The sequence below is a fragment of the Rhipicephalus microplus genome, chromosome X, assembly GCF_043290135.1.
Source record: "Rhipicephalus microplus isolate Deutch F79 chromosome X, USDA_Rmic, whole genome shotgun sequence".
Taxonomy (NCBI): Eukaryota; Metazoa; Arthropoda; class Arachnida; order Ixodida; family Ixodidae; genus Rhipicephalus; species Rhipicephalus microplus.
The window spans coordinates 203,158,999-203,231,087 of record NC_134710.1 but is presented as its reverse complement, the minus strand read 5'-3'; the positions used below and the strand labels follow the sequence as shown (position 1 = coordinate 203,231,087).

Genomic DNA, 72,089 nt, shown 5'->3' with positions numbered 1-72,089 from the left:
ACTGCGGTCAACAAAGCAACGCCACTCGCTTCCTCGGGGGTCGGGCTTCTTCGGCGACGTCATGCGTACGGGACCGTTTACTGAGATGCCGGTGAGCATAAGAAAGTGTTTTGACTTGCGAAGGCTACGCGGGGCGAGCACGGCCAGAGTTTTGAGCTCACCTCCTCTTATCATTATTTCGCGCCGCTTCAATGTACTAGCCCTGTTAGCTCTTAATGAACCATGTGAAAAGTTCCGGTGGCATAACACTCATAATGAGCACACAACTGCCAGCGTCTAACTAGGATTTGTTATGGGGCATGGTGAGTGGCCTATTAAGAATTACATCTCGCCGCCACTATCTGTGAAGAAAGAGATTCAGTTGCTTGATAAGGGTTCTGGCAACAGTGATAAGATGCCATTCAACACTATTGCTATGAATACTGCGCAGGCTCATATTGGTGTGTTCTTCGCATTTTTTTAAATAAAGACAGTCAATAGCCTACATCTTTCTGTTTGCAGTCTTTTTTTTTTTGGTCTGTGGCTAATTTTTCTGTTATGATGTGGTACAGTTTTCATTCTATTTACCTGGAACTACGTACCAACTTGCCCAACAAGCCACCGTTATAAATTCTTGATTGTATGGTATTTATTTCTTTTGCGCTCTAAAAGAAACCATGAAATACAAAAAGGGGCAACTATCCGGCCTTTTCGCGCACGCAGCAACGCAGCGGTAAAGTGTACGAACACCTGAAGAAAACAATTCCTATATGCTGTTGAAGTCGGGGTTTTTTATCAGGGATCGCACCCGCTGCTATCCGTTGCAGAGGTGTTGGAACTTCGCCGTTACCAGCACCGAGGGACTCGGGAGGAAGACGCCGAGCTTGAAGAACTGATGAGGAAACTGCACAGAGGTTTATTCTACATATTTACAAGCGAGCATTTCTCGCCACAAGGCGAACATCTCGACAAGGATGTCATCCTACCTTGTGACGATCTCGTCGAAGGTGCTCTCTCAGAAGCACACTGCCGCTTTTTGTCCCTTCGCACTCCCTAGACGCCAGGCCTAGGAAAACGGAGAAATACGTTTTCACCCAATCAGGTCACCACTGTTTAGGGTCATTTTGCCAGCACCGCCTCCAAGACACACACACACACACACACACAACCAAAAACAGGTAGTGTTCCGGCCACGCTGTCGCATCCGGGGAATCATGCAGCCAGCAAACGGGATGTAAAGAGTCCGTCGTGTCACTGCTCGGGCCGACCACCCACACTGTCGAACGGTGGTCGCAGGGGCCAGGCAACTTCACTGACACGTGCTGGGTCATCTGGCGTTGATTTGAGTATCGGTGACCTCTCAGCCAGAGAAGCACAACATGGTGGTCCGAGGTCCATATTCGGCGGAAACTAGGCGTCGGGACCTCGGTGGTCGAAGGCGCCACGTGTCGCATCTGCGTGCCGGCACAAGTGACAGCGATGCTGCATGCAGTAATTACAACCACGCACTTCGCAAATCATGAAAAGCAGCTTAGAGTCTTCGCGTTCCTCCTTATCGGTGGCTGCTTTTCTTCTGTTTAGGCGCCCGCGGCAAAGGCAGGCTCGCCCATCGCAACAGCTCTTCTGGGGCCAGGAAATTCTCGAATGGCCAGAAACCCAATTGCTGGCCATGAAGAGAGGGTCTCGGAGTCGCTGATGATTGCAGGCATGTATCTCGAAGAACCTCAGACAAACACAGGCAAACAGTGAAAAGAGCGATCTAGGTGCCATAACACCGCACCGCGCATAGGCGCCTGGAATTTGCCTTCAACTCGCCAGGCCTGTCAAAAACAGGATGTTCATAACCCAACTGAAAATTTAGAACCCCATTGAATTATGACACCTCAGAGTAACTCGAAACAAAACAAGTGACCATCCTCCCTCAAATGTTTTACGCAAGACAGAAACCAGAATTACAGCTGGTAGTGAACTGCACTTAGGAATCCTTCAGTCCGGAAATAAAGGAAAGGCTAAGAAGGAAAGGCTCCATTCTTACAAATAAAACTAAACTACAGCGTTCTTCGGCAGTTTCATTACTTTTTTCCTCTCTCGTGCCGGACGCAAGTGTTGTACCTTTGGAGGACAAGACTCCATCGGAGCAAGCGTTCCTTCTCGGAAAGCCATTACACTCAGTCTATCTTGGAATATGCTGACAATTACCGACCCATAAAGTAGCTGTTACCATATCCCAGTACCATAATTTTTACCTTTCTGAACAGACATGTTGCCTTTCCCTGCTTATGTGATCTCATGATCATCAAAAATGAATACAAAAACAGAAATATCTATTCAGTCTGCGTACATGGAAGTCTCGTTGGTCTTATAACCTACCACTTCTAATTAGAAACACCCCAAGACTCTTCTGAGCTGTTCAACTCTTTCCCTACTCAATTCCACTCAGGACACATGCCAATAAAACCATAAACGAACTCACTATAAACCTTTCGCATGAACCCTTTAAAAAAACTCGCAGGTAATATTCCTGCTTGTTTACGATCGCTCAGCAAAATCAACTTCAAACGTCACCCTTGTTGAAACTACGCTCACGCACGCTTCGGTGCGTGACGTTATGCGGCGGCACAATGCTTATATTTAAAAGAACAACCTCTACCGCATAAAAATAGTTTCAACCTTAAACTGGTCGCCTAAACACTAAGTCGTAGCCGAAATACCACAAAACCTATTTCAAAACCGACTATACAGTCAAACAAAAGTATAAAAAGAATAATAAGAAACAAATCAGGTTGCAAACATCTCTCAAAAACTTACGGCTGTTAACTCATTTTGCAGCTGTACGCGCGGTGATCGCGCTCTGTGGGCTTCTCTTATGGAACGGAGAGTACAACACTTGCGAAAGCAATTTGCTTCGCCTCCTAACCCCACTAAGCCCATCTCTGGCGAACAGAGTTCTTCCCCTCATTCGGCCACTTCCTGAGGACCACTGCCTTTGTACTCTAGCGTGACATTAAACCTGTCGTGGATACGACGACGAGAAAAGTTTCCCCTTTCAACTGACTGCATTTTTGTGCAACCTGCTTTTCTTTTTATTTTCGCGTGGCGGCTCGAGGACATGCAAAACGCTTTCGAGGCTGATGACCAACGCCTCGATTTTCTCACCTTTGAATGTTCTGAGCCTTTCTTTAGACAGTTTGTGCTTTTTGCAGCACTCGAGGCTCTGCTATGCCACTTCCGTCTACACGTTTTCTTAGTGCCTATTTTCAGACCCTCCATTTGCACTCCGCCCTCGTCGACTCACTCGCTTCTCTTGTTGCCTGTCTTACCCGCACACTGAGAATTATTTACTGGCAAGGCATTGTCTCCAATGCCTGCGAGACCGGCGGACAACTTAGCGCAACAAGCTAGCTTGCATACCTGGCTGATGTTCACAACTGTGCTGTGCTTTCTACTCTGTTCTTTGTTGTCCTCTCCTAGACTCACTATGATGTTCTTGCTTAGCGGGTCGAAACCTCCTAAGACACCGCAAAGAAGATCAACCATTAAACACGGAGACTTAAACTTAACTCACATATCACGGAGTTGTCTACAATTACTCTACTTTGTACTACTTTGGTACACTCTCCTGACCTCTCACTGAGTTTCTTTTGATACTCAGGGTTTGAGAGGTTTTTGGTACGCTCTTCCGGACTATCATTTACGTGTTTAGGCACGAGGAATGTTTCAAGCTCCACATTTACTTTTCTTGAATTCCTGAAACAAACCTCGGCCCCGCAAGGAACACTCTCTTCAAACACCTCTGGCTCTGGACCAGTGATAGCCTCATCCTGTGCGTGCTCTAAATTGACCCACTTGTAGAGGCGCGCATCCTTTTGTGACAGGTTTTCAATAATCACGACCTGTCTCTCTTTTGTCGAGAATGGAAGCTTTACCTGTCTCGAACTGTCACCTTCCGCCTTCTGAACCGAAACGCCAAGGCGCTTCAAAAACGCTAGCTTAGTGACTTCGTATTTCTCGAACTCATTGTCCGAAAGGCGACCTAACACACAGGCAACATCACTTGGAAGAACGCCTAACAAACCAACAGTCCAAAGTCACGGTGTAGCCCTACCTCTGCGCAAACACACAATAGACGCGAGAAAACTTGGAGTGTTCTCGCCGACTTTGAATGCGCGTAGCTTAGACGGCACTTGCTGGACCCGCATATGTTAGATTTCTTTTTCGTGACCTTCCATTTGAACTTTTTGTTTGTCTTTACTCTCATGCTCACACTTTTTTGTTCTCGCTCGCTTGCTCTTTCAGGAGTGTCACTTACTTGTCCTCTAACAGCTAAACGCTGTTTCTCAACTTCAAGATCCAACCTGCTGATTTCAATTTCATCTCTTTCTTTTTCAGACAGTCTCTTCATTTCCTCCTCCTTCGAAGTTTTCTGAACATGTTCTCAAGCGATTTTTATGCTTTCCGCATTACTAACACTTTTGTCTAATAATTTCAATAGATCAAACTTTTTCATCGCTTCATCAGATTCAAGTTCCAGTTCCTCACACAACAAAAACAGTAATGTTTTCCGCAACTTCCTAAGGTTCATGGTCCCTGCTTTAAAATGATAGCTTTGCCCTCTCATTGATGCTCAAACACCACGATTTGCTTCCCGACAATTAAACTCCCAGGAATTCAAAATATTAACCCAGAAATTGAAAAGCATGGCGAATCTCTATGCGGAAACCAAACGCTCACCCACAATTGAAGGGCCATGTCACCAGGTCTAATCCATCTGCTGACCACCAGTTGTTTGAGTGCCGATGTCAGCAGGATGCCACCACTGCTATCCAGTTAGTGAAGTCGGGGGTTTCGATCAGGGATCCCACCCACTGCTATCCGTTGCGGAGATGTTGGGACTTCGCCGTTACCGGCACCGAGGTACTCAGGAGGAAGACGCTGAGCATGAAGAGACTGATAAGGAAAACTGTACAGAGGTCTATTCTACATATTTACAAGCGAGAATTTCTCGCCCCAAGGCAAACATCTAGACGAATGTGTTGTCCTACATTGTGACGACCTCGTCGAAGGTGCTCTCCCAGGAGCAGACTGCCGCTTTTTGTCCCTTGGCAGTCCCTAGACGCCAGGCCTAGGGAAACGGGGAAATACGCTTTCACCCAATCAGGTCGCCACTGTTGAGGGTCAATTTGCCGCCACCACCCCCAAGATACACTCACAAACCCACACAAACCCACAACCCAAAACAGGTAGTGTTCCGGCCACGCTGTCGCATCCGGGGAATCATGCAGCCAACAAACGGGATGTAACGAGTCCGTCGTGTCACTGTCCGGGCCGACAACCCACACTGTCGAACGGTGGTCGCAGGGGCCAGGTAACTTCACTGACACGTGCTGGGTCATCTGGCGTTGATTTGAGTATCGGTGACCTCTCAGCCAGAGACGCACAACATGGTGGTCCGGTGTCCATATTCGGCGGAAACTAGGCGTCGGAACCTCGGTGGTCGAAGGCGCCACGTGTCGCATCTCTGAGCCGGCACAAGCGACAGCAATGGTGCGTGCAGTAATTACCACCACGCAGCTCCCAAATCATGAAAAACAGCCGTGAGTTTTCACATTCCTCCTTAGGCCCGTTTACATTGACCGGACGAGGGCGCGTTGAGTCGAAATAAACAGGTTTTCTGGACTCGCCCTCACCATGTATAAGCGGACGCGTCAGGGCGGAGAGTCGTCGCGGCAAGTCCCGTCGACCCGGAGACAGGGGGTAGGTTCACCGAACTCGCCGCGCTCAGAAAGGGCATGTATAACCGGTCGCGCTGAGTTGACGGCTCGTGACCTCTCCCGCCCGTCGCCGTCTCCGCTTCCCCTGTTCCCATAACTCCGACGTTGCTCTTTCTCTGTCGGCCGGTACGCGCGGAGGACATCGTTCTCTTATGCGGTAAACGCAGATCACTTTTACGTTTAAATCTTGCTTGGCACGTCCTACGAGAGCTTGTTGGTTATCGTTCTCACGACCGACTATTTTGCTCTGCCCGTAGCAGGAAATCGGCTTGTGCGCCAGAAATCTCAAATACGTGCCCATGAACGCTTTAATAAAGTTTCTGGTCACCTCGCCATCAGAATACATTTGCGTAAATTCACAGAATTGTTTACTAATGCGCAGCATTCCAACTCCGCTTGAATTTATTTTGCGTTCTTCACAGCCAGGTTCCACTATGAAGCGCTGTGCCGCAACAGAACCACTGCTGCCATCGCGTTGTGCATTGTTAGCCAAGACACCAACACAACCATAAAGTACAGCTGGTGCAAACTGAGAAAAATATACCAAGATAGCCATCGCGGTGGCGGAGCGACAACTGCGTAAACAACCGCAGCCCACAGCGGCGAGAGCGCAGGCTTGGAGGAGCGGAAACTGGTACCGGAAGACGGGCTTTCGGCTCGCCTCGACGCAAAGCGTCGCTGCGATCACCGCTCACCTCAACTCGTCCGTGCGAGTTCATATAAACTCGGGCGCGTCGAGGTAAGCTGAACCCGCCACTCAACTCAGCCCGCCCCCGTCGCCTCCATGTACACGGGGCTCTTATCGGCAGCTACCTTTCTTCCGTCTAGGCGCCCGTGGCAAAGGCAGGCTCACCGATCCGAACAATGCCTAAACCAGCACTCACGTGTCCCGTCGCAGTGGTTTAGTGGTTATGGCGCTCGTCTGTCAACCCGAAAGTCGTGGGATTGAACCACGGCTGCAGAGTTTGCGTAATCAATGGAGACGAAATTGTTTAAAGCCCGTGTGCTGAAATTTGGGTGCACGTTAAATAACCCCTGGTGGTCGAAATTTTCGCACTCTGCACTACGGCGTCTCTCATAATCATATGGTGGTCTTGGGACGTTAAGCTTCATTATTATGTCACCCCGCGATCGCGACGTTTTGATGTGGCATGTATATCAATTCTGACCTTTTCGCTTTCGCATGTCATTTTACTAATTCCGATAACTGAGGATTACTTGGGCTATCATAATCAAATATGCATAACTTTAGTTTAGACAATGCTGTTACGGTTAACTAAGTTTAACTATGTTCATTCACAGGTGAGATCAGGTGATGATGGCGTACGTAGGCTGACCCAAGCAACTTCCCTTTCCTCTTCCCCTTCGTCTATACCATGGCCCGGCTCGTACCGTATCATTCCCCGGTTCACATACGATGCCCACTGGGTGAGTCGGATCACTGGCAGCGTTTTAGATGAAACTGTTTGAGACGAGTTACATGCGCCAGCTGTGTTCGGCTTGATCGGCGACCAGCTGACCACCACGTAGGTCAAGTCACTCAAGCAATTTACGATAACATCTTGGCTGACATAGTGCGATAGAAATTTCTAGCATATGCCACGTTTCCGCCGAGAGGCACACAACCACACAAGGTCCCTTTTTTGGAATCGACGTTTTTCATCATTTTTTCAAATTTATTTGTCGAATCAAATTTTAGGAATGACGCGGTGTCATGGCGTTGATAGAACCTCTGCTTGGAGCAATCTTGCGTTCCCAGTGTGCGACTGTGAGAAGTTTTGCGGGTTTTTCAGCTCGGCACAATGTTTGAGCAACTGAGTCGTCCGTATGGAGTGCGAATGGAAGTATTGTATTTAGACAGCTGCACGAATGTCGATCGTACAGTAAGTAGACCGGAGTGAAGTACACGATTTCGTGCTTCGCTGTATTATGAGCATAAATAATGAATGGCAAAATCTCATCTCAGCTCTGGTGATTACAAGATATACACGCATAGCCACTTTATTGATGAGTGTCCAGTGTGACCGTTCCGTAAGGCCATTCATCTAGGGATGATATGGTGTTAAATGGTGAAACTACAAAGTGCAGAGACGAAGCGATTATCCTGCAGTGTCGGCGACGAATCGACGACCACAATCATCGATTATGACACGAGGCGGACCATTGGGAAGAACGATGAATCGTATGAAGAAAAGAAGCGACGGACTCTGCTCTGGCAGATGGTATCGCAGCGGTTTCCGCATATCTGGTGTGGTGATCCACGCAGACTATGATCCAGCGGTTTTTGTAGCAAGACCATGGAATCAGTACAAGCGGGTCAATACCAACTTGTTAGAAATTTTTTCTGGGCGGCGTTATAGGGCGAAGAAGCCCATGCGGGCTGCTTGTAGGTCGCTTGCGGCACTGATATTTGTCGCAACTGGAGACGTATTGCTTCGTACATTGTCGCCATTTAGGCCAGTAGAAGCGCACTTGTGCTCTATGTAAAGTGCGGATGAATCGACGATAGCCTTACACCGGATCATCATGCATGACATGGAGGATGTCGTATCTCAGACTTTGGGGAACCACTAGCAAATACCGTGCACCATTTGATGATATATTTACCTTGAACAACAGTTCATCGTGAAGGCAAAAGCGACGACTGCCCTTGGGGCTTCTGGCAGTGGCGGACAAAGAGTCTAAAGTCAAGTCACTACACGGTTCCCACTGGAACATGGTGACGTCAGGAAATGTTCGCAAAACAGTAGCAAAGCAGAAGCCGAACGTGTCTGTCTTCTCGTCAGTCGTAGACAATAGAAGACGAGAAAGACAATCGGCGTCGAAATGACCCCATACATTTTTGTATGAACATTAAAGACAAATTCCCGGAGGCGTAGAGTCCAGCGAGCAAGGCGGCAAGAAAAGTTTTGGAAAGTAATGAACAAGGATACAGAATGATGGTTTGCAACAATCGTGAACGAACGCCCGTACACGTAACAGCGAAGCTTCTGAACAGCCAATACGGCTGCCAAGCATTCTTGTTCAGTCGCAGTGTATTTTGTTTCAGTCTTGCTGGGGAAAAGAGTTGTATAGGCAATGACATGGTCTCTATCATTATGAAGCCGAACAAGAATACCTCCGATGCCAAAACCGCTTACGTTCCTGTGTACTTCAGCACTTCTGTAAGATCAGATGGATCAAAGTGGTGGTGAAGACGCTCTTATGTCAGCCAAGATTTGAGTATACAGAACCCAGCGTCACATTCAGAGGTCCACTCGAATGCACTGTCTTTTCGCAAGAGGTTGGTCAATGGAATCACGATATCCGCGAATTTTGGCACAAAGCTTCGAAAATGGGAACATAACCAGAGAAAGCTGCGGAGTTCTTTCACAAACGTGGGTGGCTTAAAGGCGCTGACCACTTCAATTTTCTGAAAACCAGGCCTGACCCCATCTTTGTCTACCAAATGACCATGGACCAACGCCTACTGTTCTCCAAACTGACACTTGTAGAAGTTACAGCCCAAACTAGCCTTTTGCACACAGTCCTGAACGAGACTTAAACGAACGTTATGTTCATTGTATGTGTGCCCAAAAATGACAACGTCCTCCAGATGGCACAATCAGATCTCTCATTTCAGCCCGCAAAGAATCGAGTTTATAAATCTTTCAAAATTTGTGGAAGGCTTGCAAGGCCCGTAAGACGTCCCATTGAACTGATAAGTTCATCGGGTGTCACAAATGAGGTCTTTTTTTTGTCTACAGGATGCATGGCGATCTGCCATTATCCTGATCGTAGATCGAGTGGGGAAAAGGAGGAAGCGGAATGCAGACAGTCAATTTTGTCATCGATCAAGGCAGCGGATATACATATTATTTTCAGTAAGGCATTCAATAATTCATAGTAAACAAAAAAACCAAGGAACCGTCTTTCAGGTGAACCAAAAATGAGAAGCGTTGCCTATGGGGTACACAACTCTTGAATAACCCCCTTCTGCAGCATGTCCTGGACTTGTTTAGCTCTAAATTTACGCTCGGATGACGACACCTTGTGAGGTTTTTACCAAACTGGAAGGGCAAAACCTGTGTCAATGGTATGCTGTGTTCAAGTGCATGGTGAAGACAGTCGCTTATCCTTTTCGCCCAGTCAAACACGGACGCATGTTGTAATAGTTGAACCAATTCTTGTTGTCCATGTGACCGTGGAGCCTTGCTAGCCATGTTCGAAATGGGCGATTCATGTAAGGTGCTGCGTTTAGAGGTGCCCACGCATTTCTCACTTTCCTCGTCATTGATGACAACAATAGAATTTTTCATGACACCGTGGAACAGTGCCAGGAAAGATAACCGGCACAGACGAACAGTTAGGCGTGCACAAAAAGGTGCAACTATTACTAATTTAAAAAATTAATGAGGCACTATTACATCTTTCTTTGCACACTGAACTGTGAGAGGAAAACGACGGCAACAAAGGCTGGGATTTAAATCTACGGGAGCTGATAAGGCTACTGAACTTATACACCATGGTGCTAATGTCAGCTCTTTAGAAAGAATCAGCAAGTCTTCCGGAAGAACTGGCTGCTAAACTAGGGTGGGAAGGGTATCACCCCCGCGAACACAAACTTCACCCGTACCACAGTCGATGAAAGCACCACACTCTTGGAGAAAGTCAATGCCGAGAATGGCATCACGTGTACACCGCTTCACAATCAGAAACACAGCTGGGAACGCCTTCCCTGGCAACAACACGTTCACGGCACATACTCCGACAGGTTGAAGTAGGTCCCCGCCCACGCCACGATCTTTATTAGAATTCTGGTATGAAAACATAAATTTCTCGCCTAAGCTATCTTTGAACGAACTAGTAAAAACAAACGCTGCGGCACCAGTGTATCCTAAAGACGTTGCACACAATCCGTCTATTGACGAACTTATCCGGTTTTTTCTATAGTAACTGACGTAGATTTGTGAGGTTAAATCATGTTTGTGACCTCAGCTCCATCGATTGCAGCAGCTAATTTCCCTGTGGTGGTGGTAGCGACCGCCGTCGTAGAGGTTAAGGCAAGCGATACGTTTGGCCAGGCGGATGCGTTGAGCTACGGTCAGAAACAGAAAGGTACCACGCCAGGTCTCCCGTCAATGGGTGCTTTTGGAACACGTGGGCCATCAGGGATCGTCATAACTGTGGCCACCGCGAGGAAGTCTTAACGACGACTCGATCGTATCTCGATGTCATCTCCTCTGCCGACGGCAGAACCAAGCAATGTTTTCTTGGAGCACCACAGCTGTAGCACACAGGAGGTTGGCGATAGGCATTTTGGACAGCATTTAGAGGGCGTGGTGACACAGGTGCGTATTCTTTCGAGTCCTGATCGGCGGCGGCCAGCTATCGAGGTTAACTGAAGCGGCGCTGGTACCAGGAGTCTTGGTAGTGACTGCGCTGTGGTCTCGGTGGTGTGCAAGAAACTTAGTTGTACTCCTCGGTGCCTGCTGCAGCAATTGAGACAGGATGCTGATGCTGCTAGGGAACCACCAAGGGTGTAGCTTCACAAGGCGTCACGCGAGTGTGTCGTCTGAGTTCTTCACGTACGATCTCAGGTACTGTTGATGCAAGATCGGAAGGCGCGTAGGTTTCGACACCCGCTACCCTGGTCGCATTTGGTAGTCGACCAAATTTAGGAGCAATACGCCTCATCTTGAACGTCTTAAAAGCGCGACAGTGTCGTATGACATCAGCTACTGCACCAATGCTGTCTTTGACGTTTAGAGCGTGATAAACGTCCTCTGCGATTTGCTTTAACAGGTGGCCGACCTTATTCTCCACGGACATGGAAGGGTTGGCGGTCTAGCATAGCTTTAAAATTGCCTCGATATACATCGTGCTCGTTTTGCGTGGGACCTAGCCTCTTTGCAGCAGCGTTTGTTTGGCTTGCTTCCTCTTTGCCATGGTGTCCCCGAAACACTTCTTGATTAAAGACACGAAGTCGCGAGGGTGTCCTCGTCGTTCTCAAACAATGTTAGCGCCGTGTCTTTTAAGAAGAACACCAAGTTAATCAACTGAGCTGCAAGGTCTCACGAGTAGCACTTTCTTGTCCGCTTGTAATGTTTGAGCCACTCATCCACGTCTTCGCCAGATCTGCCCTCGAAAGGGCGGGACTCTATCAGATGATGACACTGCCAAGGACCAGCCACGGCTCAGGTCGGTATTAAAGGTTTCGTGGGGACTGAAGATGCAGTGCCGTCAGCTGTGGGGTTCGGGGTTCTGTCTTCACCGTGAAACATATCGACCACCAGCTCAGGTGTTTGCTAAACTTTGTTGCTTGGTTAGGTACCAAGCACCTCCACCACAAAACTCCACCATAATGCGATAATAAGGCTGTTGTCATTCTTGCACCCAAAATCTACTTCACGGCGAAAATACATTTGCGCAGCTGTGCAATACTGTTTCTGCAGCGGGTGCGTTCCTAATGATGTCAGTCGTGTGCGTCATTTCCATAAAACGGAAACAAATCACACGTGAGATTATATAAGCTGACCTAATTGATGAGCTTGGTAACCAGTATGTATGCGCCCTCTCAGTATTTCTTCTTCATAAGAAATGAAAATTTCTGCTTATGATGTATTTCTACGCTATGCGTAATGTTTCAGTGCTATAATTGTATGCACGTTTCCGGAAAAGTAAACCGTCTGTAAATCAGCTGTTGTTTGTCTCTGTGTGTTCATTTTTTTATTCTTGAACCATTTTTGTACGATCATGAAATGAAAACTATCCCAATATAAAGCCCCTTTTTGTGCATAGTGACCAGCCGTCTAACTTGCGCCTTAAGATCACCTTACGTCAGTGTGTGGTGCTAAATGCTAATCTTTTCCTTGCGATCCTTAGGAAAGAAACTGCAACAGAACCTGCTCGTTTTTTGTGAAGCATAAAACTCAGAGGCAGCAGCTTCCACTATAGGTCGTGCACAGAAAGGCATAAGAACTAGTGTGCCGGGCACTACCTGCTAGATCTTCCGCTCATGAGCTCGGAGATCAGCTGCTAACCTGCAATAAGATCACCAAGCATATACCGGGGGCTAGGTCAGTTCGTGTGCCCTCTATGTAAGCGGAAATTGCATCACCAGAATCGATTTGTTCTCTGGGGTTTGATAGCCCATACTTGCATGAAAAAATTCCTACTGCGGTCATGGCAACGCTTTCGTTGCTGCGCGAAAAGGAAACACCCTGCCGTCTGCGGTCTCTTAAACGCTCATCGAGTGTGGGACTGTTTTCTGTGCAGCAAGTTAAAACCAACATTGTGTTGTTGCCGCTCATTTTTTGAGCAGCTTTCGGTAGCTAATTTTTTTTTAAATTCAGTGCGTGCACAAGTCAGTTGGTTGGAATTTTTTTGAGTTGAATACTCTGGAGCTAAGCATGTCTTCACTCATAAAATTTTATTTCGGCTGGAAAAAAGGAATAGCCAGAAAATATGATTGAGTCACTATTTTATTAGCGACTCATCAAAATATTACTTTTATTTGTTGGCATTTAATGTCACCAAACTACCATATGGTTATGAAAGACGCCGCAGTAGAGGGCTCCGGAAATTTCGACACCTGGGGTTTTTCAACGTGCCACCAAATCTGAGCACTAGGACCTCAAGCATTTTTGCCTCCATCATAAATGCGGCCGCCACAGCAGGAATACGATAGCAACGTATCGAAAACAAACACATTCTACATGCCACAGTAGCGTGTAATGGTGTATCTCGTGCAGTAACTACAAATGATCGCATTCTACAGAGGTAAGACGGCGGTCCATGGGAGACCGAGCTGGCTTTGGTGAAGTCGCCTACTGGAAGTAAGAATAAAATGAGCGACATTTCAGCTCACAATCTGGATAATTCCCTAAACATGCCCTAGTACTTTTCCTGTAAAATGACGCATACTACTCAGACTGGATAGCTACGATTTATTCCTTTACTTGACTTCAAAAAAATATTCTTCCGAAAGACTTTAGGCAATGTTAAAAATGTTATTTGGTTTACATCAACGTAAAAGCGTTGCTAGTATATAGTTCTGATTATCCATCTAAGAATGTTGTAGTACTGGAATGCTTTCTTATTGTTGGTTTTACCATTCTACACGTTTACAAGCAGTAATCATATCCCGATAACTGAAAAGCTGCCTGGCGTCGGCATGCGTGCTCTACTTCCAGTAGACTTTCTACTACTCAGTGGTAACCAAACTTATAGAGATCGCCCCAGCGCGTGGGGAGACTACGCTTCGCCTTATTGCATTCGACTGTCCGGTTTTACAAACCGCATTACTTCCACGAGACGCACCATATAGTGATGGGCTGTGGTTTATTTCGGCTGTCAGAGGCCCGCATTGATTTCGCCCTCATCGAAACGTGACTTGATCCGGTCATCTTGTTATTCACAATTCAACACTGCATTCGATACGCCGCGAAGGCTGGTGACATTTGCATCTCATTCTCTCACTCACAAGGGGTATTGTATCTGACGCCAAACTAATCGTTTGCCGTGTTGTGGGGGCGAAGTAGTTAATGCGGAAGACCAACAGAGTGCACTCCACTTAATGATAATTTTTGTTGGTGGCTAGAGTTAACTGTTGCTAAATAGCCAAAAACTAAACAATTCTCTGATGCACGTGGAACAAATTTCGGGGCACAACGTCTAGCGCAGCCATAGCAAACGATACGAAAAAAGAAAAGAATGTGCAACACACTCTTCTATTTTGCCCGTAGCCTGTAGTTCGGTTCTTTAGCGCTTACCCCCGCCTCCCTTGCCTTTAACTTTCTTGTGCCGTACACAAGCCGAAAATGCATGCCCATTTCTGAATGACTTAAACAAGCCACCCTGTGTATACATATGACATTGCGGCAACACAATTTTGAACCAAGTGGGCTTGAGCCAAAGCAGCTGTGACTTCTGCGCTTGAGGGAGTGTGAAAACAGAATAGATATGTCACGGTTAGGTAAACAGGGAAAGAAGGTGGTAGTGCGATATTCTGGGAAGTCCTGCTGAAAATTCTACTCGTGAATTATACATCAGGCTATAAAGAAAATGAACTGAAGGAGCGAATATATAGTGGTGGCCGCTAATAACAATTTTTACCTCTTGTGTTGCAACAATGAGAATAGCCGTCAAAAACAGCTCTGTTCTGACCGCTTCAGCGTAAGCACATTCGCTAAAGGGGTCCTAGCACAGGCAGTAGCCATTCTACAGTCAATCCTAAATGTTTACGGACCATTCGAACGTGTGATCAGGGGCGTCGTCGTGATACTTCCGCCAGATAAGCAATGATAACTGTAGCCCCATGCCTAAGACGCATCTATCCCTTAATAAATGGTCTGAATATTTTCTTACTGGCCCCGAATGTTCGCCAGCTTTCACTGTTTCTCGTGACTCACTATTAGGGAGCCGAGGCACCGTGCTTCGGTCTCGAGAGCAGTCTATCAGAAGAAAATAATGTTTTCGAATATAAGTGTACAGCTCATACCGCAGATTAGCGCTCAGCGTGAAAACAACGAACTAACAGTGTTCTTAACATGGTTATTTTACGCTACAAAACAGCTACAATATGAGAAAGAGTGAGCACACACAGGCGCTACTAACAACTGAAATATTGCCAAGAGTCCAATAAAACATAAGCACAATGGTTCGCAGACGCAGCGATCACATTTCACGGCAACACCACTTTTCAGGATACGAGCATGTGATATTAAAAAACCTAATTTCTTTTTTGTAGAAGCAGATAGACGCGTCACTATTCCAGTTGCTTCCTTTTTTTTCTTTAGCACATCTATCTGTTTGTGCAAAAACGAAAGTATTTTTTATATCACACACCTATAGCCTGACGAGCATTGTCGCCGCGATATGTGCTCGCTAAGTCTGCGCACGTGTGTGCTTTTATATGCCATTGCAACCTTTGCAATAAATTTGTTATTAATAGCTCCTCTCTGTCCTCTATCCCTCTTATTGTGTACGTCTCTTGTAGGGCAAAAAGTCACCTTGTTGGTGTAATCACCAACTCTCTTAACAAAATTTATTACAGTGTTCTGCTGGAACTTGAAAACTGACACACCAGTGAATAACAAGAAGGTCCATTTCCACTTCAGCACTCTGATTGACGATAAATGATGCACCACTACGTGGCGCACAAATACAGTTTGACAGCTGGTCGTGTGTGTCACAAACGTTTGTGGCAGACTGTACATTTGCTTTCGTGCCAGGTTTCTATTCTTGGCTTTATTTCGCCATACCTTGCTACTAAAAATGGAAAGAAATTCTACATGAATCAGAATAAACGACACGTAAAAAAAAAACAAAGTATATATTGTGACTGCGAAAAAGAGTAAAAAAATGTATATCCACGGAGTGAATGACGATGAGTGGGGCAGTGTCCGTCAGCCCTTCCGTGCTTCCATCCGTGCATTTGTTCAAGCTTCTGTCCGTCCGCGCGACTATCCGTGCGTCCATTCATGCGTCCGTCCGTCTATTTATGCGTCCATTCGTAAGTCAGTCAATCCGTTTTTTCGTCCATTCGTGCGTCCACCCGTCCGTACACACGCGCGTCCATTCATTCATCTATCAGTCGTCTAGTCTGCCAGTTCGTCCGTCCGCGCGTCTATCTAGTGAACACTCCAAGTACCGCCGTTTCCTATCCCCTGTGGCACATACCCGCTCTAGAGCGGGTCTGTGGCACTGGTGGCTACGTACATCACGAAGAACAAACCCCAAGGAATGTACGGACCCACGTCCTAAGGAGCTTTGCCCCTAAAAAGTATTTCTCCTATAGCACAGGCTGAAAAGCGGAGAGCAGCTCGGCCTTCGTGCAAGTAACTTGAACTTCTAAAAAGAAACGCAAGTGGTCACTGCTACTTATGAGATTTGGGGTCTCATTACGTGTTAATCGTTATACACGGGTGGTAATGTTGCATAAGAAACTGCTCATCTGAATGTTCTAAGGCTAAACCAGTTAGTCTAAGAAACATTTAAGTACATTCAGCAGATATAATTTGCAAGCTTTCTTCTCGTGCAAAAAAAAATTAAGAGCAGCCACTAACGCAACCAGTACCGAAGCGAAATTTCTGTCTGCGCGTCAGCTGGCATCAATCGGATCACTAGAAAATGTCGAGAAGTAGCTTCAGGCACTTACAGCATTACTTGAAAATTCACTATGCAAAAAAAAGTTAGGTGTGAAGCAACAGCAAAAATTTTATCGGTTCACCGTGCAGTTTCTTTTTTTCATAATAGCGATTGCTTCTTCGATATAACCGAACGGAAATCGTGCTGACTTGTCATCTGCAGGGAAGCGAAAAATTTCCCTGTACTGTAACTTCTCGAGTGGTCCCACCACGCAGAAGGCAGTGCGATGCACTTTGTGTTCTTATCGTAGTTTATCTGGCATTATGAGAGAGTTCGCACACCAAGAAACCGAAATTTTCACCTCCAAGGTATACTTGAAAATTCTACATGTGTGCAGAGTGAAGGTGGCAAGAGCAGACGAAAATAATGGCCGCAGAAAAGATAAGAGCGAAAGCGCCGCCCTTCAGCGCTAAGATGGAAGTGTTTAGAAAAAAATATGTAAAGTGTTAAAAAGGTAAAAAGAAAAGAACATATTTTATTAGATGCGAAGTAGCTTCTCCTCAGGTCAGTGTGCTTCCCTCGGTGACTGTCGGCTCCCTCACTGCGCATGCGCCAACTCTCCCTTTTCTCCTCGCGTTGGCGCGAGATGGTGGAGTGGACACGGTAACACAGCGCTGCCTCCGCTTCGTTTCTCCTCTGCCGTTTGTCTGTCCGACATACCTGTGCGCTTGCATATAATGATGTAGATGCTCGCTGTTTTGCACTCTCCTAGCTGTGCTAATGATGCACTTTGCGCCACACACACGGTTATACACACAAATGGGATTGCGGATAACATAAGTGGCCGACCAAATATACACAACTCCATACACAAATGAAACATACACTAATTCACATTAATGGAAAGACAAGTTAACATCCACGCTACTTCGCATTCTCACATGGCTCACTTTAGCGGGAGTTGGTGTAATCTTTTTTTAGGCATAATTACATAAGGTTTTATAGATGCGTATAGCGTAGAAGGATAAAACCCCATAATCAAAAGTTGCCGAATTTTTCCTTCTACCAAAAACATGGCGATGATTTGTTTCCGATACTGAAACTAGGCGAAGTGTACAAGGCCTAGAATAACTTGAGGCTAAGAAGGCATTCCACCTGTCACACTCTAACGTAAACAGGTCACAGACGGTTGCTTTAAGGGTTCTGCTGAGACAGACGTATACCTTGATCCGGTCATATTGTATAAAGTTGATCCAGTCGGTTGTAGTGAATGGAGGTTTGCTTGATTTAGAGCACATAATTCGGCACTGCTTGGCGTTCGCTCTGGATGTTGTCAAGGTGAGCAGAGGTGGCAGTGACGTGCTGGCAGACAAGCTCACATCTGTCCAGAGGGACCCAGGGCATCAGAGGGGCTCATCCCCTTGTTTTCGACGTGGTAGCAGTGCGCATCACTGCCAGACTAGTTTCTCAGGTCCTTAATAATGTTATTCATACCATACCGTACGACAGCACTTCTTTCGACAGGCGAAATAGTTTTTTCACACTTCTTGAGTTAAGCACACACAAAAACATATTGAACCCATGTCTCACCAAAAGAATGAGAGGTTTACGTGAGTTTTAGAGAATATTTGCTTATTTTTCCTGTCAGATTCTGCTTTAGCGAGACCTTGATTGAATTGAAGTTTCGTCATTTCCTTACCACGTCTAATTTCCTGACATAGAGGCCAATATTTCTAAGCGCCGGGATCCATGGGTTTCAATTTTGCACTTACAGTTAATCAGCCATCAGTGCTTTAATTTCAGTGAAGAGCACGGGCATTTAAACACGTGTAATAAACAATTCCAGCCGTCTTTACGATGATGGTGTCTGTTCGAAAATGAAGGTTGCACGCTACAGCTTATACTAAGACTGTAAAGTAACTTACAGAGATCCTGGACATCTGGGCGTGGTGCGCTCAAAGTATTGGGCACACATGTAATAAATCATTCTTATGAAAAAATTTAGAATGGGCGCATGAGGTTTTACCCCTCTAAAAATCATTTTCCCAACGTCTATGACAAAATAAAGAAGAGAAAGTTTATGCATGCCTAAAGAAAGAACAATGATAAAGTGACAAGTAGATACCTCAGGTTCACTACCACGCATAAAATGACTTAAGGCGCGTAGCACGGGCGACTTCACATTGGGCATTGTACCTAAACAATATCGAAAAAAGTAGAACAATGGAAATACAGGGCACACGACGCTTTATTTGCAATGAAGCTGATCGAAAGAAAACGCTAGGTATGCGTGGAAGGCTCAGCACAGTCACAGCGAAAGCTAGAAGAGCTGGCGAGAGATGGTGCAGCCTTCGGAATGCCGTTGGAATTCTATGCATGGTTTGAGGTAATCATTTCCGCGAAAACCTGATAAGCTCTAGTAATTATTCCGTTCATGATTGTGCAACCATTGCTAAACTTTCAATTGTCCAAGAATCAGCTACAATAAATTTATGTGTGCCCATGTTGTGGTACGGCCACGAAACGTTGAAGAAGTTGAACGAAGCTAACTTGTCCCTTGTGCCACTATGGCCTGTCGAAATTCATTGCTATATAGGCTTGTGCGTTTTCGTAGTAGGGTGTGAGTAAACACGTTGAAGTGTGTGCCACTGCAGTGAATTGTTTATAGTACTATTGTTTATTGAGTTGACTCTATATGTAAGTGTAATATGTGTCCTCAAGTGTGTGTGTAGTTATATTCAATTCATCAGCATATACTAAGCATCCGTTGAATGGACTGACTCGCCAGCTGAACGAATGGACTCCGCATGGAGCTCCGCAAATTGGCTTTTATTTGTGACATCTTAAAGAAGCAATTTCTCTGTGATAAATATGCTATTGAAGATTAAACAGATGACAGTCACACCATGAAGATTCTGGAAGTTCTTTGGGAATGTTCTGGTGACAGCTTCTTTCTCACAACTGAACATGCTGTTATTTTCACATCTGAGAATCCTGTGACCAAACGCGTGGAACTGCGAAAGTGGCCAGAATTTATGACCCCTTTGGATACCTCTTTACCGGTATCTTGGCCTCTTTACCGTAAAGGCCAAGATTGCATTCCAAGATCTTTGGAAGGAGAACCTTGCATGGGACGCCATCATGGCAGCTGAAGAGCAAATCAAGTGGAACAGCTGGTGCTTAGAGCTGAATGGCGCAACGTGTTTCCGCCTCCCACGATACGTGTTCCTGAGGGGCGATGTCAACCCATTCACAGTCGAGCTGCATACTTTCGCTGATAGCACTTTTTTTTTAACAAGTGCGTTCATCTTTTTGTAACTGTAGCAATTCCGAAGTGCCTTATGTTCGTTGTATAGTACTGCTTGTACTCTGATGTTACAAAGATGTTTTATATTGTCAAAAGTGTGATATACCCGAATATACAGTATTCTTTCATGTTTTTTCTTTGTGTTTACGTTGTATCCTACACTCTGGTAATAGCCCTAAACAGGGCTGACAATGTTAATTAATGAATAAATGAATGAAATAAAGAGCATGTGGCACGTGCATATACGCCCGCGTAAGATGTGAATCTGGCACCTGCTTCACACACCTGTTAATCAGCAAGGGCATACTCGCTCCTATCAAGATGGTGTCACTTCTGCGCCTTGAGCTCCTCGCGTGCGTCATCGCAACGCGGCTAAGCTGCTACGTGAAATAAGTGCAGTCTCTTCAACACGCAATAGGTTTCTTCTGAACATATTTGCTAGTGGCACTCCACTGAATAAGGGGTTCATCAACCAAACTAGACCCTTTTGTAGCACACCAGGTCGCTGAAATACAACATTTCACCGATCTATCACAATGGTTTCATTGCAGCAGCAAAGGACCATCCCGCTGACTTTATTATTGGTGGAGCACCACTTACGAGACTTATCGAATCTAATATGTGATGGCACGGCGCAACTTGGCTTTCTGACCAGTGGAAACTATTTGAAGGTGCAAGCAACTCGAATAATTGCTTCACAATGACACATATTTCATTGTAGAAATCGAGTGATATTCAAAGCCCGTCTATGCCAAGTACGTCTGTTTGTCTGTCGGCTGTTTTCGTCCGTCAATGCATCTTGCGCGTAGAAGACTACAGCTCTATTACGAGGCTGCTACGAGTCACCGCATTGGCTCACGCGCTTCGTCCATAATTCTTCGCGACACCACCTATCAGTATCCGGACGTATCACGGCGGAAGAGTTAACACAGGCTGAGCGTTATTGGTTACAGACCATTCAAGAACAACCCTGTCCCAACGAAGTTCTTACACTGTGCGAGGGTCAGCCGTTACCCTCAACCTCTCGCGTTCTTCGCCTTTGTCTGTTTGTGGATAATGACGGCCTTCTTTGCGTCGGTGGACGGCTGGACCAGCTTTGTGCTAATCACGACATCTGCCATCCCATTTTCCTGGCAGATAATAAGTTCCCCAACCTTATCGTATCAGCGGCACACGTGCGCACTATCCACTGAGGTGTTCAAGCAACATTAATTGAGCTTTGAGAGCGCTTTTGGCTGCTCAAGGAACGTCAGACTATAAAGAAGATTGTTTCAAAATGCAGGAATTGTAAACAATGGAAGGCAGCAGCAGTATCTGCACCAATGGTCCCTCTGCCTCACGAGAAAATTAGTTAAGCAAGGCCATTAACCGTTGTCAGGCCTGATTACTGTGGGTTCTTTACGTTAAACTAGCAAGGGGTTTATCAAAATCTTACGTCCTTCTTTTTTCATGTGCAGTCACATGAGCGGTACATCTGGAACTAACCTCAGACATGACTGCAGCAGCAACATTGCTCGCCTTCCGTCGTTTCGTCGCCCGGCGCGGAGTTCCTTCGATGGTATACTCCGACAACGCTCAAACCTTCCGTAGCTGCACTAAAGCAATTGCAGCTACATAACCAGCGCTTCGGGAGTACGCGGCCGTGCTACAGATACAATGGAAGTTCATTGTAGAGAGAGATTCGTGGTGGGGCGGAAGGTGGGAGCGTCTCAAAACTTCTTGAAACGCTCACTGGGACGCAGCAGCCTCGGCGTGGAAGCCTAACGTCCACCTAGAGTCTGCGGACCAGTTATTCGTTACAAAATTGATTTCACAATGCGTGAGATATGCCAGTTTTTTTTTCGTCATTTAATAAGTGCCAATGTTCACTGATTTCTAGGCTACTATTTTTCGACCGACAAGCTACGTAGACAAATTACGTTTACAGAAAAGACTATTTCTGAAAAAAAATTTTCTCGGCCATGTGACTGTTCGTGGTAGTCTCTTTTGTGATTAGCCCTTCTTGTTCCGAAAAACTTTTCAGTGTCCATGCGAAGGGGGTATCAGTGGTGTTTCGTGACACGCCATAAGGCCATAGGGTAACAGCTCAGCTCGAGCAGCTGACACCCGAATGGTCATCAGCAAATGAGAGAGGAGTAAAGAAAAACAGGATTAGACTACGGAGAGGGTTTATTACCATTTGTCCACAGAAGGACAGAATGTATATTTGTTTACTTCTGAAGTGCCTCTTCCACACAGTTTGTCACTTGCCCCCCAAGTGAACGCTGCTGCTTGGTTTCGTATGCACCCAAGCGGCTAAATCACTTATTTGCCGCTGAAAGGACGCATTCAGGCAAGCAAGAAACACACGCGCACTGCAAGCGACCTACGATGTCGCATTTGTGTTTCGTCCCTTCTTTTTTGTGTCATTTCGTTTTCGTGTACATTTGTGGGAATAAATTTCAAACTTCAACTTCAAATTGCATTTCCACAGGCAATTACGTGATCTCGCAAGTGCAAAGTAGGCCATTAAAAAGTCGTACAAAGAGACACAGAAGGAAAGCGCCCACAGATCCACGCGTTGGGTGACTCAATTTCGAACCTGCAACGGGAGATCACATCGCCGAGCAAGGTTTCCGTCAGCTAAAAAGCTGAGCGAAAGCCGCGCATCAAAGTGCGTCAGCGCTGAGTATAGTACAAAGTTACCTGTGTTCAAACAAGGCGGCTAAATCCGGACCAATAAGTGCTTCTTGTAATATAATTGTTTCTAGTGATTCAGCTTCCTGGTCTTTATAACGTACCGTATCTACTTCTTCTGACGGTCGATGCGCCTCGGAAACAGCGCACAGCTCTCGCAAAAAGGAGAAAGAAAAAGCTGTAATAAATTTGGTTTTGTGCTTTCAACACACAAAAGTATACAAATATGATAGTTCATACAGGTTTTCCGGAGTCAGCTCGATGATAATCAAACATTTTGAATTCAAATTACAAAAAAAACTACAAAAAATTGTATTGCACGCATTTTGAAAGCTTTTACATCATATTTCCAACATTTTTTCAAATGAACCCTCCAAAAGATTTTCATTAGAGTTTGCTGCGTTTTATGTGATTTCGCAATTGAACGTTTTGAAACGGAAGGTTTAGGTGATCAGTTACTCCCTCTTCACCAGCGCACTGAACCAGTCTTTGCGAGTATCTTAGCGACAGCCTGGATGACCCCAATAAGTCACCTGGAAGGCTGAGTGCTTTGATAAGATAAAGTAAGAATACAAATGCTTCTGTTACTGTTGTACTGCAGTGCAGTGTCTATAAGAGCTTGTCAGTAGCTTGGATACCCTTCTTCGAACTCCGAAAACTTGCCGACGAGTTCTGGGCCTTTTGTTGGTTGTAAGTACTAAATTTTAGTGGAGTTCGGTTGTTCTCAGTCATTCAGCTATTTACAAAAATCCTTTGTGTAAGGTGGTCTCTACCTTTCAGATGGAGATGCGCAAAAGTGAAAGGGGAATTCCACTGCTTTTCGTTGACGAAGATGTCGAGGATGTCGCGAGTAAAGTAATTGAGCGAAAGGTACGTTTCTTACAGACATATTTTTCTATCTCAATGAATACATGTTCACTTGCGTGTCGCAACATGTCATTTAGGGAGTTGAAAGACGGACCAACTGAAACGTCCAAGCGGGAACAGGCTACTTTAGATGTCAATGCAGCGACTTCTTTTTCCTCTGGAAAGTGACGTTTGAGGAGGATAAACCTCTGCTGCCTCGAAGGGAGGCACTCGTTAAAGTTCTCTTATGGTTTATGGTTGTTATCTTCATTGATTATGCGATGACTTGCTGTGATTATTGCACGTACAGTACACAGAAGTGTCGCTAACACTACTGTTCATTATGTTTCACCCTCCATAAATATTACAAAGTGCGGTCACTGCTTCTGAATCAGATCTAAGCTCATTTTTTCCTTCTAAATATTTGTTGGCGAAGCAATAAAATAGTGTTGTGTAGTGTCGCATAAAGTGCACAGAAGGAAGTAAACACCCCTGAAGAGATAGTGATTTGAGGACTTATTGGGGCGCAGCAGCACAATGAATGACCAAGAAGTACTCAGAGGTCAGTGAAGAACGCGAAAACGAGTCAACGTGTTCGTATAAAAGTTTTAGTGTATTTATGTTGAAGCCACGACTATAAGTCAAGTGAGAGATGACATGAACAGCATCCTGTTAGATACTTTAAGGCATATACAAAGCACTGTCCTATACAGATCTAATGGGTAGGTTGTTCATTGATTAACCATACGTTTTATTCTTCTGATCATATAAAGAAATGATTGCACGCTTAATTTCAACATCAAGAACAAGTTTTTTTTTGTTTGATTGCAGGGCGCTTTGCCCTATGACGCCAAGCGTATCTTGTACATGATTGGTGGTATTTGCCAGAAGACGTCGCATGGGAATAGAAAAAAATAAGTGGACTGAGAGAAGTTATGAAAGACTGACTGTCTTACGTTACCTGAAGATACAAATGTCCTGTCACGTTATCTACCTGCTTGTTTACCCGCAAGCTAATTTCTCGCTAGCGCTACCTGATTATTTTGTTCTGCTGTACATCTCTTCTGAACGCGTATATATACAGACGTACGCGTACAACACACCGAGCACCATCATGACTGAGATCCTTTCCAGATATATGAAGACGAAGCTTTCTTCCTTTGCGACATACGAAATATTAAGCACAGCGTTTCTCTCTGGCAGCAAGAGCTACCGGAAATACAACCATACTACTGTGAGTAAGCCAACTTTTATACTATTTATACATATACCTCTAATTTATTAAAGAAAAATAGTTTCACTCATGCGCACCAAAAATCGACACAGTCGCGTTGTTCTATCTCTCAGAATAACTGTGCGCATTCATTATTTCATTCATTCATTCATTTACCAGTTCCCGCTTTTTTAAGGGGAAGCTGGACAGTTCGAAGATGGTTGCCGCAATATTCTGAATACAGAATACAGGCAAGAATACAGATTTTAAAAAGCAAGCAGATTATTTGAACAAGTTCTACTTACAGATCACATCAACATAAGCACAAAAATGATGTGAATAACCCTGGTATTAGCAAACGCTGTTTGACTTCATCTTGACTTTCCACTTCTTTCAATAAAGCCTAAACCTGTTTCGAATGCTCTGTGTGAAGCTGGTGTCAAGGCAGCACAAACGTGTTTCAAACGCTGCCTTAAGGCGGTGGCAAGTCGCATTCAAGTGAAAGAGTGCTTTTTGATGCGTGGATAAGGGAACCGATTGTATAAAAGTTTGTGGTACCTTCATGCCTTCATGAGCAAATAGTTCCTGTGCGAAGCGACGTGTGCGCCTGCTTTCTTGAAGCGCTAGGAAAGATAATGGCATTATCGCTACGAATTTGTGGTCATGTTAGCCCGTGGCCTAGTTGGGCTGATTGCCATGATAACGCAGTGGGTGACCCTGGTTCAAATTACACCATCGATCTTGTAACAATGGTATTCAGTAATCGCTAGACGATAATAGAATGCAACTTGACCTACTAAGGCTACCTGGTAGGCTGCGACCGATTTAAACAGGGGTTAGGCGGAATCCCTTACAGGGTGAATATTAAGTATTACAATATTTTGTCAAGCATTATACCTAACTAACACATCTGACGCCTACAGTTTTCGTTAATGCGAATGCTGCAGTGGTCTGAAAGGTGATTTCATCAGGCACAGAGGGCATCGCTCACCGCTTTTTGACATTTAGATGATGTGCTGTAAAACTGAGAACAGCATCCGCATTCCTCCGAGTGGTTATCAATTTACTCACCAAGCTTAGCTCAGCGAATCATTTTTTTTTTTGAAAAAATTGGAGACTAAAAAGGTGGGTTATTATTTCGTGAAAGATCATTTTGGCAGTGTTCACCACCATAACGAAACAAAATTGCGCCATTTAGGTGAACTATAATTAGTCAACCTTCGCTCATGTTACCACGTATTCTTAATGGATCAACTCAGTTGGGTGGGTTTTGTAAAAGTTTGTTTGCGCAATGTAGCTGCGCAGAGGACTAGTGGAGTAGGTTGTTCATGCTAGAAGTCTCTCAAGATAAACCACACAAAAGCAGTGACAGGGTGTATGTACACAACCTGTTTCTTTCCCTCATTAATATGCACTATTTCACTATAAACTTGTGTGTGTGCACTGTGTAGTACACATACAGTTGCGTAACTGTTAACAGCAATGTAACTAAAAGATCATTATTTTGTTGATATTGCGTTCACTGTGGGCACATATAACAAAGCAGTCGTCAGCTCAAAAATTAGCAGACAAATTGCGCTTATTTACACGCTTTTTTTATTTCAATGAATCAAGCCTTGAAACTTACGATCCGCATAGCTTCGAGGTTCGTTCAAAGAACACGTTTTTGAGGGCTAATAATTTTATTTTAAAAAACCTGATGCAGTGTTATCCTTAATTACACGCTTAAAACATCGTAATAGTTAGAGAATGCATTTACTAACTGAGAATCACAAGAAAAAGCTTTTTGCTTCAGCAAGAGTGCTCAGCTCTGGTGAATACAGAACAACAGCTAATGTTGTGACAAATCCTGAAACGATTTTAAAGCAAGAAACCTGTCAATTAGCACGTTAAAGCCATCTTTATTTGTAGAATTGATAATTCCTATATTTCAAAGACAACAGTCTTTTGCTACCAGAACACCCACAATCTTTTTTATTACTTTCCAGGCGTCAGATGCTGCTCCAATTCAGTCATTCTGCGCACTCTCAGCTCAAGCGGAGTAAATTTTGCTTGTGGCTCCAAGGTATGAACACTGTATTTTGAACTTTTGCTCCTTAGGCGACTGCGCGCACAAGTCATTCGACTTATTATTACAATGGAATGCAGCAATACGAAGGCTGGAAAGTAAAAACAAAGCGTGTGAATGCCTTTCTATGCTGCTTGAATGAAAGTCTTCCCTTGAGATGTTAGCATTAGAGATACAAAACAAAAACAGGGTGAATAGCCTAAAACTAGTTTTTGTCGAGGAATAAGAGTGATGGTGATGCCTGTGCTATAGTTATGATGGTAATTTTTTGGCATGTGTTTTAAAACAGGAATAACTTTTAACTAATAAATATTTTATCTATCGCGCTGTAACATTCTGGATATATGTTTTTTAGGGGCGAAGCTCCTTAGGGCGTGGGCTGTGCGTCCCCTGTAGCCTGTATGTAGCCACCTCTAGTTTAGTTCTTGCAGTGTTCACTAGATGGCGGTACCGTCCCCTGTATGTAGCCACCTCTAGTTTAGTTCTTGCAGTGTTCACTAGATGGCGGTACCGTCTCCTGTATGTAGCCACCTCTCGTTTAGTTCTTGTAGTGTTTACTAGATGGTGGTACTTGTAGCTGATGATGAAAAGATGCAAGATGTTATAAACTAGAAAGCGGTACTTGTAGTTGATGAAAGACGCGAGATCTTATACAAGAACCGCTCTCCCTTCATTTCACAGACCATAAAGCCGTCATAATGAAGGGACATCGCAAGCCATCCATCGTCTAAGAACAAATAAAAGTTGATTTGTGTATGTACACACACAGCGTTTCTCACGTCTTTACATGATGATCGACTGGGCGAATTACACGGAAGATTCACAGTTTACCGATGAATCCCTCCGGAGCTTCGCCCATTCATCATCATTCACCCCGTGAATATGCCGTAATTTTTTCTCCTCTTTTTCAATCCAACCTCTATTTTTATACATTTCTGTTGCCTATGGTTGTAGCTATTGCACCTTTACCAAAATGATCTTTTTCGCTAGCACTGTAAACAGCTTTTCCGCGGACCAGTTATACTAACATCCAGCTTTATTCACAACATCTGCGAATTTAAGGTCGATTTCTTCTACGGTTATTTCTTGCTAAATACCTCAGCATTCCATATTGATGTGCAGTCTCTTGCGCACTCTTTTTCTCGTAGCAGACGCATGCCTCATTCTGCTTTTTGGTCGGAAGCACCCAACTTTTACACGATACAAAAAAGAAGTGACACAGGCGCTTAACTACAGCTAAGCGTTTATATCAAAACGTCAAAATATAAAGAGTAAAGAAGAAAAGTGAAACGAAGACCAAACAATCAAACGTCCAAGTGTCATGTCATACAATAGTCACCCTTTCTCATTAATCATACGATTCAGCAAACAAAGTTCTTTTCGCGTGAACAAGATTGAGGGTGCGCTTACACACTCAATGTCATCACGTGTCATTTTCGCTGCTTCAACAAGCACACCGGTTAACTCACCCCCAACAAAACATAAAAAGTATGTGTCGTAAAAATACGGCACGCAATTACACTCTTTACAACGTATAGCCAAGTGACCATTTGTAGCTTTTAAAGCGAAGCATTTCTTAACAAACCTCGGCGACTTAGAGCGTATCTATCTATCTATCTATCTATCTATCTATCTATCTATCTATCTATCTATCTATCTATCTATCTATCTATCTATCTATCTATTTATCTATCTATCTATCAAAATTTGCCGCGTAATGATGCTCCCCTTCAGCGACGTAAAACGACACAACCTTAAAAATATTGAAAATAGGGTTGGTGTAAAAGTGATTAATGTGCAAAATTGACCCTTATAAAAGTACCAATGAACTCTTGGTCCTCATTTCCCAACGGCTGTGAAGCAACTGTCCATGCGGTGGTCAAACGCGCAACGCAGTGGAGGGTGCTTAGAATCTCTGGGTTTGAAAAGGTCGCCATTGAAATCTGGACTTGGCTACCTTCAACGCTACGATGCTATCTAGTGAGGCTAGTCTATCTTTGCTATTCGAGTATTTCGAGTGAGTTAAATGGGATGTTATGGGGCTCAGCAAAGTTAGGAGTGGAAGAAACGCTTATACAGTACTGAAACAAGGACATGTTTTATGCTTCTATGAATTAGTTGACAGAAAAGAACACGGGGTGGGGTTTATTATACACATAAATATCGCGGGCAACATGTAGGAGAACTACACTCTAAAAAAATATCGACTAAAAAGGGGGTCTTTTTGTCCCGCAACAATAATCGTCATCAGGCTTGCGTGTGCTTCCTTTCTTGAAAACTTGGCGCTATCGAAAAAGCAATGTAACCCTGATAATGGCCATGTCGATCGTGACCGGAATGTACCGGGCGCGCGGCGATAGCGCAAGGATGGAACACAATATATTGATGATTGATTGATTTGTGGAGTTTAACGTCTCAAAACCAATGTAAGATTATGAGAGACGCCGTAGTGGAGGGCTCCGGAAATTTCGACCACCTGGGGTTCTTTAACGTGCACCCGAATCTGGGTACACGGGCCTACAACATTTCCGCCTCCATCGAAAATGCAGCCGCCGCAGCCCGGATTTGATCCCGCGACCTGCGGGTCAGCAGCTGAGTAACTTAGCCACTAGACCACCGCGGCGGGGCGGAACGCAATATAGATGACGATTGCTGTTGTGGGACAAAAAGACACCCTTTTTACTCGCTCTTTTTTTAGAGTGCATAGCTTCAGTCAAAGGGTGGCAACTGTCATAATTAGATTTAACAACAAGTACATAAAAAAGGTGGTACCGGCCTACGTGCCTATGACAAGACATGATGATCATTCGATTCAACACTAATATGAAGACGTAGAGTCAGCCACTAATAAAGTAAAGACAGAATATGATATGCTAATTGGTGACTTCAATGACTAAGTAGGCAAGAAACATTCCGGAAATTGTGCAATGGAGGAATATGACATTGGTTTTATAAACGCCAGAGGAGAGTTATCAGTAAGTAGAACGTAATAATTTAAGAATCTTTAATACCTTCTTCACAAAACGGGCTAATCGTAGTAGACTTGGCGAAGTCCTAATGACGGGACTGAAAATAGAACTGACTTCATTTTCTGAGCACACCCAGGCATGGTACAGAATGTAGAAATAATTGACAACATCGGATGCATTAACCATAGATTGGTAAGGGCTCGTATTTTCATAGATAAAGAAAGCAAAGGCAAAAACTGATACATAAAAGCCCATTAAATAACTGGCGTTAAGAGGAAGAGTACAAGAATTCAGTGTTTGGCTTCAGAATAGATTCGAAACTTTAAACAAGGTAGCTGACGTTACAGTTGACTCAATTAACGATAATGTTACTAGTATCATCAAAGAGTGTGCATTGAAACCCGGAGGTACAGTCACTAGACAGGACACAGGCAAATTATCTAAGGAGACAAAAAATCTCATTAAGAGACGACAAACCATATTAGCCTCAAATGCAACCGACAATATAAAACTAGGAGAGTTTTCAAAGCTAATCCATCGGAGCAAGGTAGCCGACATCAGAAGATATAAATGGAGAGCAGGCTGTAAAAAGCGGTAGGCTGTAAAACGCTGCAGAAGCCTGAAAGCTGCGAAGTTAAACTTGGGCATAGGCGAAAATCAGATGCATGCATTAAGGAACAAAGAAGGTAATGTCAAAACAAATATAAATAGGATAGGTTTTGCGGCGGAGGAGTTCCACAGAGAGCTGTGCAGAAGCCGAGACAACCAGGATGATATCATAAGAAGCAATAATAGCCCAGAGGATTCTACATCATACCAGTAACGACAGGGGAAGTGAGGAAATCTCTGGTAAAAGTGCAAAAAGGCAAAACTGCTGTGGAGGATAAGGTAACAACGAACCTGCTGAAAGACGGCGGAAAAATTGTGTTACAAAAATGGGTCACCTTATATACGAAGTGTCTCTTGACGGGGAGGGTACCAGAATCTTCTAAGAAAGATAAAATCTATTTAATACACAATAAAGGAAACGTCAAGTAGTTGAAAAGTTACAAGCCGATAACATTTCTGTCCATTCTCTACAAACTATTTAAAAATAATAGTTATTAGAATCAGGGTGACAATAGAGTTTAGTCAACCAAAAAAGCAAGCAAGATTTTGTACAGGCTACTTCACAATATACCATATTCGAACTATCATTGAGGTAATATAGAAATGCTCAGAATGCAGCCAACCCCTATTCATAGCTTATATAGATTACGAGCAGGCATTTTACCCAGTCGAGACATCAGCAGTAATGCAGGCGCAACCGAATCATGGCATCAACGAACCCTACATAAACATACTTGAAGAAATCTAAAGTGTATCCACAGCCACCATATAGTTCCCCATAAAAAAACGACAGAATACCAATACGAAAAGACGTAAGGCAGGGAGACACAACCTCTCCAGTGTTATTAAGCGCGTGTTGACAAGAGCTTTTCAGTGCCCTAGGTTAGGAAGAATTATTAATAAGAGGTAATGGAGAGTACCTCTGTAACTTGCTATTCTCTGATGGCATCGCCTTGGTGAGCAACTCAAGGGACGAATAACAGCTGCTCATGATTACTGAAAAAGACACGTAAAGCAGAAGAGTCGGTCTCAAACTTCATATGCACAAAACTAATGCGCAAAGTCTCGGCAAGCAAAAAAATGGCATTTTGTGATAAGAGAGAGGCATTGGAATTTGTAAAACAATAAAGGACTATGGCAACTTACGACAGCTAGTAAGCGCCAAGCCGAACCTTGCATTAACTAGAAGAATATTGATGGGGTGAATCACATTCAACAAGTATTCCCAAATAATGAATGGTAATCTGCCGCTAACCTTCAACAGCGCGTTATGTAACAGCAGCATCTTGCTGGTACTTACCTACAGAGCAGAGACCTGGAGGCTTACAAAGAGGGCTCAACTTAAGTTGAGGACCACGCAGTGAGCGATAGAACGGAAAACAATAGGTCTATTCTTAAGAGACAAGAAGAGAGCAGAGTGGTTCTGAGAACAAACCTGGGTTAAGGATATCATTGTTGAAATCAAAAAGAAGTGGACATGGGCCAGACACGCTGCACGTAGGTGGGATAGCGACTGGTCATTAAGGGTAACTTACTGGATTCACAGATAAGACACACGAAGAGGAGACCGAAACTTAGGTGTGCTGATGAGATCCAAAAGTTTGCAGGTGTAACGTAGCAGCATAAAGCACAATACCGGGTTGATAGGCGGATCATGGGAGAGTCCTTTGCCCTGCAGTGGGAGTAGTGAGACTGATGATGATCATGAAGCGTGGTCATGTCTGCTCATGAGAAACTGTAGAAAGAAACATGTAACGAAACCTGTCCTGTGCACAATGAAAAGAAGGGTTGGAAGATCAAACACCGGAATGACTATGCTGAGTGGGCACCACCCATTGTTTATAGAGCACCCTTGTCTTGCAGTGGTGCATACATAGGGCACACTCAAAGATGTATTATTGAGACGGCAAAAGAACATCACAACAAAGTGCAAAAAGCTACAGAAAGTTACTTGGCCATCTGTTGTGGTGAGTGTGGTTGCGGGTCGTATTTTGACAGTGCATGCTTTTTTTATCTTAGCAGCAATTAGTTAACCGGTGTGACTGCTGAAGCTGCGAAAACGACACGCGATGATTTTGAGTGTGTAAGCGCACCCTCCATCTTGCTCATGGGGAAAGAACTTTGTTTTCTAGTTGATGTGATGGATAAGAAGGGATGACTGTTGTATGGCACCACACATTGGCTTTTGGCTGATTGGTTTTCGTTTCTTTTATTTTATTTACCTTTACACCAATATATTCTGACGTTTTACAATAAACGCTCTGTTGAAGTTGGGTGCTTGTGTCTATTCTACGTGTTTCGTGTAAATGTTAGGTGCTTCCTACAAAGACAGATCTATACCAGCTGGTCGAGTATAATTGCTCATTCTGCTTGTTCCGAAACATTATTATCCCCAACTACAAGCTCAGAGCATATGGAATCTCTAACAAGTTTCTTCCCTGGCAGGAAACAAATTATTTTAGTAGGCTTTTTTAATGACCACCTCAATCATTCTTTTTTGTGTTGGCAATGGACATGTGCTGTAGGGAGGTATTAGAGTTTTATTGCAAGTAGTGGCTGTACGCATCAAAGTGACGTGCGTGTGGCGTGACCCTCCGTTCGCCAGTATCGCTTCAAGTTTCTGGGGCTTGTCCTTGAGAGCGCCTAATAAAAGAATGGAAGTTTTTCGGGAAGCTCGCCTGTTTGCTTGATAAATGGAAATGAAACCAATGGGTAATTAGGTGAAAAATAACACACGATAATGTTTCTTGCATTCACTTGTAGTGCAATATTTAGTAAATAACATGAAATTATGATTGCAGGCGAAAAAAACCTAGTCCGTCAGCAGGTCCCACTTCTGCAAGCGAATTAAAAAATACACATTGCGTTGTTTTTGAAGAACGATTTTGTCACCGCCCTGTATTAATGCAGTGACTTGCGCGTTGTCGTAGTGTGTTTGTCATTCAGTTAACTCGGCGATTCCGTAGAATGGGAAGAAGATGGCACAAAGCTTTAAATGTAAATTAAAGGCATAAATATTGTACAGGTTGATCTACTTGATATGCGCTGAATTCTTACGTTCAAGCTCGCTTAGGGGTTACACGACAAGCGGTATACACTCCTGCATGACATACCAAAATTGAAAATACAATCGCGTGACAAGCAACCTAGCGACTGTGCTAGTGGTTTATTAAAAGTTTGCAGAACGCTTGTTATTTAGTGAACGTAATTCAAACGTGCCAAAAGAGTTCAAAAGAAGTGCCAAAACAGAGGTTACAAATATTGCAGAAGTATGAGCTCCTTGTTAACCACGATCCTCGTAATTAGTAGCGCAGGGCATGCTGGTTTACGAATAACGTGTTGTTATCGAGTACGTAACTTGTTAATGAATGTTATTCTCGCATTACTCGCATGCAACAGGGGCTTATGCATGTTTGAGGGTAATTGTGTCTTTGGAAGGCACTGTATTGAGTGCCCTCATTGACTGGCGATCGACCGAAATCACAAAATCACAATATTACTAAAGTGCCACCACGCGCATTTTACTGCGTTACGCGGACCGTTGCCTGTAGTACAACGGGTCGAACGGCGACGGCAGGAAGGAATGCAGCTTTCTCTCACGAAAAAAAAAAAAAGACTTAAGATTATGGAATCCTCCGTCTATTCACACATAGTTACTCTTGGCAGTGAAAACAAATTTTACAGTGAAACTGAGTGACGCGGGCCCTTATGCATTAGCTTTAGAGGACTTGACGGTGAAAGCCATCTGGCGTGACTATTTTACCATGCACTTTGTATCTTGCGGGCAGCTTTTTATTTTCTTTTCTTTAGTCATGATAATGTAACGATGAAGAAATGAACGTGAAGCTAACGTGTCTCTATCCACAAGGCATGGTTGGTTATATATGTGACTTTTTCTGCCACACACCAACTTTTCGCCAACGTGCCCGTGTACTGAACAGTTTAAGGCTGTCGCCTTAATAGAAGGCAGAAACACAGTGCGACATTAGCATGATGACTCTTATTTTATGGCTAGATTTTCCTTCCGTGGGAGCACTTCAGATAATTGCTTATGGACGTAGCTGTATTTTCTATTTGCTAATGGCACTGGAAATATAGCGCACATACATTAGGTTTCGAAGTAAACTTAAAAACTAAAAATATACCAGAGTAGCTAAACTCGTCCGTGTGAAACATTTTGTGAATACTGATCTAATTGGGCAAGTAAAATTTTTCACGCTTTCTACTGAATCAATTTAAGCTAAAGTATGCGCTTCAAAACAGACACAAAGCTAAAAATAGAGAAAAAACAAATTATACCCCCAACCAACTCATAGGAGAACTTTGGTATTCTGAAAAAGATAAGTGACGTGATTTTTTACTTTTTTTTCAGTAGAGCTATCTACCTAAAAGCTAAATCATTTCTATCGCTATTACTTTCTAATAGCACGAAATACAAACTTTACTGGAGATGGGTGTCAAAGAGAACCGCATTTTGTATGAGAGCACGACCAAATGTCCTTCGCATCTGAAGTACGCCGAAAAATGCGGAGTGCGGCTTATGTGCTCTGACTCGGCAGTTGATATGGAAAGGATCAGAGATGACAAGGCAAGGTAAGTTCAGTCCCGTGGCCTCCATTTTGGTCAAACCTTGTACTTTGGTAATGCTCACGTTGATTACACGGACTGTCTCACCTATAGCAGGCACACTATCGGCGTCAAATGAAACGCGAACAGCAGAGCGCGTTGACCGAGCAGTAGTAACGGTATAGTGAGCTTTATCCGGCCGTCATTATTGACAGGTGCGCATACTCGGTTTAGCAGCTCTGCACGACTCCTGTATAATGCAATATTTTGCTTGCGTTCTAGTTCTGATGTGGTAATGGTAGGGTACAGCGCTGGTGCGCCGAGCGAATTTGTTATTTCACTTTTGTTTTGCGTTTTTTGTTGCCTTCTTAAGGAGTGTCAGAACCAGAAGAGGAGCAAACATATCGTATTGTAGGCTAATCGCGCCGTGCTGCCAGACCAGATTTGGGAAGTAGACCTGTTTATGATGACTGGAGGGCGCACACTGCATCTTTGCTAATGCTTGCGGCACGCGCTCCATCGTTTATGTTACTTTGAACCTAATTTTTCAGATCTTTTAAAAACTAAAGCAAATCTGACGCGAAAATGGCAGGAAATCTTGTTTGAAGTTGAGTTGAAAGACTGCAATAAGCTTTATGCAGTGAGGTTCAATAAGTCAATATAAATGTAACGTTCTAGCTTTAACATATGTTATTGTCATCACAATGAGTTAGCTAATCAGTGGTAGGTAATAGTCAGACGTGAAAAACTGAATGCTTCAAGCTACCTGTTATTTTTTGCCGGTGTATGAAGCCCAGCAGATACGAAGCTCACTGCGAGACCTAACGCAACTCCCTACAAGGTATAGAAGGCTGCGTGGGAGAGCAAGCTGTTCACTTAAAGCTCGCCCCTACAAATTAGCACGTTCACGACGATAAGAATTGTCTTTGTAGTGTAATATCATCTGGGGTTTCACGTTCCACAATCAAGATATGATTATGAGAGACGCCGTAGAGGAGGACTCCGAAAATCTGTCAAGACCTGGTGTTCTTTCATGAACACTAACATCGCACAGAACACGGGCGTCGTTCGTTTCACGTCCACTGAAATGCGACCGCTGTGGCAGGCATCGAACCTGGGACGGCTCAGCAGTCGAGAACCGTAACCCCTATTTTACTGTGGCGGCCCGGGAAGGATTTCTTGGAAAAAGCAAGCGTCTTTGCACACGCTAGCTTCTTAATCTAACATTTACGTCAAAATATACTAGCATCCCAAAAACTATGACAGCTTCACTCTATTGGTGCCAAACCTGAAGGAAGAATGCAGCTTGGTGCCTTTGCTTGTTCTTTTCGTTAGTTTTTTTTTGTCTTTCTCTTTCTGTATGTTTATTTTATTCTTTTTTGTATCTGTTTTTTTGTATTTTGTTCTTCCTATTTCTTTCTTTATGCAATATTTTTTCTCACTCTTTCATTGTTTATTTATCTTTCATCTATTTTTTCCATCTTTCTCGCTCCATATCTCTCTGTGCTTCTTTCTTTTTGTTTGAAGTGAAGAGTTTTATCATCTGTGAAACACGAGTGCAAGAAAAAATATAACGCATAGGACAACGCTGGTCTTGAAAGTGAACTTTATTAATCCTTCCGTCGCAAAAAAATGAGGGAACAAATATTATCGTGTGAAAACCACTTCTGTAAGTTAGTGATCCCTTTTTATTTCCAAGAAAGCCGATTCGAAAGTAGAGGAGTGTGTTATTGCAAAGAAAACGATGAAATTCAAATGTCTTACTCCTCACTTCTCTTCACTCATACACTTCGCCGTCCTCCTCAGGCAGTTAAAAAAGGTTCTTGTGAACTGATTCGAAGTGATTTTCATGCACGTAGAGGCATGTTACAGAATGGGCATGTGCTTTGCGAGCACTCATTCGGCAGTTCAGCAGCAGTGGCGTCACGATCGCATGCCGGTAAAATTTGGTTGGACAGCGTTCCCACCAAACCAATGCTCATGCGGACATGAGTTGTCACATCATCCTTAACAGAGTTCTCTAGCAACCTACGCAGTAACATAATTGCTTCCTCAGCAGTAAGAGGCCTGTTCTGTTCAGCAGAAGAAAATTAGGGCAGTTACGCCGTAGTGTTGCAAAGACTCAGAAAGCAGTGGATCTGAGGGTGTTGACCTCCTCCTCACCCTCGCTTCCATTTCCTACTTCCTTCCTGTTATATACACGGCTATGCTTGCTGTCTTTTTTTTTGTATCTATTATCAGCGCCTGCCTATCTCTCACTCTTTCTTTCTTTGCTTTCCCTGTAATCACCTTTATGCATTTCTTTCTCTTCAACGTCTATTTCACACTATCTGTACTGGTTTTCTCGCCTTCTACCTTTTCCTCTCTTTCTCGCCTTGTTTCCCCACTATTGCTGTCTCTCTCTTTCTTTCTATTTCTTTCTTTTCTTCTGTCTTTGTGTTCACTTTCTGTCACCCATCACAGTTATTGCGTCACAGGGGGAGCTAAATTGCGCTCGAAATCAGAGTGATACAGAATATGAAGAGCAGTACGAAGAGAGCGCGTGCCAGTTTATGACGGCGATAGCTTTTAGTTGTCACCAATTCTCATTACGCAAAGTTTGACAGCTGCGCTGTAAAATGGTGCCATTAATACAGACCAAACCGCCCACGCGCTCTAACTATCTGCGCTAAACGTAAAATAGAGCACAAGAATTACACTGCTGTTTGTAAAAGACGTGCAGTTATTATATACATGTTTGAACACTACAAAAATGCTGATAGTTCTTGCTAAGTGGTTACTGTAGTGCAAAAAAACACAATATTTATTTATCCGCCACATTTTTCTTTGCCTCAAATAAGCCGCAAGAACACATAAGCACCCAAATGCCGAAACACACAAAAAAATAGGATTGCTCTTGGATTTCTGCACGCTTCTATTTTGCGAAAATATCACGAAACTGGATAAGTTAAGTTGCAGCGTGCTCAACATAGTCAGTCATTGTGTTGTATGTGGTAGCGCAAGCTCTCTCAAGGAGCTACAGTGCCTAAAACTAGAAATAACAAGTGTGACATGTTTGTCCCGATATCCAACAAAGGGTTAAAATACTGTAATAGAGGTTTTTAGCAAGTTACGGAAACACGTTACGGAAATACTACACAATTCCTTTCTGTGTGCGCGTACAATGATCGCCTATGCGCACTCGTCAGCCGGTTCCGTGTGGCCGCCATTCCGTAACGTGTTTCCGTAGCTTGCTAAAAACCTCTATTAACGCGAAGCCTCTGTGAAGCTTATGCTCACATCCGTCCATCTTTATGCCCGCCCGTGCCTTGGCATGGTGCCAGGTGGCCATCGGAGGGGGATAATTGACGCCGGTCACGTCAGTCACGCGTTGTACTCTACAACGCTCACGCTTTGCCTGCATAGCGTGGCTGTTCATTGCAATAAGTACAATCATGAAAGAAGGGAGACAAGCGCATCACGTCCCATTCTGACCGAACCCTTCACAATGAGCACAGGCGTTCGCTGAACACTCTTTGTGAATTACAACGTGCCCTTAAGTTTTTCTCCAAAACACCACCACAGATGCGCAAACAGCCAACAGCGAAATTTCATCAACATACTATCTAACACCCTCCACTTTGTTTATCTTAACCTTACTCCTAACACGCGCGCTACATAGTAAATTACAGATTCGCCTGGTATCGAAATACTTTATCAATATTTTGTACCGAAGGTTCGCTGACAGTTAATTAAGCGCCCAAGTTCCTGATGGGGAAAGCTTCGCATATTTCTCTCTCCAGCCTATCCGCAACTCTTCCTGTACAAAGGCAAGTGCTCTCATGAGCCAGTTGGCAGCATGCGCTCGTTGAAGCATCGGCCCATCTGGCCGAAATAAGACCGGTGTTCTATATATTACAGCCTCTCAATAAAGTTAAGTAATAAGTTCCGGCTTTTTCCGTGCGTCACTTTCTTCTTCTTGTGCTCACGTTTGAAACTTGCCGGAATTCTTCACCTACCATCATGTACCAACTTGCTCAGAAAACTACACTGCTGAACTTTTCGCTTTCTTTCTTTGTTTCTACTTAGCTGTCTTGTTCTCTTCCCTACTTTCTCTCGGTTTATCTTAACTCTTTTTTCTGATAGTTTCTTGCTATCTTTTTTTGTCTTTCTACCTCTTCATCTCCATCATATCGCTTTTGTCTCTTTCTCTCTAGTTTCTTCTCTTTCTTCTTTTCTTCTTCACTTTTTTGTTTTAGTTTAACACTTGCTGTACATGGTAGTGGGGTTTTCCCAGATCCTGTGGCGCCTAACCTATTGAAGAGCTTCGTACTTGATGGTAAAGAGAATGAAGAGAAGATATGCCGGGCTCATCGTTGCGTTTGGTTTGCGAATAAATAGAAACGGTATATTATGTATTTTTATTCTGTCACCGATATTCTTATCAGCAAAAAGATATCTGGTAAGTACGCTTGAAAAATTATGATTAGAAATAAGTGTGGCGGTACTTTTATTGTTAGGCAGCTTTAAATTACGGTAAAGCCACAGGGACGTCTGCTCTGTGATATTTGACTACATAATCGAAACAAAGCGATTGCCACGTTAGTGTGAAATTTTTTTACCTATATTATTCGTTTCGTACCCATCACTACCTCTGTCTCAAATCACACCATGCAGCCTGCATCTTTGCTCAGATATACTCCTTTTTCAATTATTGGATATATATATATATATATTATTTCAGTCAGTCCAAAATTACTTTGTATTCGTAAAACGATAAGCCTTTAACTTAAAGATCCGGCCACCCAGTTCTTGCCGATCCCCCTGTGTGGGTGTGCGCCTGTATATGAAGGATCATCATCATCATCATAATCATATTGAGTTTTTTACGACGGAAGAACGCAATTTACCGAGAGCTTGAGCAGCTTCGCCGTAAAAAAGAACATTACGACATTGTGACACTATCGTACCTACAACTCTCTTGTTGAAAAGCATAGTGGATCCCCCGGGAAGTAAAGGTAAGGTGAACAAAATATATGTTTTTTCTAATAAGTTTGCACTGATTACAGCCAACATCGCCGCCTCTGACTCCAATTTTGCAGTGGTATCTGATGCGATGATCTTCTTTGAAACATGAGAAAATTTGTGGGTTGAAGTCAGCGTAATATTGGGCCTATGAGAATGGTCATGCAGCTGCCTACATGGTTGACTTTCATGTTGCAAAGAGAGTGAAATAAATAGAAGGGACCCCTAAACCATGATATGTAAGTTGTTCATTACTTCAAAGTTTATCGTTGTACATATTGGGAACGATTCAGTGTCATTTGTACAGAGATTTCAAGGTGTAAATAGGTAAAGGCCTGATGACCACCAATCAAAGCACTTACATGTCTGGTCATTGGGTCCCCACAAGGTACTTCTGTAACTTTTAACCCTACGCAATCATGCAACATGCAACGTTAGGAAATACAACTAATTTCAATTGAATCTCATTTGATTCGTTTTTAACCAGTGTACAATGTTTTATTACCCTTCTGGTCAAACACTCAAAGCATTTACAGAACCCCCTTTTACCATCTTCGTATTCTGTTGTTCTATTCTATTGGCCTGGAGTGGGCACAAGTGCTTAGTTTTTAAAGATGATAGTCTTTCTTGGGGACCTTCAACACCAAACTTTTGGTCTCTCTGTACATTTTCTATTTGTTCGTGGTAACAATACCCCAAACGGCACCACACGATACCTCAAACGGCCAACAACATCCGCAGCGTCCACCACTATTGCGCAAGGTGCAGCGTTCATACTTGTGGGATTGTCCATTAAAAAACAATTATTGCGCATATCTGAGGCACCATAACAAAACGTCGATGTTTTTTATGTGTGCTTTTGTACTAGAGAAGGCATACACAAGTAATTATAAGGACCGTAAGGTTTATCGCGCTGCACTGACAGTGCAACGCGATGCTCAAAAAGACAAGTGTCTCCAACGCTTTGCTAAGACGACACGGTGGTGGCCCCTGCCCGTCGCTTCGCGTTCTACTCCTTATCGCCTCCGAGACAGGCGAGGCGCGCCTATTTTTCCGTGGGCGAGCACGCCTTCCTTCGCTTTCGAAGATATCTGCTAGATGGCACTCGTGTTAAACGTGCCTCGATGCGCTCGTTCGCCTTCGCTGCACAGATCAAGACTCTCTAGCGCAGCACTGCCAGAACACAATTCACCAATTTTCTCGCACAAAACATAAGATAAACGTTTTGTCCGCTCACTCCACACGCAAGACTATCGTTTTTTGACGACAATTGCAGTGAAAATGCAGATACGAGGCCATTTTTTTAATTTGTTTTGTAACATAGGCTTTCACTTGTTGTGCACCTAAAGAGCAAATGTGTGAATACGTTACGATGAGCACGCTAAGGTGACTAATTTTTGAGCAACTGTATATTCTCAGAAAGCTTACTGGGGTGCATTCCTGCAGCCTGTTTGCTTTTTCTGGAGTATAGGTACCTTAACCATGACATACGAATGTGTACCATGAATTTCAGGTTGCTCCTGCGTATTGCTGTGCACGACTCCTCACAGCAAGCATTCCTCAATGATCAGTTTGGATGTTCTTTAGAAGAAGCTGAGCAACTTATGCGTATTGCAAAGAAAAAGCAGCTTAAGATCGTCGGTGTTTCGTGAGTATAACAGCATGCAACATAAAGTTTTGTTTTAGCCAGTAGCGTTGTGCCGACTTTCTCTTATATCTGACCACTGATTATATATTAACTAAATGATAAATCTAGGTTGACTTAACCAGGTAATATTACTATATATTAGGATCTGTTTCCTTTCCGTGTCTCCAGTACTATCATAGTGTGAGCGATAGGTGATACGATGCGACAACCTGAAACTTCGACCATGATGATTAAATCTAAAACAACACTCTCAAGGCGTGGATATCAGGAGTCCCTGTACCCCTGTCGCGCGGTGTATGTCTCTTTCATTAAATCTCTGTAACCCATTATAAATCCAAGACAGGAAATGAATAGAAGTGAAAAAACTTATAGTCGTAATGGCCCTGTTGGGTTGACATATATTGCATGGACACACATTGAAATAGGCTGTCATCCCTAGGCACATGTAGAAAGTGAACCAGACCAAGGGTTTTGCTTTTGCTATCTCGACGGATTTAGGTCGCAGATGCTTCTAGGTGCCATTCTTTGTCAGCGTTGCGAAGTGCGTAAACGCTCTTCAAAACAACTCTCTAGAGATAATGAATCGTGACTGTCGTTCGCGAGACACAGAGAAAAGGGTTATCAGAGAGGTCAGAAGGTCAACAAGACGAGTGTCTTATCTGCTAACATGCAATGGGGGCAAATAATAAATAAATGACGAGTGATAAACCCAGCAAGAATGCCGGATGTGTATCGACACTGTCTCATGGTATCTCATGGTGCTATTTCTGGGAAAATGTTAGCGTAAGAAATATTTCTGAATTAACATAAGGTGGGCTTATGCGACAATGAACGTGTTCTTCCTGAGGTAACCGGCATTCGGGATCCGCTTTGAAGCACACATCAAAAGGCTACAAATCGCTGTAAAGTTGCTGATTAAGCATACAGCCTGCAAATGGTATATACAGCCAGTGTGGCCAGTACCACTTTAAATATGAAGTCTTGTCAGATACCTCACTTTGCAAATTTTTAACGCTGTCCGCACACAGTCGATTGTACATGTCCAGCGCGGGGTATAGATGTCCTGCAAAATTCGTCTGCAGCGACGAACGCTGTTCCCAAAGTTTGCCTTATTTATTCCCATAAAACGATAAGAGTCCGCTCTGGCTCTATTGTACACATAGGCGAGCTACAAGGATGAGAAGTATAGGTAGAACAATAATAAATTCAATCTTTTACCTTCCCATCGCATTTGGAACTTAGCAAACGTATCGTCTTTCACAAAAATATTGCGATAGAGGTGAAACAATGGCTAGAGTTAGTTTCATGTGCACACAGATTTCAACAATTAATGAAATCACAGTGTATCCATGGAGCTAATGATGATGAGTGGGCGAAGCGTCCATCCATCTGTCCGTCCGTCTTTCTGCCTGTCTCTCTGTGTGTCCGTCTGTCTCTCCGTGCGTTCATCTGTCTGTGCATTCGTCCATGCGTCCTTCCGTCCGTCCATGTGTCCATCCGCCTGCCTGCCTGCCTGCCTGCCTGCCTGCCTGCCTGCCTGCCTGCCTGCCTGCCTGCCTGCCTGCCTGTCTGTCTGTCTGTCTGTCTGTCTGTCTGTCCGTCCGTCTGTCTGTCTGCCTAATACTGCTGGTTACTCCTGATGGAGGACAACATTAAACTAAGAGAAGCTTCGCCTTTACATGTGACGCATTAAAAGGGGACATAGCTTCTTAAAATAACGAACTAATGTTTCAAGCGACAATCACAGGGATCAGGCATATATATCTCTGAGCTTTGCGCCATTCCCCTCGTATTCGGAAGATAGAAGCACAATAATATAATCAAGCAATTTTAGCAAGAAACTCTATGGTGTCGACGAAACGCAATATCGAGAAAAACAGTCTAAGCAGAGCAGCCCCATAGATGGCATGGTCACTTGCAAAGCGTCCTCCTTGCTAAGCTGTATCTCTTGTCACCCTCTTATCAAAGATAACGTTTGACGCAAGGAGAGCATCAACAGTCGACATAATGCAGAGCCAAGGCATTCCTCGTTGTCTCGCGTACCCTTCACTTACTGAAGCACCTACTTTCTCTACACAGAGGGTGACAGAATCTGAAGTGGTCTGTGATTGTTTGCCGAGTCGAAAATAAGGACAGACCAGATACCTCTATTAACAGTGCAAGCACACGTTAGGTGCACATTGCACCCACACTGGAGATATACGTGCTACAGTGTACGCTTGAAAGTAACCGAAGTGTGTATTCCGTATGCGACAAGTTAGTGAGCTCAACAGAAATAAAAGAAAAAAAAGGATATTCGATGCATCGAGTGAGTTTATAAAGCCAGCAGACTATCGTCATCCATACGAAAGAATACTTATGAAAGAATACTTTTCATACCCCTCGGCTAATTCACGAATTTAGGCGTCTGTCAACGAGGTGGTTTAGTCTTCTCCCTATGCTTTGTGGCCGCGTTAAGAAAAAATAGTTTTCTGTTTAACCCATGAGTCTTTCAAGAGGGCCTTGAATTTTCTCTCATGTTGGAGAAAACCAACTGCAATACCAACGAAATATCATTATTTTTTTCTTCAGTTAAAATCATGCAATGATGAAAATGTTTAAAACCAACAAAAAAGTAATATTAACACGTTATGTGCAGTGAGGTGCGTAATAGTGGATTCCATGAAAAGGTTCTCTCTCCACTACTTCGTGGCAAGTGACAGAAAAAATGGCCTCACAGGGAAGCCACAGGTGTTTCTATGGATCGCAAACGTTTACAGTTCTGCTTGTTAGTATTCCTTTTTTTTTTTACTCGCTATATGGTTGCACAGGAGGACACGAAACTAATTCCCCCATGGCACTTGCAGGTTCGACATGGGTGTGATTTCTCTTACGGATGACGCATTTTCGCTCACTGTTAGAAATGCTCGCTCAGTATTTGACTTGGGACAGCAAATGGGTTTCTCCATGACAGTGCTCAACATTGGTGGAGGATTTGCGATAACTTCCCAAAAGAATGAAGGGTTCTTGCAGGTAAGAACATAATGACTAATTTGTTTCAAAGCAATATATTTGATTATCTAAGAAGGGGCAGAAATACTTTTGGGAATGAAACAATACTGCGGGAAGCGTGATAGGATGCCAAATTGGCTGCTAATGTCTACTTATGTATGTTTATAACCTTTTCATGGCTCAGCACAAAAAAGTGTTACTTGAGCTGCTAGTACAAGTGGAACGTAGTACTTGCATATCATCATAACGGGAAAATGCAAGTGCAAATACTGAATATCGCAACCTAAAGAGAATCTACATCATCTTCTTTTAAAACATAACAGCAGCACCGGTGTCGTATATGTAGCTTGAGTCATAGATGTTTCATGCGGAAGTGTTGACTTTTGTACAATCTAAAAACTGTACTTGAGAGGTAACTGAATACTAAGAGAGAAACTACCTACTTGTGCAAAAGAGCTTTCTACATATATATGTAGTTCTAAAATTGCTTTATCATTAAGCACCAAAGAGAGTACGGTAAAACAAGACATAGTAACAAATTCTTGTGTATCGCGTTTCTAGAAGAAGTATACGGAACATTTAAGCCACTTCCCCGTTTTTAGCGCTGGTTCTATCAGTGGTGGCATAACGGCATCACTAGGAGAACTGGTGGTAAATAATGTAATTGAAAAACTCGCCTAATATCAGTGATTCACTGATCGATTGCATTAACTTTTACATTCGCAGGTGTCCCGACTGATAAAATCGGCACTTAATGAGCACTTTTCTTCCTCATCGGAACTGACAGTGATTGCCGAGCCAGGACCATTTCTGGTGGCCTCAGCCTTCACTCTTGCGACCAAGGTTGTAGCAAAGAAGAGCAAGGTAACAGCTCTGAAAGGTATGCCACCCATATTGTATTCTTTGAAGGCGCCAGCGAATATCGTACTAGATGAAATCCCCGAGAAGAGAACGCGCAACATAGGCGCTAACTTTAAACATAATGTTCAATGTATTTGTGTGTTTTCTTCCCATGTTCCTGTTCATTCGGTGCTATTTTCGTCGACTTTATGTTCGATCAAGCGAAATTTTGTCCATCCCTAACCGCAAAGGGCTTAATAGGAAGAACACATTGTGCAGACAGCAAGCGCCGCTTTGAAAAGTTCAGACAATTTCTGTAGTGCTGTGCAGCGCGCAAAGTCATTATAACCCAAGCGTGATGTGGCCACTTCTTCAAAGGCCCTTTTGTCATGCAAAGACACCGCCCTCACTCACTTTGGTGGGAGGAGAGTCAGTTGTATGTTGTCAAACAGCACATTACTGCTGTTGGCTGATACCTGACATAAATCAGGAGTGGCGTTTGAACCAGATGCGCTTCTTGCCGCTGAGTGTCCGCACGTGCCAGTGCCAGGCTTAATAGAGGACTAAACTTATATATTAGTAACACTACGTCACACGGGAATCACAATGTAACGCAGAGATTCTATTTAATGATGAACCCCAAGGTAATGACTTAAGTTGACTAAGCTTATCTCTGCCGCCCCATCCCTCTTAGTGTGAATTTCAGCACACTTATTGGTTTGATAGGAAAAAATCACGTGTTTAATCGTGCCTCAAGTAACCATAAGAAACCTCATTCTTGGAAATATTGATAGACGTTTGCGTCAATCGATTCACTAGGCAATAAACTTCAGTACTTGGATTATTCGGTAATTACTTGAAAAGGGGCTCAAGACTCATATAGAATTATTTGCGTTTGTATGTAATTAACAGCTCTAATAACACTTTCCGAAATACATCAGCCCATCACGCACGCTATTTATTGGTGTTCATGCAATCCAAACCTTACTGAATAATGAGATGAAAAGTGGTACAGACAAGTATAATTTAATTAAAGAACACATTACAGATGTCTCTTTAACACATACTACAGTATTCATTGGTGTGTTTCAGCTGGATGCCAACGCTATGACGAAGTCTTTATCAACGAAAGTAAGTACAACAGTATCCCAAGAGATGCAAGTGAAGAAAAAGGAATAAGTATTCGGCCGTTAGCAGTGAGTAATTTCTCGTAAAACTTTTATAGAACACAAGCGGAGACGTGGTATAATGATATATATATATATATATATATATATATGCCTACTTTATTCGGTATATATGTGAACCTAAACGTGCGAGTGTCACTCAGCACCACCAGTAGCCATGGCGACGAGTGTAGCACAGTCTTTATGAGCCTGTTTGGCATCACGTAGCACGTGAACAGCTGACCAATGGTGCCTTGTGTATATATATATATATATATATATATATATATATATATATATATATATATATATATATATATATAAGGGAAACAAGTGTATACCTAAGGGATCGTTTTTCCGTGTTTTGACACAATATTCACACATATATACCCGATAAAGTAAGTGGGGGGTTAGCCGCCGTTATAGCGCAGGTGATTTGATTGATATGTGGGGTTTAAGATCCCAAAACCACTATATGATTATGAGAGACACCGTAGTGGAGGGCTCCGGAAATTTCGACCACCTGGTGTTCTTTAACGTGCACCCAAATCTGAGCACACGCGCCTACAACATTTCTGCCTCCATCGGAAATGCAGCCGCCGCAGCCGGGATTCGAAGCCGCGCCCTGCGGGTCAGCAGCCGAGTACCTTAGCCACTAGACCACCGCGGCGGGGCTAGAGCGCAGGTGTATAGCATCAAACGCGTTATTCGAAGGTCGCAGTTTGGTTCTCCTTAATGGCAAGATAACTTTTCACCCACTTTTCTTTCTTCACGTTTGCATCACAATTTAGTATAATAACTTCCCGTATACTTTTTTTACATAATTGTCTGTTAGATCCTATTATTATTGTGTCAAACACGAAAAAACGAGCCCTAAGTATAAACTTCCTTTCTTATATATATATATATATATATATATATATATATATATATATATATATATATATATATATATATATATATATATATATAGGAGTGTGTGCACTCTAAAACTTAGACAGTGCTGCGCACTCTCTTTCGGAGAGCACTTTTTGTCCCATATTTCACTCTCTTTATATCACCTCTTGTTCAGGCCGATTACAGTGATTCCCCCGAACGTGTAAAAGCACTCCCCCTCAACAGAGTAACATAACGCCACTCGAAGCAGAGTAGCAGGACCCCATCGAAGAGAGTAACAGTACACCTCACGAAAAAATAGCATAAATTGAGGCCACATCAGGATTTTGAATTGTTTTTGATGAATCTCCACGCATGCGGGTGGTAAGTATAGCTAAATACGAACACTACGACAAAAACTGAAGAAACTAAAGATGAAAAAAAAACTTGACTGAATGGTACTCGAACATTCTACCAAGACGCACTACAGACTGCTAGCCCGCCACGCTAACCACTACACCGCACTGACAGAAGGTTGATGGCTATTTAGTTTTTTGTCATAAGTAATGTTGGTGACATTCCTGCATTTTATTGCTTAGACGCATAAATTTAGGTGTCTCAGCTCTTCTCAAAATTATTCAGACTGCAGCTAACATGTTTACTGTGCTGTTTTGTGCTTTGTGAGATTGGAACCTCTATCCGACACGGTTTTTTTTTTGTTACAGTAGGAAAAGGAAGTTTAGCGCAACAAATTATACGAACGTCATTTGCACTGACGGGCTTAGTGGTTAGTCATTTCTGCGTACGAAACATCACGCTTAGAAGTTTACACTAAACAATTTAGTTTTTTTTTTCACCTCCTTGGGCTTATTTTCGATCATTGTTGTCCACTTTCTACGACTAAAGCCACAATACTTGACTGTAGCCGCACTGGACGTTAGGCTGACGACACCATCGCCTTTGTGCGATAGTCGTAGCAAAAATATGAATATTAATATAAAAAGAATTTCACAGCCATTTGCGTTGAGTTTTGATCGTGACCGATTGAATGAGGTAGTATTCGGTAATTTCAATACACTGATTCAAAGCTAAAAACGTGTTTATTAGGAGTTTCAAGTGCCTTCTAATACACTGAATTTCACTGGCGCGTGCTGGAAACGGTGTTATTTTAATAATCACCTGTAATTCCTCAACAAACAAAGGCTGTTTGTTTTGATGTATATATGTGTGGTTATTAGGAAGTGCTAATCACTCCCAAGGTGCCGACGCATCTAAAGGTAAACAATAGCAGGCGTATATTCGTGTTTTACTCTCTCATGCCCGAAAGTATATGGGCATTTCACTCTCTCAAAGAGCGGAAGAGTAGAAAGCTCTCATTTCATAGAGAATGAAATTGAATTTCACTTCATCTCATGCTTTGCTAGAGTTTAAAAACACTTTGAAGTGTACCTTGGCCTTTTTACTCCTGCGATACCCTCCACAGTTTTTATAGTGTGTGTTAACCTGACTTCACTTGCAGCAAAGTCAGGTCCTCTTGCAGTGAAGAGATTTTTGTAACATCTCAGTTGAGATTTGTTATTATGAAACAAAAATACAGTGACCATCTACACACTTACTTACTGTATTTCTGCAAAAATCCACCTGTTTTTGTTGGATACTGTGAAATATTACTGATGCACGAGCATAACTCCCTAACGTGTAATAAAGATAAATGTCAAACAGCCTGGTCGTAATACTGCAGAGATGTTGAGATTACTCTCACTAGAAATGATATACTAGTTTTGAAAATAAATATTTCAAGTGACGAGATAGTGACTATAAGCAGTGAATTATGAAATTACATGATTTTCACTACGATGGCTTTGTGGTGACACTTATTGTGATATTGAAGACGCATGTATGTTTAAGGGGCAGGATATCAGGGCATCGAACTAAAGAAATACTGGTTGGAGTTCAACTCACTCTAATATTGCTCTGGCTTACCCATTTAAACAAATCAGTTTCACCGCGATACGAAGCGCTGAGAGCAATAAGAACAATCGTATTGGTATACGAAGTGAGGCTTGCAGCTAACTCTTTTGTAGCTGACCTCGCGCAGCTGTACAAAACGCTGGTGTAACAGAATTCGACCGCTACAGCGAGAGATGCTCTTTCCGCACAGTCTCTTGGAGTTGAAAGCACTGCCCGTAGAAAGGTATACTAGCCGCCCTCTGATGGTGGCCGGCATAGCGCGCGCTCCAGCGATCGCGACCACTCTCTTAAGGGCTGATTTAATTATTTATATGTGGGGTTTAACGTCCCAAAACCACCATGTGATTATGAGAGACGCCATAAAGGAGGGTTCCGGAAATTTCGACCCCCCGTGTTCTTTAACGTGCACCCAAATTTGAGCACACGGGCCTTTAACGGCTAACCACATGTGCGCGTTGCAGCCCGTCAGAGCTTGGCTTTCTGACACGGCGCCATGCCTTCTGCCCGTAGCGAGAGAGCGGGCCCGCGGCTACTCGAAGCTGTGCTCTCCCTTCTCTCCATAAGAAGAGGACGCGCATGGTGAGGTCTTTAAATGAAAAGTACGATGTTGCTGTTCCAGCGTCTCCCCACCGCCTCACGTCATTTCATGCTCGCTCAAGATGGTCATGAAAGACGTGATCAAACTGCAAGCACGTAGGGTAGGTCTTAGTACTCTCGATAAGTTCTTTTTTTAACCACCTCAGTGAGTCCCCCGAACCGTTTTGATCAAGCGCTCTTCAATTAAAAACTGCCGGGCACCATACACTGACGTCTTAGCATATCTCATTTATTGCGGGATCTCACCACAAAAGCTCACATTTCACGCCAAAAAAGCTCGTTTCGAATTGGTTTAGCTTGCCAAGGCTGGCGCAATGCTCAATCTTTTAACACAAAATTGCTTTATTCTGGGGTTCACAAAAACTTTAATGACGCATTTCTGTCTCGGATACGTCGGACCAAAACTTAAAAAAAAACATGGCTGATCTCTTATTTTAGAACTATAACACAGAAAAGTGAAACATGTCTTCACAGAGGAAGTTGAGGAATCCTTGTGCATTGTTCCCCAACAATGGCGAAGGTATGAATGCGACGGCGACACATTGCAAAGTCGCGCGAAGAACGACAACCAGCTTGGAGCTTACAGCGCAGCTCAAGAAGAAAGCACGCACAAAATGAGCATACACATGACATTCGAGGGTTATCAACTATCACAGCTTGACAAATAAAGCGCCCTACGCAAACAAAAGGACGGATGAAGCAGGCGCACAGGTATACACCAGAAAAGCGCAAAGAACTGTCAGGCTTTCTATTTCTTCGTGTGCACGCAGCGTGCTTCTTTCGTAAATGGCACCGCGGCTGCGAGGGAAGCGACTTTCGTGCGTGCCGGAATAACGAGTCTGATAAAGCGCGCAGGAGCAACTGTTCTTTGTGAAGGCGGCACTCAACGAATAGCTAAAGGCTAGAAGTGACGACCTTCAGAGCGCGCCCAACGCCAGACCTGAGCGCCATCTCTCTACTGATGACATAAACGCACTGCAAGAACGAAGCTCTGAGGATCGCCAAGCGTATACATGGTGTATATAAATGGTTTCCCGCCAGCAATTAGCGCCACGCGCAGCGAATCGAATTGTCGTTGGTTCGACGGCCACTGAAAGAGCCTGGTATTCTTGTTGTTTTCTTTTGCTATGTGTTATATATTTCGCATCGTCATATCCGTGACGGAAGCACGTCACGAATATGACATGTGGACCCATGTTATATACCGTGGTGGACCCCGTCATAAAACACGTTCGTGTGAAATAACGGTGAAAAAAAATGGCCCCGTATCTGCATGTTAATCTGAAAATGTCGTCGAAAGACGATAGCCTTGCGTCAGAAGAGAGTGAACAAAATGTTTATTCGATGTTCTGCGCAAGAAAATGGTGAATGGTATTCTGGAGGTACTGCGTTAGAGTGCCTCAAGCATGCAGCCGAGGCAAACGAGTGCTTCAAGTCATGTCACACGTGAGACATGAGCGCTATCTGGCAGTTATCTTGGAAAGCGGCGCGTGCGGCTCTGAGATGGGCGTGCGCACCCGTCTCATAGGTGATAAGGTGTAGAATGCAAAGCCAAGGGCTCCAAATGCAAAAAATAGCAGCCCCAAACAAAGTGCCTAAAATATGAGAGGTGTCAGTTCTGACACAGCTCGCCTTTTGTTCACTGTGTTACAAGCGTTGTGTGCCTGATACTACTGTCATGCGGCCGTGTATACGTAGGCAAAACCAGCTGTTCTGTAAATATTCGCTTACAGAAGCATCACAGAGCGATATCCCCAAAAGAAGGTACCCACTTGGCACACAATCGCACCATGTACGGTTGCACACTTTTTTTCTTTGTTGACGCGACCATTCATGCAATTTCGGCATAGAGATAAAACCGCCCGTCAATTAATCCGAGCTTTCCGCGTCAAGACAAGTCGGGAAAGATGTGTCAGTCATCCGCCTATTGCCATTTCAGAGAAGAGGTACTCATGTAGGCCCGTGTGCTCAGATTTGGGTGCACGTTAAAGAACCCCAGGTGGTCGAAATTTCCGGAGCCCTCCACAACGGAGTCTCTTATAATCATATGGTGGTTTTGGGACGTTAAACCCCACAAATCAATCAATCATTCGAGAAGAGGTACTCATATTTCGTTAAAACGCTGCACTAATACTTTTTATGTTCATCCACTTGCGATTTCCTATTATTTTTCTAATATTTTCTGTTTAGGCGTATGCACCAAGCTGATTCTGAAATATTCATTTCAGTGCTTTCTGTTTTTTTAGCCGAGAAAAGTTTAACGATGTGACAGTTTTCATGAGCTATATATGTGTTTCCTTTTCTATAAACATCTAGCTGCGAGTGTGCGCCTGTGTTGTTCTTCTCTTCCCGAGGCGCTCTCACAACTGCGCCCCACTTCTTGCATTCATAACGAGCCTCTTGGGGCGGTGTTGAACTGCCTAGAAAATTAATACGTTGAACTCTGTTGAACTACCTAGGGGATTAATACGTTGATGGAGTTCAACAGAGCTTGGTGGTAGCCGTGTGATGGTATGAACAATTAGCCCCATATCTGCATGTTACATGGCAAATGTCGTCAAAAGACAATAGTCTTGCGTCTAGAGAGACAACAAAACGTTTATTTGATGTTCTGCTCAAGAAAATCGGTTAATGGTATACTTTAGCCGCTGCGTTAGATTGACTCGAGCGTGCAGTGGAGGCGAATGGGCGCATCAAATCACGTCACACGTGACACATGAACGCTATCTTGGAAAACGAAGCACGCGTAGTCTGCGCGCCCGTCTCGGAGGTGATAAAATGTAGAACGCAAGGCCATGGGTAGGTGCCTCCGCCGTGTCGTCTTGGCAAAGCATTGGAAACACTTGCCTTTTCGTCCAAGCTTTGCATGGTCAGCGCAGCGTGATAAACGCTACTGTCCTGATGATACCTATGTATACGTTTTCTAGTAAAAGACACACATACATAATATTGACGTGTTGTTATGGTGCGTCAGATATGCGCAATAATTGCTTTTTAATTAACAATCGCACTAGTATGAACGCTAAATCTTGAGCAACATTGATGGGCGCTGCGTACTGGGTCGGCCGTTGGTGTCTTGGCTCATGGCGTTTAGAATATGCAGTATCATTAATGGTGGACACAGAAATGAACAGACAGACCAAATTTTTGCGTCGAAGGTCCCCAAGAGTGACTATCGTCTTTAAAAAATGCCCCGCTGGTCATCGAGCCTCCGACTCTTTCGCCCATGGAGCTAAGCGCCCCCGCTTTACCGACTCAACGTACGAGGCAAATGCAACGTACTCCACAAAGCACCGTATATCTCTCAGACATACTGGTTCACAAGATGCGCTCGGTATGCATGGCACGTGGTTCCGCCTGGTATGATCGATGACGAGAAGTAGTATGGCATGAAACTTACTTGCACCGACTATGCACTGACTGTGCACCGAATAATAGCACCAACTACGCAGTTAGAGCCTTGCGTCTGATATTGCGTCCCCAGAGGCCTTGCTTGAAGGCCAAAGTAGTCGGAGGAGTGGACCTTCTGCAGGCACCAACGATGTCTCACCGGCGAATACCTCAAGTGCGATAGGGTCAACTAATATAACTGTTGCAGTAAACACTGCGGGGAGGTGACGGTATCGGCAGCTAATTAGACAGATCCAGTTGGGTGCCCTCGAAAGGGTTGTGGATGCTTAAATAAATCTAATATCGCGCCTTGATGGAGCGACACAAAGGCAAGCAGGACCTAACGCTTGTGCGCGTTCACTGCTCAAACTACAAACTCCTGCCTCCTTTGTTGCTTCGCGCAGTGTGGTACAGTGTGTATGCGTCAGTACAGGCGTAGGTTACGCCTGTACTGAAGCACACACCGTGGAGTTTCTGTCTTCAATCATAAGGACGCTTTGAGCTGTATACCGAGTACCACTGCTTATATTGTGCTTGTTGATGTTATCTTTGCTCGGGATTTGTGATAGGCTGTGTCCAGGTATATGATATAAAAAGTGGCTGATCTCTTTTTTAAGAATCGGTATAACAGTAAAGTGAAAGGTATTTTCACAGAGGTAGTTGAGCATTTATTGAGCACTGTTTCGCCAAAAGGGCGAAGGAATTAATGCTACAACCCCAATTTGCAATGTCACGCGAAGAATGGCAAGCTACACAAAACTTACAGCGACACTTCAATGGGAAAGTGCGCATGAAATGAGCATACACAGGACGATTGCGGGCAAACAACTGTCACAGCTTGACACTTGAAGCCCGCGGCTTCAACAAAGTGAAAAATACACAAAACGAACGCACAAGTATACACAGCACGAGCGCGAAGAACTGTCAATATTCCTACTTTTCCGTTTGTGAGCCACGCTTCTTTCGTAAACACGGCCGTGGCAGCAGGGTAAATGGTTGAAGTTCAAGTGATTAAAGGGAACACGAAGTGCTCTCTTTAACCACTGCAACTTGTAATTGAACTAGCGGCGGAAGCAAAGAAGAAAAAAGCGCTCGTATTCTGCGATAAGCGCACGCCAGGCGGAGGCCCTTGTGCATCGCAATGTGCGGGGCGACGACCTTTAGAGAGCACGCGTGCCATCTCTCTACTCATAACAAAAACGTGCTGATGTTGCTGAGCTCTGAGTACTGCCAACAGTACATGGTTTATTTGAATAGCTGGCTGTAAAGAAGATCACCAATCTACGGTTTGTGGCTTTGTTGTTGGCGTCGCGTGCGTCAAAGTGAGAGGTCACTGGTCTAACGCGCTGCGGTTTTACTTTTAGGTGCAAAGAATTTCTTAGCAAACTTCGGCGACTTTGAGTACATATTGGGATCTATAACGAAATCGTTATGGCGCAACATCACTCTACGACGAGCATTGGTGACTAGTCATGGCATGAAAATCATTACATGTAAGTCATCAATGTCATTAAAAAGCTCCCTGCTCTTGTGGTGGTTTCGTTCGCATGACATGTTGAAAAACTGGTATGGTAGGACATGACTGCATGAGGAATACAAGAGAAGACCCTAACGTGGAAATCATGACATACAAGTGATGTAAATCACGACTACACGTCACGATCATGGTGCGCTCACGGTCGTTTCGCTAGCTTCACATATAACATCTTTGGTATTACTGGAGGAGGATAGATGGCGAAGGCATAAGAAGGGTACAAACGTGATAATCATGAGATGTGTGTCATGTGAGAACATGACTACGTCCCACGCTCGTGATGCACCCGTGGACGTATCACTAGCTTCACATATAACAAATTTTGCCTTACCTGATGCGGATGGACGACGAAGGTAAAGGACACGTTCAAACATGATAATCATTACATGCCTCTCATGTAAGACATGACTACATGCTCCGCTCATAGTGCGCTCGTGGTCGTTTCGCTAGCTTCACATATACTAAATTTAGTGTTACGGGATGTGAATGGATGACTAAGGTATATGACTGATGCAAACATAATCATGACATGCGTGTCACGCAAGAGCATGAAAACATACCACGCTAATGAAGCACTCGCGGAAGTTTTGCTAGCTTCACATATACAAAATTTGGTATAACGTGACTTGAATGGACGACGAAGGTAATTGACACGTGATTTATCTCGTCTTCGTTTATTTATGACATGGAAAGCATGTAAGGCATAATTTACGTCCGCCTCGTAACGTTGTGCTGATTTAAAATGACATATCAACCTCCCTTCTTTGTGCATCGCAAATCATCGATTCCTTGGGATCTGCCAATTTTTTTCTTCTATTTTTTTTTTCTTTGCAATTTGTTAGTATATAAGGTGAAGCGTTATATCCTTGACAGAAATTTGTGACCGTATCCCTGGTGGACCCCGCAATTAAACACTTTCAAGTTAAAACATCAGCTACTACAATGAATAAATCAAGATTATGGGCTTTAGTGTCGCGATCAAGATAAGACACTAGGTGAAAGCGTGGGTGCATCTACGTCAAACAGTGCAATAGCTGCCAAACACCAATAGAAATTTTACAAACCCGCATAAGTCTTCATAATTAAAATTGTACCAACCTTCACTACTCCAGTAAAGGCACTTTTAACTTTTCTACTATACCTATTCTTATGAAGAAGGCATCATTGACGTTTTTCTTTTTGTTCGTTCATATATGGCCACCGCAGACATTACTGGTGCTATGGCTAAACGTTGCACAATGCCATCAACTTGTATGTGCAAGTTCTGCCAGTAGAAAGATGAAATTAAAGCTCTGTCACACACTTTCAACAGTCATTGGCGATTTTACGTATATGTAAATGAAGTTCAACATTTTGTAAATATTACAGGCTTCTCAAACATGGTCTTCTTAGGAAGTGGTGTCGAAATACTCAGCAGTCATTCGGCGTGTTCAAGTGTGCACTACCACTCCTGCATGTTTCTTATTAGACATACTAATACTGAGTAAACTAGCAAAATCACAGTTTATAAGGGCACCTGAATGGCGAACCCCTAGAACACGAATTTTGAATAACTTCAGGTTGTTGCCCTTATAACAACATGGGCGTACAAAATCCTGAACAGAGAAAGTGTCGTGGAGCCTGAGAATGTATTAAATATATTTTAGGTACTCTGCCCCAAAACCTTTGACCCTTTCTCTTAAGGGAACCCTGATCGAATGCAGAGCAGCAGCGCTGTGCACGGGTGGCGTCACGGGTTAAATGAGGATATCGCGGGTGTTTGGGTGAGCGCTGGAAGACTCTTTTGAAGCGATGGCAGGCGTAAGTCTTTTAGGTGACACGTAAAGACACGTTTCAACGAGTACGTTAGGTGCACGTCAACTTTATTGAGCGTGAACCGACAAGTCGATGGTGTAGGAAGTGGCGGTAACGGCAGGCGTTGTGGCCGAACGGACGAGACGGCAGCTGCAGGCACCGCTGCGAGATCATGGCAAGGGAGGGAGAGACTGGCGTCAGTGCGCACTGCGAGGAGAGCGTGACGTCAATGTGCAGCAGGGGCGTGACCTACTTGGCTCCGCACCAAAACCTGTGGCACGCGGTGCGTTCGTACGGAGGGACCACAGCACAGAGCTAGTCAAAAAGCTGCTCCGCATATAAAGGGCAATATGGCAACTTGGCTCCGCACCAAAATCTGCGGCGCGCGGTGCGTTCTTACGGAGGGACCGCAGTACACAGGCTAGTCAAAGAGCTGCTCCGCATATAAAGGGCGATTTCAGTTTCAGTATATGGAGAGGGCGGCTTCGCAGCGACACATGAGCACCTGTCAGACGTCACGGAAAGACTGCAAATCGAGACAGACCAGTAACAGCTGTCAGTTTGCTGTCATTCGTATGTGGTTCGCATAAATGGGGCGTTTTTTTTTTTCATAAAAAAGCCATACGAACATTCAATCAAACTCATAAAAAACGCACCTTTCTTCTACTGACAATATGGTTGGGCCTGCTGAAACAGCTTTTTGCCAGTATGTTTCTCTCCGATTAATACCACAAATTTATATTGTGGCGAAAATATACATAGCTAAATATTGGCAGCATTGTGGAGTAAAATTTCTATTTGACTCATATAGATTGAAAAATTTCACTTGGAATAGAATGAGCTAATAAAATGAGTGTAAAATGGTTTGAATATACGGTATAGCAATATTTTGCGATTGAATTGACATAATACGTGCGCTTCCGTCGGTGCCGTCCTTCGACGCATGGGCATAATGGCGATTACTAGACTCATAGAGCGAGTGGTCCTTCCTGGCAAAATGCGCACCATTCTGAACTGCCATCAGTGTTTTCTTGTTTCCATGGCATCTATCGAAGACCTTGAAAAGTGTTCCTGTTAGTTTTACGCCATGCTGTTTCTAAACACTTCTTCTTCTTCAGGGAATAGATAGACGCCCAAATCTTTATTTCGTGCCTATTTTATTTCAAGTATTCCGCGTTGGAGTAGACGGATGATAAAATACTGTTGCGCTAAAGTCGCAAAGAATCACCAAGGTGCAAAAAGAAAGAGGCAAGTCAGCCTCGTACTCTTTAACATCATATCCCTCAACTAAAAAACGTAAATACGATAACAAAGCAACCAAGACCCGAAATAAATGTTTTGGGTGGGACCATGTTGGTTGTTTTTATTATGTTCGTTCGCGCAGCGCTGCTTTAATGAGCGTGGCTCACTTTGATTGAAACAGTTTGAGTACTTGGCAAATTTTTAATTAAAACTGTTTTTTTGACCTTAGGGTAAAATAAGAAATTGCCCCATTTTGACTATAACTGTACTAGAAATTGCAGATACTTAGGAATGCTTCATGTTCACGTAAAATTTTGCTTAGTTTTGGTTCCCTCATTCGGCTCTTTTACGAAACTTCGCCGCGGTGGCCAGTGGCTAAGGTACTCGACTGCTGACCTGCAGGTCGCGGGTTCAAATCCCGGCTGCGGCGGCTGCATTTCAGATGGAGGCGGAAATGTTGTAGGCCCGTGTGCTCCGATTTGGGTCACGTTAAAGAACGCCAGGTCGTCGAAACTTCCGGAGCTCTGCACTACGGCTCCTCTCATAATAATATGGTGGTTTTGGGACGTTAAACCCCACGTATCAAGCAATAGCTCTTTTAGAAAAAAAAACACCTCAAACATAATGACGAGTGAATGTTCATCCAGAATCCCTGGCTGTGATTTCTGGGATTCAGGCTGCATATAGCATAAAGCACAGAGTTTCTTAAAAATAACTAGAAGGGGCTGTGGTGCTGTGACCATCCCGCCACCATGGGAATGATGGGTAATACACGGATTCACCTAGTCGTCGTGCTTGCGGACTTCAAACGCAGTTGCAGCTTTGTTTATTGCTGCGTTTTCATTTCGTTGCAAACGAAACAGTGGACTGGTGTGAGCTTCGTGAGATGATTAGAATTGGTGAGCCGAATACCCCCGTCACACGGGTACTTGGGAACTGCGTTTAACTCTCTCGTCTCTTCGACTTCAGAGATGCACTTCATGTCACATGATCTTCTTTACGTCAATAAATTTAAACACAGCTTTTGCAGAGGAAGTACGGCAATCATTTCTGATGACGTAAACTGTTTTTTTTTTCTAACAATTTGTACGTACGGCAAAAACTGCAAACACAAAACAGCCACAGTTCACACAACAGTGAACTTTATCAATATTATACTTTCACGTAATAATACTCTCGTCAACTGCGTTTATTATTACTCTCATCAAGTGTGTTCACTGCATAATACTTTCATCAAACATGTAAACTTCCACTGCATATTACTCTCATCAAGTGTGTTGAACGAAAACTAAATGGGCATGCAAGTTTCTGTACTTTCCACACCATGCCTCAAGAAAAATCTCCGTGTCGCCATTTTGAAGATGTTTTTTCGAGTCCGTGCCGGCCATCCTGTCCGTGCGCACCATGGTGTTTACATTTCTGTAACTCGTTCACTTCTTCTTATTGTGCTCTTTATTCTACCTCAGCACTGCCGAAATTCATAGCAGGGGTTGACACGGTCTTATTTCCTTCTTCGTCAACGCCGGTCTTTGTGCCGGCACTTCATGCGAACTGTTGGTTGACCCATTCGTAGCAGTTTTTTTCACTGAACATGAAACTTTTGCTTATTCGATATTATAAAAGGCATTATGATTGGCGTGGTAGTGCCACTTCATGACGCTCAGCGAAAACTTACAGTTGGCATGCATAGAGAAAATGCGTACCCTAACAAACGTACGGTGTTAACCAGTACTCATGTCAACATTACAGCCAAAATGCTTGCTCGTGAACGCGTATGTGAAAAATTAAAAAAAAAATCTTATTGTTTTGATGTAAATAAAGTATAGTTTATATCTTCGCACGTTAAATTGGAAATGTTTTCTTATAATAATTAATTTGATTTTATTATTATGTGGGGTTTAACGTTCCGAAACCACCATACAATTATGAGACACGCTGTAGTGCAGGGCTCCGAAAATTTCAACCGCCTGGGGTTATTTAACGTGTACGCGAATCTCAGCATACGAGCCTCCAGCAGTCCTTCCTCCATCAAAAATGCAGCCGGCGCAGCCGTGATTTCATCCCGTGATTGTCAGATCAGCAACCGAGTACCTTAGCCGCTAGAACACCACGGTAGGGCTTTAGAGCAATTAGACGCAAAATATTTTGACTAGAGAGGGTGCAGCAAAGCGTACTGGGCTTTTTGAAGCAAAACAGTCATCTGTGCGAGTCGGTAATGGTTCATTGTGAATGCAAGAAGTGGGCTGCAGTACGTAAGAGGGACTGAAGAAGAGAACACATTTTGGGGTGTGACTCGTTTAACATCCCGAACTCTGAGGCACTTGTAAGTTTTTTTTAAACATATGACCCAGGTGCATGCCAGTAGTTTAGCTTGGACGTAGAAGCATTTACTATTCTATGCTTTGTACTTTTTAAAAAGCGTTCGATTATGCATAACTGAAAAAATGGCGAGTTAGAGTTCCGTACTTCCTGTAGTTTGTCAGTCAGCACTTTTTGTAGCTATTGCCCACTTACTTGTGAAACACATACTTGGAATGAGAATACAAACAGTTCTTACAAAAGAAAGGGCTTTGCGTTGGCTCTGATGGTTCGCCCGTTCTTCGCAGTATTTTTCTAAGGAGAAAGGACAAAGAGAATAATGAAAATTTGGGAATTGTGGCAACAAAAATGGTTAGGTATGAAAATTACTTTCTTGCGTTCATTACTCCAGGTTGTTTAGAACGGAAGGTTTCCGATTTTCGAATCTGTTTCGAGAATACGGTTCTGGGTTAAAATTCACAGTTAAATTGCTAAAAGAGTATTCAGATTCAAGGGTAACGGCTGAAGATAGCCATGTATGCTTGCCATACCTTTCGATGGAGGCGGAAATGCGGAAGCCCCGTGTACTTAGATTTGAGTGCACGTTAAAGAACCTCAGGTGGTCAGAACTTCAGGAGCCCTCCACTACGTTGTCTCTCATAATCATATGGTGGTCTCAGGACGTTAAACCTCACGTATAGACCAATCATAATTTAAATGTTCAGAAAAGGCAATACTTCATTTTGATTCAGGAGATTTAAAAATTGCGGAAATGGGGATTGCAGTGTTTTGCTCACGAGCCGCCTTAACCAAATCATATCCAGACAATCTACCCGGCAGCTTCAGCAGTCAACTACAAAGCAATCAACTACAAGGAGGTGTCGGTTTCCCGCATACAGTAATGCGAGAGGCAGCCCAGAAGTTATTAAGGAGTGCGAAATTAGATTAGGAGCCACAAGAAAAAGAAAATGAAAAGTCACACACATCTAAATCAGCAGTTATCACTTTTATTCATAAGATGTCCTATTGGCTGAAGAACACGGCTAACCGTTTCGTGTGAAAGTGGCTTTCTCAGCTCTGAATGCGAAAGATAGATAGCCGCAAACAAAGTGCCTAAAATATGAGGGGTGTCAAGCCAAACACATCTCGCCTTTTGTTCACAGTGTTGCGGGCTTTATGCACCTGATACCAATGTCATGCGGCCGTGTATACGTGGGCAAAACCAACTGTTCTGTAAATATTCGCTTACAGAAGCATAACAGAGTGGTGTCCTCAAAAGAAGGTACCCACTTGGCACAGAATTGCACCATGTGCGGCTGCACCCATTTTTGCTGACGCGACCATCAATGCAATCTAGGCATATAGATAAAACCGCCCATCAATTAATCGGGGCTTTGTACATCGCCATTTGGGGAAAGATGTGTCAGTCAACTGCCTATTGCCATTTCAGAGAAGGGGTAGGCATATTCCGTTAAAACGCCGCACTAATACTTTTGTTATCTTCATTCACCTGCGATTTCCTATTAGTTTTTTTTTTAAATTTTTTCTGTTTAGGCGTATGCACCGAGATGATTTTCTTGTGTGAACAGCGATAGTCCTTTCAGTTTTTTTCTGTTTTTCTTCTTTTTTTTAGCCGAGGGAACTTTTACGATGGGACGATTTTTGTGAGCTATATATGTGTTTCCTCTTCTATAAACATCTAGTTGCGAGTGTGCGCCTGTGTTGTTTTTCTCTTCTCGAGGCCCTCTCACAACTGCACCCCACTTCTTGCATTCACAATGAGCCTCTTGCGGCTGGGTTAATCTTCTTAGGAGATTATTACGTTGAACTTCATTGAATTGTCTAGGAGATTATTACGTTGATGGAGTTCAACTGAGTTTTGTGGTGTCCGTGTGAAAATATACAAAATCGCCCCATATCTGCATGTTACATGGGAAATGTCGTCGAAAGACGATAATCTTGCGTCTGTAGAGAGACAACGAAACGTTTGTTTGATGTACTGCGCAAGACAGTCGGTGAATGGTACACTTGAGGCGCTGCAGTGAAGTGCGTCGAGTGTGCAGTTGAGGCGAACGAGCAAATAAAGTCACGTCACACGTGACACATGACCACTATTTTGGAAAATGAAGCACGTGCACCCTGCGTGCCCGTCTCGGAGGTGATAAGGTGTAGAACGCAAGGCCATGGGTAGGTGCCTCCACCGTGGCGTCTTAGCAAAGCGTCGGAAACACTTGCCTTTTCGTGCAAGCGTTGCCTGGTCAGCGCAACGTGATAAACGCTGCGGTCCTGATAATTACTTATATATGCCTTTTCTAGTAAGAGATACATATACATACTATAGACGTGTTGTTCTAGTGCCTCAGATATGCGCAATAATTGCTTTTTGATTGACAATCGCACAAATATGAACGCTGCATTTTGAGCAATATTGGTAGGCGCTGAGGATGAGGTCGGCCATTCGGAGTATCGTTTGGCCAATTTGGTGCTGTTTATGGTACCGGTAAGGGCAGACAAACAGACAAACAAATGTACAGACAGACACACCAAAACTTTTGAAGGTCCCCAAGAAAGACTATCGTCTTTAAAAACCAAGGTGGTAAAGGGTAACTGCTGAACCTTTGCTTAGCTTTGTCTTTCGGCAAAGTGGATTCAGGCCACACGGAACCAAATGGAGACGAAAAAAACGAACACGAAAACAAATCATGCACTATACCATCATTCTCTTGCTGGCTGAAGTACCGTGCGTTACAGCTTCCATGAACAACTGTGAAATAGTTCCCTAAAGTGTATTTATAGGAAACTCTATGACACACAGGACTCACACCTTCCAATACTAGTGAATCGTATTAATGTGTTGCGATAAGAGATATTACTGTGGCGCTGTCTTGCAAATACTGCAGGACGAAAACTTTGAAATTAATGTTTGAGATCCCGGCTCTGGTGTCTGCATTTCCGATGGAGGCGGAACTGTTATAGACCCGTGTGTTCAGATTTGGGTGCACGTTAAAGAACCCCAGGTGGTCGAAATAGCCGGAGCCCTCCATTACGGTGTCTTTCATAATCATATGGCGATTTTGGGACGTAACCCCAGATATCAATCAAATCAAAGTAAAATTTTTTACGTCTTGTCTGGATACACTGAGTGGAGATTGTTGATAGTGCACCCTATAGAAACGAAAAATATCATTTTTGGGTTGGCGCGTATATCGTGTCAATGCTCTTGTAAAGGCACATAAGAGAATATAAAAATAATTTTTCTCGCATTAGGAAAATACAATTTAAAGTAGCAAATACGATCTCTTAACGGAGAAAACTGTAGGTGAGCAAAAGAACGTGCAAAGGCCAAATATAGGGAATGACGTCACCTAGAAGTTGTCGCAGCAGAAGTTGTCGCATAGATTTTGGGAAATTGGGCTATCGCACACGAGATCGTTACTCGGTACTAATAATTTACTTTGTTTTCTATGAAACACAGCACTCGAAAATAGCAAGCTTTGGAAAATTTTATTGAAATATTGTGACCAAACTACGCAAAATACACTGGAAATTGGTGGCGTTGCCCTGATGTTAACGTGTTAACGTCACAGTGGTGAATTCAAGCTCGACACTTTGACCTTCACGTTTTTCTAATTTTAAACACATAATTGCAATTTGAATTAGAAAAAGTTTTTGAACGAATAATGTGTTAGCCTAAACTGAATTATTGCTTCATTATTCGTCTGCAAATTTGGTTCAGTTATACGTAATCAGGAAAATCCAACAGGTCACAACCATTTTCTTCTTTGACAATAAAGTGTTCGATTTCTGGGTCACCAAGATTAAACCTATGTATTTTCGTCACAAAACTAATAGTGACTCGTGACGAAGAAATGAACTAGAAAGCAATTTATTGGATCACACGTACCATGTGAATCAATGTTATGTGAGGCATGTGGAGGAAAAATTACTGTATGTTGCGATTTCTTGTTTGAGCCTAACTTTACCAAATATGCTGAAGCCATAAAGAATCTTGTCTCCACACACACATATTGAACAGTCACATATAGTTTATATACCTAGTTGTGCAAATTTGCGTAACGATGCCAACAACAACATGGATATTATTGATTGATATGTGGGGTTTAACGTCCCAAAACCACTATATGATTATGAGAGACGCCGTAGTGGAGGGCTCCGGAAATTTAGACCACCTGGGGTTCTTTAACGTGCACCCAAATTTGAGCACACGGGCCTACAACATTTCTGCCTCCATCGGAAATGCAGCCGCCGCAGCCGGGATTCGAACCCGCGCCCTGCGGGTCAGCAGCCGAGTACCTTAGCCACTAGACCACCGCGGCGGGGCCTGGATATTATAAACACCAGAAGCGGTAAGGTGTTATGAACCGTTCATGCTTGTGATAATAGTGGATTTGGCTTGTGCTACGAAGACTAACATCAGTGGATGTCACATAAACATACAACTGACGCTGAACTAAGTGACGCCTGTAATATAGGAGTACATTTATAATGTTCAAAAATTAGATAGCCAGCACTACAACGACAATTGACGTTTCACTAACATTACGCTTGCAGAGAGTTTTTCTCAAGCTGTTTCGACACCTGACGTAGTTATGAGGTAGAATACTTGATTGACATGTCGAATACTTCGGTTCGATTCCTTCTGTGACTCTGATTTCAATTCTTTGCATTCCTCGACTCAATTCTGCCGATGTCAGTTTTACATGCAAAGAACTTTTCAACAAATTTCGCAGACCTTTAGCGTATCTATCTATCTATCTATCTATCTATCTATCTATCTATCTATCTATCTATCTATCTATCTATCTATCTATTTACCTATCTGTCTGTCTGTCTGTCTGCCTGTCTGTCTGTCTGTCTATCTATCTATCTATCTATCTATCTATCTATCTATCTATCTATCTATCTATCTATCTATCTATCTATCTATCTATCTATCTATCTATCTATCTACCTATCTGTCTGTCTGTCTGTCTGTCTGTCTGCCTGTCTGTCTATCTATCTATCTATCTATCTATCTATCTATCTATCTATCTATCTATCTATCTATCTATCTATCTATCTATCTATCTATCTATCTAGCCGCCTACGACTTTTAGCTCTCCTGGCCGTTCTGATTGGGTATCGATAGTGAAAAATTGGTATGGCATAACATGACCGTATGACGGGCAAAAGTGACCTATCATAACATGAAAATTATGACATGTATGTCATGAATGTCATGATTTACATTTCATTGTCCTGCTGCTATGCGGTGGCTTTGTTCAGATGACCTGTTGCAAAACTGGTATGGTCAGACATGACTTCTGGGGGAACACAAAAGACTGACCCACACATGGAAATCATGAGATGCGTGTCATGTAACAACACTACTACATGCAATGCTAATGATGTGCTCACGGCCGTTTCGCTAGCATCACATATACCAAGTTTGGTAACGCGTGACTTGAATAGCCGAAAGTATGTGACTGATGAAAACATGATGATTTGATTGATGATTAATGATTGATTTGTGGGGTTCAACGTCGGAAAACCACCATATGATTATGAGAGACGCCGTAGTAGAGGGCTCCGGAAATTTTGACCACCTGGGGCTGATGAAAACATGATAATCATGAGATGCGTATCGTGTAACAAAATGACTACCTGCCACGCTCCTGATGCACTCATGGCCATTTTTCTAACTTCACATATAAAGATTTGATATTACGCGACGTTAATGAATGACGAAGGTATGTGAATGGTGCAAACTTGATAATCATGAGATGCGGGTCATGTAAGAACATGATTTGTCTTACCTTCTTACCACCCCTAATAATTTTGGTCTACCCCGAGTCAATTAGGCGATTCCAGGAGCTCCCAGGTGGAAGCGGCTAGGTATTTATACATATATAAGTTGACAAAATGCTCAAAGTGCCCCTGCCATACGCTAAGCAATGCTCGCCGTAAATTAAACCAACAACCCTTCGCTCGGCAGCGCGCGGCGCAAAACGACTCGGCAACAAAGAGTACGTTCTTCAGCACATCAACAGCAAGCTATTTATATGAACCATTTGTCATTGACGGCACTCACGACTCGGGGACACTATAGCGAGATGTCGAGAAAAGCGCGCTTTAAGGGTCCTCACCCCACTCATTGTGATGCGTGTGTCCCTTCTCCCGATACCATTTGTGCTTTGCCGTGCCGGTACATCGCGTGCTATCATCGCAAAGTTTGTGTTGAAGTTACAGACCGCATGAATATCACTTCACTCGCTGCAACTTCTGCATTTTGGAAAGGAGCGCGGAGCTAAAATATGCAGAAGAAACAACTATAACAGTTGTTACTTCTACGTGCTCGTCCCATGTAGGCTTGTGTGTTCGTTTCATGCGTCCCGCTTTGTCTTTGAGCATTCCATTTTAAGCGTTGAGCTGTGGCTGGTAGTTCGCATTCATTCTGTGTGTTCTTTTGGGGTGTTCTTTGTGCTTCAGTAGCGCGCTGAAAGTTTTGGGCTGCTTGCTCTTCATCGCGTGATTTTCCTATTGGTAGCTCTCCCACTAATTGTTTCACCCTTGAGGTGAAACTGACTTTTTGTGTGTCCCAGTGGATGCCATCATTGCGCAGAGTTTATTACATGCTATGCCCACGTGTATTTTAACTTCGCCTACGGCAACGGTTATTATCACGGGCATACTCGTCGGGTTAGAGATGTACCACTATAGAGATGTCAAGATGGGTGCACCCACATGAAATGGTGCTATAGCTGCCAAACACCAAAATACATTGTACAAGCTCTCATATATCAATGCATAATAAACACCCGCCGACGTACCTTTGTTAAGACGCTTACGACTTTGGCGCTACACCAATTCTTATGACGGAAGGATGAGTCATCTTTCTTTAAGTATTTGGTATTGTTGCATTACTACTTGCTAAAAACAAAATTTGACTGAAAGCATTCATAAAGTAATGATCCTTTGGAATTTATTTGTGATGCGTCATTGTGGCCTTCGGATAATACGTCGATTATAAGGTGGCGTAAGAAAGACGTCCGAACACATTGCAGACCAGGAAGGGTCTGCCAGAGCCTTCACTTTATACTTTGAAGCTGCTCGAGCACGTGCTAGCGTGGCAATGATCTTCATTTTAATCGCATGAAGACGTGAGACATACCGAGCGTCATCTGCTAACACTCGTGTCATTTCAACGACATGTAGGCTAAATATTATAGCCTAAAACTTATTCATACAAACAAGCCCTCACAAGTTGAGCAAGTTGGTAAAAAAACGATATTGATCATTGATTAGATATTTTAGTGTAACTGAAGCACTAGTGAAGTATTTCCTCCTCGGCGTAGAAATGGTCTATCCAGCTTACAGGCACGGTTAACAACTACATCATTTTTTAAAGATATATCTGTGTTCTAAAAAAGCGCCGTATTGTCAAAAACTTGGATAATGTATTAGAATATTTTAAATGAGTGTAACTTGCGTTAAGGTTTTTCTCAACCATAAAAACTTAACAAAAACAAATGCTATATGAGTAAATATAGGGCCTCATAAAGAGTACATGAGTAACATAATCTCAATGGGTAGGCATGCATTAGCTTGGAATGTGAGTGACAGCTACGTGTTAGTTGAACCGAAGAATGATTAAGCAATACCAGACTATTCTCAGAAATTATGTGGCATTTTATTTTTTTCTCACAAGCCATCCCGAAGCGTAGGTGCCGTTTAAATGCGAAGAGCAATAGAGACACAGAGCGATAACGGAATGTTGGGTGCATGTTTCGCCGCGTATATTTTCTATTTTTACACTTTTTGTACTTTTTTCAAGCCTGCATACGTGTTGTATACTTTTAATAAAGAAAATAGGCAAGTGATAATACTGCAAACAAGTTTCTGGCTACAGGATGGTTCGATGCATCACAAACAGAAGGAAGAGCAAAGTTCAACTATATTTGTTTCATTCCGGTTGAAGCCTTTATTATTAAGGTTGTATTCATCAAGGCTTTTAAAAAGAAGATATTTTTCTAGGAGTACAATGACCGGAACAGGGATGTGTGGACCACCTTCTGGGCCGCCACCAGCAACCCAAGAGACCTGATATTCGACAGGCTGCTCTTCTGGCCCGTGCATGTGAACGAGTGGCTTCTCATTGACAACGTGGGAGCCTATTCAACGGTGCTAGCTTGTAGCTTCAACGGCTCGGGCATGCCTCCAGTCATGTACATTACGTCTGCAGATGACGCCGAGAACGTCAGTAAAGGCACCGCGGCCACTGCCATTTGCAGTGGCTATTCCCAGTTGGAGCGCGCAGTCAAGTGAATCAGAGGCACCACGGGTCATGGATTAACATTTCTTCTATTGTCGCATTCATTGTAACTCAACAGAGTGGCATTAGGGGCATGCGTTGGCTGATGAAAGCAAATTTTAATACAAGTGTTTATGAGCAAATGTATGGTAAAATTTCCCAAAAACCCTATACACGTTCTCTTCTATATATATAATGATTCAATTCTTTCACTTCATGCTCATGACAGCACTTTCAAACCGCAGCCACTCGCGTGTACCTGATTCGGAGAACTTTTACCCCTTTCATAAAAAGGTCATTCGTCGCGTGTGTTGACTAGCCTCATTTTAAACTTTCCTGATCAAAGCCAACTAATTGTAAAAGGATTGATGCTTACAACTGAGCAGTGCCTAATGATTTCAGTCAATAAAATGTATTCAAAGGACCCAATGGGAACATGTCATCAATACACTGTGCTTATGGTAAGCTGCCAGTTAGTGAACGCTATTTTTACATTTCGGGAAAGGGGACATAATCAAACATCAAACAGTTATGTTGTAATTCTTTTCGGGGTGCTTGCTGTTGTCGGAGGAGTAGAAATTACCGGGTGTTGTACTCCTACAGTACACGTACACAGTAAAATGCCATGTGAACTGCTACACTGGTTCTGGTCCTACGGTGATTAACTGCACTAGAGTTTTAATGAAAGATTATATTTTAACGCGATAGCAATAAAGAGCTTGTTTCGCAGACATTCCGGTGGCGGTGTAATTGGCTGTGAGTGAAAAGTCATCATCTTGTGCCTGACCCAAAGGTCGAGAAAGATGCAAATAAAATAAACAATGAAACAGTCTGCGTCTTTGTGGGAATTGAAACGGGTCGTTTGCATTCAAGCGTGTGCATTACCACACAGCCACGAGTCTGCTTGTGAATAGACTGAAAGTAATTTCCACTGGTAGGAAACGCAGTGGAAATAACTTTGATGTTTAAAGACACACGCGTCCTGTATAGATCCCTCACGATACAACATGACATATTGCAGTAGCAATGCGTGGTACAATCGTGCATTGCCATCGGGTGCCCGAACATATGATTATCATGTGACTTCAAGGTTTAAAGGTGGTCGCTCACTACCAAATGCACACATGTTACTGAGTCTACTACCTTAATTCCACGTAGCGGGTGTCTTGCAAGTTCAACAAGATTTCACGCAACAAGTGTTTCAATTATCCACTAGGTGCAAAATATCGCTATCGTGTTGAACTCCCAAAGGCGAAGCTTAAGGATCTCCCAATCGTTTTTTCACTTACAATTGTATACGCTTCATAGTTGACAAATCTTCGATGAGGCTGGTTCACTGGCGAGGCAGATAATTTAGGTCTGAATATGTCTCATCTATTCGACAAAAGTTTCACATTGTGTATTGCGTTCTCATAATCCTGCAGAGCGTTAGAAGCGCATGAATAAATCGGTCCAACGCACTATTCGGCAAACGGTAGTACGCTCAAACTGAGCGGCAGGTAACGATATAATAATGACGATGCATGTATGTGAAGTGAGCACGTGAAATTTAAAGCGTCATTGAGGTGTTTGAATAAAAGACATCTCAATATACCTTGATCTCGCTTTTTCTTTTTTCATAGAGCAGTCTACACCAAATTATATGAAAAGCCTATACTTGTTGAACTAATAAATGTTATTATTATTTGCGATCCCTACTTTATTACAAATAGGTTGATTCTTTTCTTTCCGTATGAGGATAGTTGTGGTCACTGTGAGTAATTTCCTTGAGAAACCTTGCACAAAATGAATAGCTTATACTTTGAAAATTTGAGTTGTACGTATTGTATCAATGTTCTAATGTTTTTTTTCTATAAAAGGCACTGAGTTAGCCTCGCCTTTATTAATTTATAAGTCTTTTTGTAAAACTCTTTTTCTATATTACTGTCCTCGCCTTTCTTTTCTTCCTTTCATGGACATAAATGACACAAATAATCTACTACGTTGCTGAAAATGAGTAATTTTCATGCCCTAAAAGATCCACCTATAATTCTGTGTGCATTTCTATTGCGCTTTTTATAAGTGGGTCGACACAATTCACAACCACACAATAACAATGCTGCTGGTTGTCATGTTACGAAAGTGCAAGGGAATCTTTTCAAGGAATCTGAACAGATGAAATCATCTTCTTTCTGGGAAAACTCGTTAGCTCAGCGCCTCAGGCACGGAGACACGGTGGTGCTTCTCGTTCAGTATGTAGCGGTGGCCTCGACTGTGGCACCTATGATGCATTTAGTGGGTATCCTAATTTTTATTGGTATGTTTACCTTCATCGAAAAGTGCGCACACAACACAGGACTCCTGTGGTTGACAGGAAGTTTTGCAACTACAGCCATCTTGGTGAGAACAGTGCCACTGACCTAATTTACCAAGATTAAATTAAATAAGCACCATCACTTTAAAAAGTTTATTAGGCACATATTAGGTGCAAACGTTTGTACCCGGAATGTCTTCGGCTTCACATTGATGTGGTTAGACATTATAATACATCAGGATAATGCAATGTTATTCAGACTTAGCAATTTTCATATGTCTGAAGCCGTGGTGCGGAAGCCGGCATGTGACCTAATACATTTAGCCACTTTTCAGAAACTTTTTATAGGAGACCTAAAACCAAAAGCACGAGCTTAACAAGTAGAAGGCTGGACACTTCTGTTTCAAGTGATTTTGAACCGCTTTACAACGTTACAGCTGCAATTCTCGCATTTTAGTGGTCATGACGTGGTCACCCAACAATGGGTGGTTTTCAGGGCTAAATAGAAGTAGAAGGTGCATTTTGCGGGAAGGCGTATTTTTTGGACATGACAAGTGTGCTGTAAATATATTTCAGTGCGGAAATGAATCAGCTCTAGTAGTGACAGGCTACGAACCCCGCCACCACCAGCAACCACTGTTTTCACATGCAAGGGGTGTTATAAAGTCATGCGCTGCATGGTGGGGAGCCGCTCCCCCGAAATTTCGGGGGCTGGAAACGGTTCAATTTAAATTCCGAGCTGAAGGAAGCTGAAATACCTCGATCGCACGCCTGGTGGACCACAGAAAAAATAGTTTGCCTGAATGAAAACGCTCGCAAAGCAAGTAACACAAAACAAGATGCTCTGAGAGAGAAAGAGAGAAAATACTTTATTCACTGGATCCTGCGTGAGGTAGGTGCTGGCCTCGCACGGCGCGGTCTACCCTTCTAATGTTCTAGTCTATGCAGTCCTAGAAACACTGGGCCAAAAACTCGAGGGTTGAACCTGACCAAACAGAGGATACTTTGGTTCCCGCGCCCCGCGCTTGCGGGTCACGAGTTCCCGTTCTCCTCTGCTGCC

At 43.3% G+C, this 72,089-nt stretch overlaps 1 protein-coding gene across 4 annotated transcripts; it reads left to right on the top strand.

Moving 5' to 3' along the window:
• Positions 1–23,386: 23,386 nt before the first annotated feature.
• LOC119187681 (ornithine decarboxylase) lies at positions 23,387–69,160 on the top strand. Of its 4 annotated transcripts, none has more exons than XM_075878488.1 (10): positions 23,387–23,493; positions 23,584–23,673; positions 24,784–24,883; positions 26,851–26,927; positions 34,935–35,101; positions 41,592–41,726; positions 44,573–44,738; positions 45,444–45,597; positions 46,650–46,753; positions 68,460–69,160. In XM_075878488.1, the coding sequence occupies exons 2-10, from the start codon at positions 23,584–23,586 to the stop codon at positions 68,748–68,750; spliced, it is 1,284 nt and encodes a 427-aa protein (XP_075734603.1). In that variant the 5' UTR covers positions 23,387–23,493; the 3' UTR covers positions 68,751–69,160. The 4 variants fall into 4 exon arrangements, with proteins under 4 accessions (XP_075734603.1, XP_075734605.1, XP_075734604.1 ...); XM_075878489.1 differs by having other exon boundaries at positions 23,396–23,493; positions 23,566–23,673; XM_075878491.1 differs by having other exon boundaries at positions 23,475–23,493; positions 24,734–24,883.
• Positions 69,161–72,089: the final 2,929 nt, after the last annotated feature.

Bases quoted from the DNA above. Each gene is read 5' to 3' on its own strand.
- LOC119187681 (XM_075878488.1), top strand. From the start codon at position 23,584: ATGGAGATGCGCAAAAGTGAAAGGGGAATTCCACTGCTTTTCGTTGAC. The intron at 45,598-46,649 runs GTATGCCACCCA...GGTGTGTTTCAG, and splicing joins CAAGGTAACAGCTCTGAAAG to CTGGATGCCAACGCTATGAC. The intron at 46,754-68,459 runs GTGAGTAATTTC...ATATTTTTCTAG, and splicing joins TAAGTATTCGGCCGTTAGCA to GAGTACAATGACCGGAACAG.